Below are 72089 nucleotides of genomic sequence, written 5' to 3'. Positions count from 1 at the left end.
ACTACAGTATTTACCAGTTTGATTTTGTAGTGTTGCAGAGTATAATTCATCCCTGTTCTCCAGTAACTGACTCTTTGGTAAAATAGTTTTAGTTTAACTGTTTCTAGTAACCCTTTACTGACCTCACCAAGACAGCCTTACAGTATAAAATTGCAGATAGTGACCAGCTGTATGGTAACTGCATTCTCCAGGCTAGGCCACACAGGCCGAGACAATTGTGAAACAACCTGAGATTTAAATAGAGGAAAATGTTGGGACTTTCATGATCTGTGACAGGGAAACAGGTGGAAAAAAAAATAAAAAAAAAAACAGAAATGTACTAAAAGCTTTCTGAGCAATTAATGACATCCTGGAGATATAGTGAGGAAAATGGATTTGGCATAAAGTTAACAGCACTGGAGGATGGAGGAGTTTTCCTTTAAGAAATGTTAAATAGATAAATGCATGCATCCTTTACTCACATTTTTTCTTTATTTATTTCCTTTCCTAGCATCTTGTACTTCCTCATTCATCCACTCATTTTTTTCTTATGTCTGTCTGCAGCTATGTATGTGCAGCTCCCAAAACAGGATGGAGTGCCTACAGACCTGTTTGGTCCACAAATGGCAACGATCTGAATAACGTCAACTGGAAGTTACCTTGCAAGCTTCCTGCAATAACTATTTTGTAATGTCTGCCTTACAGTTAAAACCACTATGCTTCATGTTATCTTATTGTAAACTGCTAAGCCACAAGCAGCCAGCACTTCCTCTCTAGCCAATATTTGAAACTTTTTCTTACTCTGTCCCTTAATGAACAGGAACTGCCTAATGATTTCTGTAGCTTCACGCAGGCAGTGGTGCAATGAATATTACAGTGAGCTAGGGCAAACATTTGCATACTTTTGTCTTCCTTAAGTGTTTTTTCAAATGCCACTCACTTCTCTCACCATGTTAGACATTTCCCGTGGGACACAGAGTAGGCATAGAAGTTGCCTGATTTATGTGGATGCATATGCAGCTGGCTTAGCAGAGATTTCAGAAAGTGTTAGCATGCTCTGTGAGGAACTGCACTGACAGTTTGTTCCATTTTTACATTTTTTGAGACTTGGGGTGTTTTATTTTGTACATTTTATGACTTCTCTCAAATGGATTAATTTTTAATTTGGCATTTATGATCTTTGATTTTGGGTTGTAGTTTTGTGTGACTTATTGTTCTTGTTTTGTATTTTGTTTGTACTTATTACAACACAGGGAAGAATTCTGCTGCACATACTTTGTTTTGTGACTGCATGAGCTGCCTTTTTATGATGAAAAGAGCTTGTTGTCATTTCTTCCCTTTCATCACTAACAAGCATTGGTATCTTTAGATCTTTTTGACATCAGTGATTAAGGAAGTCACTTTTGGTGCATGGTACACTTACTGAATCAGATTCTTCAGTTGTTAGTGACCCGGGTAAAAGATTTTTCACCTATTTTGCTTCAACGTGGCTTTGCCTGAACTGCACTGCTAACATTTACTGTATTGTTCATATAACATTCCATAGTTTCTACCATATATGGCATTGTTTCTCATGCTCACCATGCGTCCATGAGTATAGTATCTTAAATTCTTTTTATTGCTGTCTGTGTAGTTAATATGCAAACTATTCTATCTGTGGCCAGCTCAGTCTACTTGTTTTGTATAATTTATGTTGAAAAGCAAGAGTTATGCTGTACCCTTGGTGTAGGTCGATGCTGATGTAGAAAAAAAATGTGGTGTTTAAAATTATGTGACAAAGTCTTGCACATATCAAACGCCTTCAGTCCTTGACCAGCAGCAGTGACAATACAGTAGGTTTTGTGTTTCTCCACATGAAAATTAAGCATTAATCTACAAATGCATGCCTAGGAGTATAAGACATAAGGCCAAAGGCTGAATGTCCTTCACAAAAGCATGGTTATCACACAACAACCAATGTCCATTAAGTATCTTCACAACTTTGAAAATTGATTTTTTTTTACATTTATGAACACATATACATTCATACATTTTTAGCAGTGTAATTTGCAGTGATTGTCAAGAATGAAAAACTAATTTGCCTTTTGTTAGAGCAGCATATAGTAGAATATTTGGGTTTCATATTTGGTGATAAATTTGGTGATGTCTTTGTTTGTTTTATGGATGAATGGTTTTGTGACTTATATCACTATAAAATTATAATGTTGCCTATCAGCTTGCTTTGTATTTTGAGGAAATCTTTGCCATGTGTCATACCTTAATGATGTATTTACTTCCTGAGTCATATTGGCACATGCTGTAGAATACAAAACTCAAAAATATAACACAGAACCAAGTAGTCCCTTATAAATCCTTTATAGTGTAAATGGTGTTGTTTTTTGAATTGACTAGGTGCAATAAAGCCCTTCAAGAACCACTTTGATAAACCTTGGGCCAGATTCAATAAAGTCTACATTAAGTGTACATGATATGTATTCAAGAATATTCTTATCACATTTTTTGAGCTTGCTAGTCACTCAGAAAGATTAGACTAAGTGTACATGTAGTCTACACTTTGTGGTACCTTTTATGAATCCCTGTCAATATTTAAAGCTGCAAGAATATCAGTAGGAAAACTAAAATTCGGAGGAAGAAGGTGTATGTTATGTCTGTGCTGTCTGCTCACTCAGAACGGTATACACTTAGTGTAAGCTTTGTGTAGGAGTTACTGAATCTGGGTCCTTAACTAGTTTCAAGCAAAAGTACAATGCATACATTCAGTGTAAAAGTTTAAACAACAAAAAAAACAATGCATGATTACTATTAATGTTCTTAGAAGATGTTCATTTTATCTGTTGTATGTGTGATTTTCCCACATCAGGGCTGTAACATGTTTGTAAGATAAATATAAGTACTGACAGCAATCTAAGGAGCTCCAGAAGAATCACTTAGGGATCATCCGCATACAAACATAATGAACTGCTTTTTGAGACAACCTTTCATCTTCAAACTGCCAAGGGCTCCATAGATAAGGATGGACATCATGCCTCTCAACTGTCCAGATTTTTTCAGAATGTCAAGATATTTGGCTCATATTTTTGGTGTGTTCCTCATAAAATTTGTACTTTTCTGGCAAATCACTGGATGATCTGAGGACTGAAGTCACTAAATAATAACACATTTGTGTTTCAGACTTCATATCCTTCAGAAAATGTATGTTATAACAAACCCTGTTACTCTAGCAACTTTCAAAGTTTATAAGAGCAATTATTTAAAAGATATCCCTACTTTTGGGCCTTTGTTCCCCCATTTTGTCCAGATTTCTTGCACTTAGAGGTTGAGAAGTATATTGGACATAGTAATAGTGACCTGTAAGCATACACGTTTTGTCCCCCATTCCCACTATGGTGGATGTTTGCTTACAACAATTACAATTTTAACACATGTGAAAGACATTTTATACAAAGATCTGACAGCCTTAATCATCTAATTTCACCTAATTTTCCTTTCTTGTAGTCCATGTTTGTCCACAGATTCAAATTGATATCCTGCCACGATAGGCAATAATTTTAGGATCATCTGAACATGGCAAATATGTCTGTTGTGCTTTCTGGTAATTTTGCAAGAAATGCAAAAGTAAAGTCCAGTTGTGTAAGTAAACTTACCATAATAGCAGATAGTCGAATGATCACTGCTGCAATATATGGCTTATATCCTGCATAGTCAAACAGTTTCCAAAGCTTCAATGGCACATTCCACTCACCCAAACTGTTATTCAGCTTGAGCTGAGCTGAAAAAGAGTGGTTTGGATGTCAAGCCATTCAGATCTTTTATGCCAACTGAGAGATGGAGGCTAGAGTCCTGAAAATGTCAATCCTAGGTGAACAAAGTTAAAGAGTCCTCACCCTGGCAACAAAAACATACAAAAATGAGGATGGAGGGAGGAAGCACATGCTGTAAAACTGATCATTTGCACATCAACTATTATGGTAATTTTACTTAACTACACTGTGTTCTTCATACCAATCATGGATACGCTAGCCTTAGCTATATGAGTAGATAATCATTAGATTAGACTGACTATGAGGAGGAAGAATGAGTGTCCCAGTGCCCCTGGAGAATGATTCTAGCAAAGCCTGGCTTAGACCTGGAAATGGAATCTAGTTTATAGTGCTTTGTAAAAGTATACAAAAAGGATCAAGTTGCTGCTTCTGTAATACTTGTAGAATCCAGTCCCTTCCAAGACGTCACTGAAGAAGCCAAAGCCCTGACTGAATGAGCCTTGACCCAGCCTGGAATTATCCTGGTGTATATAACAAAAGGTAATAACATGAGAGAACTAGTTGGAGATGAACAACTGATCAGCGTTCCTAAAGGGTTGTGTTCCATCAAGACAGCACCTGAGCTGTCTATGGATATCCAATGAAGTATCCTTCTCTCTCATTTTTATGTTCTGAAAAGAAGACAGGGAGATGCATAACATGGCTCAAAGTAAACGTGGATACAACTTTGGGCATAAAAGTAGGATTAATTCTAATGGAAATCCTATCTTTTTTTTTTTAATGAAGTAAGTTTGACCCATCATTTGCATCTCAGATTCTCCTCTTACAGAGGTCATAACAATCATTAAAACTGTTTTCAATGTTAAGAACCTCAAGTCAGCCAGATAAGCTGGTTCAAATGAAGCAAGTGTTAGCTTCTCTAACACAAAATTTAGATCTCAAGGAAGTGCCACTGGTTTTCTAGGAGGCTTTGCATACAAGATCCCTTTCAAAAACATTTTCATATGAGACTACACTGAAAGAAGGGGTTCATGAGTAAACATGCTGAAATGGCTGACAAAAAGACCTTGACACTGGAGTATGAAAGGCCAGAGGATAGTAGCTCATGCAAATAATGTAGTACCAGAGAAACACTAGCCCTGAAAATGTGCTGGATCTTGTCAAGGTGCCAGCTAGAAAATATTTTCCATTTGCTAATATATGATTTTCTAGTAAAAGGTTTTCTTGCCTCCTTTAATACTTATAGCATGCCCTCAGAAAATAGGCGTCTAAAGGTATTAAGATTCTCTGATCCAGGCAGTTTGTTGCAGTTGTTTGGGGTTGGGATGTTTCAAAAATAGCTAGTACTATGTGGTTATGTCCAAGCCTGTGGTAACTGCCCATGGCGATTTCCAAAAGAAGGGAGAACCATAGTTGCCTGGGCCGGAAGGCAGTTTCCATAATGATCTTTGGGGAGTCCTTCTGAATCTTCAGAATGATTCTGGAAATAAGTGGAAAGGGTGGAAAGGTATACAGGAACATTCTTGTCCAAGGAAATGAAAAAGCATCTGTTTTCCAGGTTTTCTTGCATGGAGTCCTGGAGTAGCATTTTGTCAAATGATTGTTGTGAATGGAGGCAAAAAGATCCATTTCAGGTGTTACCCACAACTGGATCAATTTCTGGAAGACTCCCTAATTCAATTTCCATTTCTAACAGCCTATCCTGGTGCTGCTCTACTTGTCTGCCACAAAGTTTTGCTCTGACAGAATGTAATAAGCCCGTTGAGTAAGATTGTGCTGAAAAACTATATCCCAGGCTACCGTCGCTGGTCTGCATAGAGGGTAAGATCTGGATTACCCCCATTTGTTTATGTACCACATCACTGTGGTGTTGTCCATATAAAATTATAATGGTCCAGGTGACCATACATGATTGAGACTGTTGAGATCATTTATAAGTGCTAACATCTCTTTTACATGTATATGTTTTGGTCTGTCTCTTCTGTTCCAAAGACCCTGCACTTTTATCCACATAGACAGTGCTCCCCAAGCCCAGGCTGATGTGTCTGTTATTAGAGGCTGTGCTGGAGCTGAAAATGAAATGAAATGGGAGACTTCAATTTTGATAAATTTGGTCTCATGTGGAGTCTTGCAAGAGGAATCATGAGGATCATAGATGCCATGAGACCCAACATTTTGAGAAATTTCCAGGATGAGACAGAAATCTGAGTAGAAAAAACCAGGAATAGATCTAGATAATGATCTACTTTTTCCTTTGAAAGAAAAGCTGTTTAAATGGATGTATCTAGAAGATATCACAGGAAAACAATCCTGTGAGAAGGAGTTAAACCCCAGTCTGTGTAAAAATAATCTCTCACCCAACTGAGAGATTCCTGATACTTTGAAAAAGACTCAGCAAATATAAGCAAATAGTCTAAATAAGCAACAATGTGAATAGCTTGCAGTCTACAGTAGGCTATCATTGGTGTTAGACAGTTTGTAAATGCCCTTGGAGCAGTGGATAGACCAAAGGGTAATGCAGATAACAAACAGTGTGACCAAGGCACAGAAAAAATTTAAGAAACATTTGAACTCTGGATCTACAGGAGTATGATGAGAAGCATCTTTTAAATCTAAGGTCACCAGAAAACTTAAATAGGGAAAGAGAGGTAACAAGTTGTGAATAACATTTTGAACATGGGCACTATCAGAAACTTATTCAGAAAAGAAAGATCCAGAAATGGTCTCCAAGAATCTTTTTTCTTTAGCGCCAAAGACATTCTTAGGAGGGTGGCCTAATGGTTAAGGTGAGTACTAATCTATGAATATAAAATACTTCTCCTGTTTGTGGAGGAGGTACAACTTCTAACACTCTCTGAGTCAGTAAGTGCTGAATGACAGAAGAGAAAAGTAGAATTTAATATGGCAGATGAAGACAGATACCTTGAAAGTGAGGGAGAAACTCCCATTACCATCTGTAGCCATGATGGATTACTCTCAGAACCCATCTTTCTGAAACTATCTTTTGCTTAAGAAAGAAATGAAGGTCCAGACTTTCTTGAAGGATTAACAGTTTGACAGGGTGGGAAGAGGAGGAGAGTCTTGTAGATAGTCATTCGGTCTTATTAGACTATTCTTTGTTTTGGGTTCCTATTAAATCAGTGAATGCTTAAAAATAGTGAACGCTGTTTAATCGCCCCTGTTTAATCAAAATGGTGAAATCCCGAAAGCACAGAACAGAGATTTTTTTCCCCAGGGAAAAAAATCACTGGGCAGTTTTCGGAACTTTGCCATTTCCTTTGTGATCTCAGACTTGGTCTATTTAAGTAGGTGGGGGTGTGGGGGGCACAGCCCTCCACTTTATTTTGTGTTTTTTTTTTTTTTTTTTTACAGAGAAGCGATTGTTTTTTCCCAGGGAAAAAAAATTGCTGTTCTGTGTGTTTGGCATTTTGATGTTTCGACATATTAGGGTGGATTATAAGCGTTTGTTGATATAATATAGACCCTTTGTTTTCGGGGGGGGGGGTTCTTTTCTTTTCAGAACTTCACTGCCATAGCTTTTTTAAATGTCTGCTTACAATCAGCTTGCTGTGATGTTTATTTTGCTTTTTGAAAGGGAAGCATATCCCTTGGCAAACTTAAAAGTTTGACAAATTCCTTAAAGCAGCTTACCTGTCTTATTACATACTTTGAGGATCACTGCAGCAGCTGGTAAAACACTAACTCTTTGTCTAAGGGAGAATTCAAAATTTCAGCTTTAACATTCTCAGGAATGTTTTGTGCGCACAACCAAACAAACCTGAAAAAGGTCCTAGTAGCTGCAACAGTAGAAATGGCAGAATTATGAGCACATTTCCATCAGTGGGTAGCCACATGAGACACAGAAGAAATAAGGTTAAAAAGATGCTTTTTAAGTCAGAAGATGACACTGATGCCTTAATGTTCCTCATGTTCTCAAAGGAGGCAAGCATGAACTTTAACATATAAGCTTGACAGTTTAGTATTCTAAAAATAAGTGTAACAAATCTATCAAGGGTTTCCCATCCTTGTCAGAACGGGAGGGATTAGCATTTACCAGATGTTTAGCAACAGCAGGTTCACCAAGGAAATGACTGCTGGGCCAGTTCTGGAATTGGAAAATAATAATAACTTCTTCTTTTGGCTTTTCCCGGTTAGGGGTTGCCACAGCGGCACTCCGGTCCGCTAATGATTGGCATTAGATTTTTTTTTTACGGTGCCAGCCCAAAGTTCAACGAAGGCACGCCCATTCTACACATGTCTTTCAAATGCCACTTGACCGCGGGGAGGACATGCAGATTCCACACAGAAGGAGCTCCAGACGAGAATCGAACGGGAGAACCTCTTAGAAAATAATAATAATAATAACAATCGTAATAAAAACTTTATACAATATATTTACTTACTTGGGAGCAGCAGGCTGGATGTCAATCAAGTTACAGGTTGCAACAAATCCCTCCTCTAATGCTAAAAGAGTAGGAGGAACTGGTATGGGTTCAGGAAAATCCACTTGCAATAAACCATAAAACTTCTTGAGAGACAGCCGAATGTGAAACAACCAATTCATTCTGTAAATAATTTCAGAAAACAGACTCCTTCAAAAGGACTGGCAGATATCACACTTTACTGACAGCCCAAATCTGATACATGATGAGAACAAACATAATTTGCCCCTTCACAATCATTTTGAGTTTCAACTTCTTAAACTACTTCAGAAAATGAAGATTCCCTTTTTCTCTTGCCAGAAACATTTGAAGGCTCAAGGGCTTGAATTAAACCTCAAGTTCAATCAAATAAATCATTCTTATCCACAGTAACTTAAGAGAAGACGTGTCTAGGTTTTTGCTTCTTTTTGACAAGAATTTATGAAGAAGCAGACCCACATTTGCCAGGCAAAAACACCTTAGGGGCAGGCATGCCGGTGTGACTAGGCAGAGACTATTCTCTGCTCTTTTTCCCAGATCAGACAAAAGTGGTTCTCCTTTGCCCACCGAGGGCATTCCTACAGTCACAGAGAACATATGTAACCCCTTACCTATGGTAGTTGAAGTGAGTGCTTCAGAGGGAGCCAAGGAAAAAGATGAATGGTCTAGTAACCAGATGACCACATCAGAGTTCCCATTCTGTGGCTGAGGAACTTTATCAGCCTGCTGAGGTGGCAAAGGCTGCTTGTAATTTTTTTTCTTTTGCGGCTGATAGAAGGAAGAATGGAGGAACTGGTAGGTTATTCCATGGTAAAGCCAAAAACGATACCTGATTCCTGTGGAAGCTTAGCAGCAGAACTAAGTAAAACAGGTAAGTAGCAAAAAAGTCACTTTTTCCACTTAAAAAATTTGAAAATAGTTTTAAACTCTTAACCCAGCCTCAAAAGTAAAATACAACTTTAACCAAGTAAAATAGTTTAAATTAGTTTTAACAATGTTTTCCACAAAAGTAAAAAGTAACTCTCATGTTTAAAGGTTACTAAAAGTTAGAGACAGTCTACAAAAACATTTTTTTCCTAGCATAAACTATTTAATTTTGCAGAAATTTCTATTTTTGCAAAAAATATAAAATGGAGGTTTTCTCCCTGAAGGGAGTTTATCTGGCTAGCAATAGAATAGTATTTATTAACTGACTGCTGATCCTTGAAAGCCTGCAAAAGGAGTAATCTTAACCATCAGGAAAGCTCCAAATGGCTTGGAGTCTAAATCATACTTTTTCTTCAGCTCAGCCTGAGCAGAATAATGGTTTAGGTGTGAGGAAGGTGCCCTTGAAGCTTTGAAAGCTAGCTGACTGTATACCCTATGCAAAATATAAGCTAAGGCTACTGGAGCAGCAATCAATATGAAGAACATCACTTCTTGTATCTTTTTCATAACATTCCATGCTCTCCAGGGTGTCTAACACTGTGTCACGCACAGTGAAAATGTACTGACAGAGCCACTTAATATCTCATGTGGAGGTTATCATGGTACTATTTGAGATATTAGTTATTTTTTGTGCCTCAGTTAAGTAAGCATGTACTGCACACCCACTAATAAAGTTATATAAATTTTGTAGTAATCAGGATAAAGATTCAGGATTGATCTGAATGTTTCTGACCGCATCCATGACATCAAGATTCAACCTGTGTCTGTAATAATGTACATAGATGGCTAGTGCAACTTCTTCACTTAATCTGGTCTGAATTCCTGCTTTTCTCACTCATAGCACTGACCACAGGCATAGCAGTGCCACATAGAACTGTTTAACTGTTGCATTATTATTAATTTAAAGGATGCTACATTCAGTCCTTCTGTTTGTCGAAAATCTAGAAATTTTCAAATATTTTGCTACCATACATAACACATATGGAACAAAAAGATCTGCTCCGCTTTTCAATGTCCTTTAATTCATTCATTCACTTAGAGTGAAATCAAGTCAGTAGATAGAAAAATTTTCCCTACAATTTCAGAAGTCATAATATAATATTAATGAACTAGTCTTGAATATCACAAAGTGCATATTTTCCTTACAGCTGCCAGTTGTGTTTTTTAAACTATGTTACCATGCCTTACTACAAGATGATGAATTTCCATATGACTGTCTTGTTGGATACCCTGTAATCTTTTTTTCTGTCCTGTCACTGAATTGCAATGTATGGTAATCAGCCTCAAAATAAAGATATTGTAGCAATGATGATTTTCTATTACACATTAACTGTAATTGCATTTACTGTAACTTATATGTACTCTCTATATTCTTGATTAATGTCTGACAGGTATATGATCATTTTGAAAAAGAGTGATCGCAAATCAAACGCAAATCACATCTGAAGTGAAGAAACCCCACATAAAAACTTTTTTTGCAGGGGACATGTGGAAGGTGTCCTGATATACCTATCCATGTTTATATATAGTACTATTTTGGGAGAAGGGAATTCACCAAGATAGCACAATCTTCATCTTTAGTGTAGCACCTCCAGAATAACACACCCTAGTCATCAACAATAAGAAAATCAATTGTTAGTGTAGCAATGTCCTGTCCATGGCACATGTAATATATGTTAACATGCAGCAACATTTTAAGTTATGTACTTACCATAACTTGGCATCTGTGTTGTTCATTCTCATTCTGATTCACGTATGGGTTACAGATCTGATCCTTGGATGTGACTCGGCCATCTACTATAGACTTCACCTTCCAGGTTTGAGCTCCTCCCTTTACCCACAATACCCTATACTAAGCACAGCTTCTTCAGATCAAGTTTGCTGCCCATTAGAAATAAGGAAAGGGAATAAAAAGAAGAGAAACCCAGAGGCACAACCAGGAACAAAGGTTCCTACAAATGCTTCATAGATCCTCCAGAAAAAAGGTTATCCAGAATGGGGGATGGATGGGAGTGAATGTGAATCAGAACAAGAATGGACAACACATATGCCAAGTTATGGTAAGTACATAACTTAAAAATCTGATGTTGTCCTTCTCGTTCTGATTCACATATAGATCAGAGTCCACAGCTACACTCTCTCTTGGGTGGCCTCAAGGAAAGATATGCCAGAGCACTATTGAGCCAAAAAGAAGTCCTGCTTCTGGAGACAATGTTCAATTTGTTATGAGTCACAAATGTATGGGATTTAGACCAAGTGGCTGCTGCACAGATGTCTTCAATTGAAATTCTAGATGCAAATTCAGAAGATGTGGCCATAGATCTTATCAAATGAGCTTTAGGTGGAGTAGCTAACTTCAAATTGTTTTCATCATATATAAAAGAAATGCAGTTAGTAATCCACTTGGCAAGAATTACCTTCATTACTGCCTGCTCTAGGCAATTAGGTCTGAAGGACATAAATAACTGATCTGATTTTCTGAACCATTTAGTCCTGTGAAGATAGAAATGTAGTTGTCTATACATGTCCAGTAAATGCAACAGGTACTCCCCTTTATTGGAAAAATTGGGAATGAAGACTGGTAGCTGAATGGTCTGATTATTGTTTGACTCAGTACCACTTTAGGCATGAAAGACGGGTTAGTGCAGAGGGAAACTCTGTCTTTGTGGAAAATAATGTAAGGTGGTTTAGAGGAAAGAGCTTATAATTCAGAAACTTTTCTATCTGAGGTGATGGCAACTAGAAACATAGTTTTCCAAGATAAAAATTTTATGTTGCAATAACTAGCTGGTTCAAAAGGTTTCTGTGTAAGGCCTTTGAGAATTAAGGGAAGATCCCAAGGGGTAGTGGGGTCTTTGATATGAGGTTTGAGGAGGAAAAAAACTTCATAAAAGCTCTACATAACCTCAAAGAGGCTACAGATCCTGAAGACAGACCAGAGTGGAAATTGGATATGGCTGCCAGTGAAGCTTGATCATTGCAAAGCTGGATCCCACTCTGCACAGGGAAGCAAGAAAGGAGAGGATGATAGGAATAGAAGATTAATAAGGATCAATGTTTTCTTTAGCGGCCCAAATAGAAAATCTGTTCCCCCTGATTTTGTATACTTTTCTGGTCGAGGCCTTTTGAGAGGTTAAAATAATAGTCTTTACAGGAGAAGAGATCCTGGACCCTTTGACATTCATTGGAATTGGAGAAACCATGTGGTTAGTTTGAGAGTGGACAAATCTTGATGGAGTCCCAGGGATGGGTGGGTTAGGAGATCCTGGTTGGGCTCCCATATCCATGGGGTACACTTCAGATGAGACCAGAGGAAGGGAAACAAAATATGATGAGGCCAATAAAGGGCAACGAGGATTACAGTACTCTTCAACTGTTGGGATTTCTGAAGAAATTTTGGAATCAACAGTAGGGGAGGATAAGCATAGAGGAGACCGTAGGGCCAATCGTGGACTTGAGCATCCCTCAGGGACTCCCTGGGTGGGGGGATCAGAGCAAAGTACTTGCTGCACTTATAATTCTGAGGAGAAGCAAAGAGACTGCAACAAGGGTAACCCCAACAGTCGAAAATTGAATTCACTACTGTTTGATTGAGGTACCACTCGTGGCATGTCAGAAAAAATTGGAGCCGAACCTCTAACCTTGGATCTGACCTCAACATCCCAGATCCAAGATCTGCTCTGAGCCGAAGATCTCAGAGCAAATGTGGTTAAGGCAACTGTCAGAGTAGAGGAAGTGAAAGTTCTCGAGTCTGATACTGATTCTGTCAGGTGGCTAAGGTCCTGGGGCTCTGAAACCACAGTCCAAATTGGATAAGGAGTGCATATGATGGCAGGGGCACTCACAGATCCAGGAGGAGATAGAGCTGACAAAACTCCATCTGGACCTGAGCTCTGATAACCTTCCTCACTATCCTGTCCACATCATATTCCGAGAGGCTTCTGGAAGATCTGGACAAAGCCACAGAAGAAGGACAGGACTGGCATGGGGTTTGCAGGCTCTTTGTAGAAACCATGGGAGAGACTGACCAGATGGATGATGCTGGTGACTGGCTGCCGGTTCTTGGAGCCAAAGTCATGAGCTCTGAAGTCGGGGTAGAGACTAATGGAGAGTGTGACACCTGATCTGACCTCCTCTGTACAGAGGGACGAGCAGGATCTGAAGGGGTTGAGATAATCACCAATCTCGAAAAAGTCAGATCCGAAGGAGCAGATAACATCTTTGGCATAGGCCCAGATGTATGCAAGAGGCCTTTTGGATATGCTTGAGCTCAGCATGGTCTTAGAGCAGATGTATCTGAAGACTTTAGAATTTTTGATGGGGTTCTTATGATGCCCTGGAGTGCATATGCAGATGCTTCTTTGGGTCTATAACAGAACCTGACTCAGCACGCTTGGGGGGTGAGCCCCTGGTGAAGAAAGAGAAGAGGGAGGCAGAATCCCTTTCAAAATCAGATTGTTTTGCCTATCAGCAATAGCCCTGGGGTTAAACCCTTTATAAATCACACACTGTGACTGTAAGTGTGCCGCTTCAAGACAGTAAACACATTTATTGTGAGAGTCAAACTGAGGAATTTTATGTCTGCACTGTGTACATCTCTTAAAACCTGCAGGTTTATCCATAACTACACTTCTAATTTAACAAGCACAACAAAAACAAATACCAACACTACTAAATCTAAAATAAGTAAAATCACAATCACTATAATACTAGCCTAACTATAAAGACTATAGCAACCAAAATAAACCTAACTAAACTAAGAGAAAGTTCAAAGTCCTAATAACTTTAACTATCCTAGACAGTAGGTAGACTAGGGTAGTCCTAATGCCAGCTTTGTGGGCAGGAGGAAGAAGAAAAAAAGCAATAAATCTAGGGAAAATGGATACACTTATCTGCAAAAACAGAGAACTGCAGTTAGTAACTTGAGCACTGGAGAGCATGTTTGATGTGAATGCCGGCGGCAAACAAGATATGGGGAAGCTGTGCTTAGTACAGGGGATTCTGGGTAAAGGGAGGAGCTCGAGCCTGGAACCTGAAGTCTATACAGGGCAGCTGAGTTGGAATCGAGGATCGGATCCATAACCCATACGTGAATCAGAACAAGAAGGACAACATCAGATGCATTTATTTTTACTCTTTATTGATCAGGTTAGTCCCACTAGGCTAGTGACCTCTGTTCAGGGGAAACAAAAGGTGGTATTTCTACAACTAGGGGAAATTTGGCCAGGGTATCAGGGAACTTCCTATACTGTTTTCTCTAGGTACCTTGGGATCTTCTATACCCACCTGAGCTACTACCAAGTCAAACAGATGGTTTAACATCTCATCTGAAGGATAGCATACTCAGGAGTGTGGCACAACCCTGATGTTGCACTGCAGTGTCAGCAATGCAATAAACTGGGGTGGTAATAACACTCACAAACTTCTATTCTCCCAACACAAAGACAAGTATACTATCTGTTGTTTCACTGACACTGACAAACATATAGTCAAGTATTGCCACATGAAAGGGCTGAGATACTCAGTACTACAAAACCTTACTTAAAACTGACTGAGAAGGCAGGGCCACATGACACAAAATACCTTCTAGTTTTGACTCCCTTAAAGACATACACATTAATATTTGACATATCACTTACTCTATCAACTGTATTCTAAAAGCAGATAACATAGTTATCACAGATGCACATAAATCCTCACATGTCCTAAGTAAAAACCTTCAGAAGAATATTTATTCTCTCTTGAAGTGGCTTTTGGGAATGATCTTACACATCAATACTAAATAATAATAATAATTAATAATAAATAAATAAAGGCTGGCTGCCACCAAAATATATATATATATATATATATATATATATATATATATATATATACATATATATATTTGTCTATACCAAACTCACACATAAAATACCTTGCAAGAAAATATTCTTAATGGTTCAAAATATAACATTTCATGCACATATAGAAAGATATGCAGATAAAGTAATAGCCAAGATGATGACTGCTTATAGGATAGATCTACTATCCACCAAACCAAAGAAAAGCAATAGCTACCAATGAGCTACTAGACAGATTTGAATATGCATTGCCATTCATAGCTCTCACATCACCCAAAACATAGTTTTATTACAAATAGCAACAAATAAAATCCTAGCATTTATAACTTTAGTTCACTACAGGGAACACTGTCACTACACTTTACAAAAGACAGTAAACTGCCATAACAACCTTTCTATTAAACACACTAACTTACAAGCTTAACAACAATGACTTCCCCCAGTAAAAATGAACTGCTTACAAAATGTTCAACCTATTCACTGAGAAGCCAGGATGGATTCCAACCACATAGACCATCACCCCTGACAACCTGAAACAGTATACCTCAATAAAGACAAGAGGCAAACAATATTACCATATTTCTGAAGAATTTAAAATAACATATCAAAAATGACTTCACGTGTACCTGATAAAATGATCCAGGATAAACCCTCCAAACTTCAAATCTCATATGCTTTAACCAACATAAAATATTCCGCCAGTGAATACAAGCAACTACATTCACTGTAAATGATCTGTAGTACAGGTAACTTGTAATGATTATATACAGTGCAAATAATATGCATTCTGTACTCTAAATGGATCTCAGGGTTTTGCCTACTAAACTAAGTCAAATTTGAAAATTCCATGAATTTCATAGGAGCAAATGTATGCAAAATCTTAAATTTATTATAGTAGCATACAGCTTGTGTTAGGAATGCATTGTTTACATAAATGTATGTTACATGTTAAATGTCACTCCAGTATTATTCAATTTGCAACAGAATAAGTGTGTAAGAGTTACATGTGAACCAATATAACTTTGTAAATGTTTTACATAATTATGAGAAAAGTTAAAATGTTTATACTCCACTGCTTAAAAGCATCTATATTACTTGCACAGCCTTTTGGTATAATTGTCTGATAACTGTGAAATCATATTCCATGTTTATAACTTTTTCTGTTTATAGCGGCATGGGTTATGGCTGAAAGGATCCTTGAACCAGTTTACTTGCTTGGTTAATAAAGTTTAAATAAATAGATATCACTATATGTGACATCCCTGTACTTTAATAACAAAGAAAAAAGATCTATATACTATTTATGACGTACACCAATTCAAAGAATACTGCTTTATTTCTATTCAAAATATCATGTGAAATACACCAAGCAGTCCCTTGCTTCTTGTTTTTTTTTTCAAAACACATATACATGTCAACATTTTTACAAATGTATGGTCAGGGAATCTCAATGTTTTTTTAATCTTTCTCTCAAACTAATATTTACAAGTACAAGTTTGGTTAGAGCTGTCACGTTTCTCACATCATATGTTTTTCTCATAGGCCAATTTTGCTCCCATACCTGCCACAATTACAGTAACAGTTCATAGTCTTAACTCTCTGAACAAAACTGCCAGATTAAAAAAAAAGAATTTAAGACAATTGCTTTACCTTGTCTGTTTTTCACCCCATCCTTCTTTTTACCTTTTAAGTAACTTCATTAAGATTGCACTGGCTTATAAAACCTAAAACAGAAAAAGCACCACAACTGCAAACTAGTCTGTCATTGCAGAAAAACATCATGACTGAACAAGAAAACAAGGAACATATACAAAAAACATCTGTGCACTCAAATGTTAACAATCTTAAGGTAATTTTTAGCACTTAATTTCATAGCTTTTATAAGAAGGCCAAATACTTGACAAACAGGTGATTATAGGTGAATAGTAGGCTAACTACCCTTGGGGGCCATTTTAAACCTAGTCAGTTTCCCTCAAATGTGAGAATCAAACCCTGTACTTTGTGTCTATAGGGTAAATACCTTAACCATTATGCCAACCCTCATGTACAAAAATTATAAACAGAGATGCGTCATTAGTGGAAACTGCAGCAGTGAAGCTACAATTAGTTCAACCAACTAAACCAGCTATTTATGTGGTACATTCATAGCCATATACTGCTGCCTTCACTCCATCATAGTGTATTTTCTACTGCAGAGGAGATTCTTAGAGTAGATGTATTTCTTATCCATCTTATATTGAGAACATTCACCGTTACCTGTCCTTCACTTGGGCCAGATTCTTCTTAACATTCACTGGATACATGCTCTTGTAATGATGAATAGTATTGCTGGTAGCTTGTCTCTGACTAATATATGGTCTTAATAGTTCACTATTCCCTTGCTTGTAAATATGCACATCCAAAAAAGTACTGCTATCATAACCACAACTACACGTAAATTAAAAAAAAAAATGGTACTTGCCTTCATGAAATTCAGAAGTGATGTTCACTCATTCTCATCTTAGGCCACACAACAAATGTCATCAATAAATCTGCTATAACCCTTAATAGCTTGAAAAATCTATACATGCACTTAATATGACTATAATCCACTTAAAAATGAACAGAGAAGCAGGTCTTGCATCCTGATGCATTTTCTGAACAATATTCACATCCCGACCCCACCCCCTGCCCAGAAAACCACAGTGAAAAACTTCTCTAAAGCAAATTTCACACTCCTCAAAACAGAGGTGGAATCCTTCAAAGCCCCCGGGCCTGTGGAAAATACGGCCCAGACCGCAGAATCCTTTATAAACACATTCTATGAACACCTTCAGGAATGCATGGATCATGCGATCCCAAATAAAACCAAGACGCAGTCCTCCAAAGGCAGACGTCCTGTCTGGTGGACCCCAGCCATAAACAAACTATACAACAGAAGGAGGAAGCTACTAAATGATAGAGCAAAATCCCAAAAAGGGAAGGCATCACTGATCAGTATTAGCAAAAAACTACGGGCACTCATAAAATTGTCTAAGGCCAGCTTCAAGAGAAAAATTGCACAGGACACTAAGGATAATCACAAGGCTTTCTTTAGTTATGTTAGGAACCTGGGTGGTAATTCCCAGATATGCTCAGAATTAGTCCAAAATGACAAAAAATACACTGAACACACAGACATTGCCAACATCCTAGCTGACAGGTTCAGCGCAAACTTCTCCCCCCCCTCCCCACCAAAAGGGCAAATATCTATCCTAGCAGAGTGCTGCCCCCCTGACATCTCAGATGCTCAGGTAAGAGCCGCCCTCTCCAAAGCAAAAAACACAGCATCAATGGGACCAGATGATGTCCTGGGCTGCGTCCTACATGAACTCCAAGAAGAGCTAAACCCAAACATAAAACTACTGTTCAATCTCAGCCTTACTACAGGATATGTGCCCAAAGAGTGGCGTACAGCAACAGTGGTCCCTCTCCATAAAGGTGGTGCCTCAACGGATCCAGGAAACTATTGCCCCATAAGCCTGACTAGCTTGGTCTGCAAAGCTATGGAAAGGATCATCATGGACCTCATAAATAAAGATATTGGGGACCTACAGACACTGGATCCTACCCAGTTTGGCTTTGTTAAGGGCAGATCCTGCCTCTTAAACCTGGTTGATTTTTTTGAAACAGTCACCAAGGCCATTGACGAGGGGAAGGTGGTCCACACAGCCTACCTGGACCTCGCAAAAGCCTTCGATACAATACCCCACTCGGGCATTATAGATAAGCTCACCAGCTTAAATATAAACCCCTATGTCACTAGATGGATTGCAAACTGGCTCAAGGACAGAACCCACATGGTTAGAATTGCTGGAGCCATGTCGGACTCCAAACCAGTTACAAGTGGTGTCCCATAAGGCTCAGTCCTGGGACCTCTCTTGTTCAGTATATATTTCTCGGAGGTACTGGCCAACACGGAAGGACTGTGGCTGACCAAGTTCGCAGATGACTGCAAACTGGGCGCCATAATCGACTCTCCAGCCGACACAAGCATCCTCCAAAAGGGCCTCATAGAAACAGACAACTGGTGCCAGAGCCATGGCCTCAAGCTAAATGCCAAAAAGTGTATAGTCATCCCCTTTGGCAAAAACAAAGTGCCCACAAATTACCACATAGGTGGTAATCCATTAAGTACAGAAGAAGTAATTAGGGACCTGGGGACCCAAGTTGATAGCAATCTCTCATTTGACAACCACGTGGCCAAAGTGGTTAGAAAAACATTTTATATAGCCCACCTAATCATGAAGGGATTCACATCTAGATCAGTGGAGGTCATCGTGCCTCTTTACTCATCCCTTATCAGGCCCATAATTGAGTACAATGCCCCTTTTGGGATGTACCTTACCAGACACCTGCAGCAACTGGAAAGACCCCAAAAGTACCTCACCAAGAGGATCAAAGGGCTCAAACAGATGCCATATGCTGCCCGGTTAAAGAAACTCCAGCTCTACTCAGTGGCATACCGCCTGTTCAGAGGCGATCTGTGCATGACGTATAAAGCCATGTCCAACCCGGAATTAATGGACATGCTGCACCTCAGAAAATCCAAATCCTATCGAGCTACACGCTCGAGAGACTCGAACCTCAGCACTGAAATAAATTGGACATGCTGGAGGGACAGATTCATAACCCAGAGGCTCCCTTCACTCTGGATTAAAATCCCAGTCCAGCTTAGGCAGAGTCCCTCATTGACTCTCTTCAAGAGGAATCCTGATGAGTGGATGGGAGATCGTAGGTTTACCCCGGGTATCACTTCTGTGTCACTGTTAGACAGAGGCACAGTATACTAACCTCGAAAAAGGGCATAGCAAAATACATTTAAAATGGGTGGCGAAAGCCAAACACATTCTGGCTAGGCTTATCAATGCCCTAGGGCAGATAGCCTAGTATGAACCTATGAACCTATAAGAAGAATGTAATGTCTGTCATTATTAACTGACTGTAATCATTCATTATTTCTGAGAGACAGTTACAACTTCAGGGACATTCTGTAAACTCGCATGCAGGTAACAGGTATGGCAGGGTATCTGTTGTGTGTGTGTGTGTGTGTGTGTGTGTGTGTGTGTGTGTGTGTGTGTGTGTGTGTGTGTGTGTGTGTCTGTGTGTGTGTGTGTCTGTGTGTGTGTGTGTGTGTGTGTGTGTGTGTGTGTGTGTGTGTGTGTCTGTGTGTGTGTGTGTGTGTTGGGGGACTAAATGAGGGGGTGCCTATACTAACCTAATGCACTAGTCACCAGTAATTATTACTGCAAAGACAGCAAAAAAAGGGCTTAGTAGCTCTTATGATAATCACCACAAAATTCAGAGACATGCAAATTAGCTGATAATATGATTTTTTTTCTCATTATAGCTAATTGCTGGTTTCTGTGATTGTGCTAAATGACCTCTTTTGTTGCAACTGTAACACTCACAGGTGTGATTGTTTCTGAATCCCGGCCTCAGCATCCTGCACCAAGTTTTAAGAAATTTCTGGAAAGTGTTATAGATCTTGTGAAAGAGGAATTCAGAGGTGGGAACAGAGAGGATGAACTGGAGTAGAGGGAATTATCATGGCAGATAAAATTGAATTCCAGTAAACCCCCAGGTTTAAATGGAGTTATTAATTTAAAATGTTTAAAATAGGTGTTTAAGGTACAAAGTGTATTAGCCCCATGCTATGTTTTATAATATTTCAGTCAATATTTTTTATTTTAAGGAGAAATGTTTTTGTATCACATGATTAAGAAAGTAACCAGTTATCTGAATCCATTATAAAATGTATCTGTTTAGTGCTAGTTGATAGTCCAATGAAGTCTTTAGTGCAATGACAATAGTGCTTATACTTTTTTTAATTAAATAATTTGCTAAAAGTGAACACTCTGATTCTTTATTTTCCCTGTCATCTCTGAGAAATGTTATACTTTTCCATTTTTTCTCAGTTCTGTAGGGAGGAGAATATTTGGTGTTTTTGATCATTGGAGCTTTGCTTGAATTGTTTTTGAACAATAAATTCTTCAAACTAAGAGGCACATTTATAAGCAAATTATTGGAGTGGCAGTGAGGGTGGCCATGACTGTGGCTTTGCTGATGTTGCTCTCCAGATCTGGTAGTTTGAACACATCAAACTGTCACCTTACTGAGACCTATTTCACTATAGCTATCATGCTGTGAATTATATATTTATTATTTAGAAGAGGAACCTGTCAGATCTTTGCACTTGTTATGACTACATTAGAAAATACACCCGCTTTTTCAAGTGTACCTTAGGTTGTATCTCTGTCAGTGTACCTTTCTTGGATATGCTTTTTTAAGATTCCAGATGACCTATGCCTGTACACTGATCTATATGGAAAAGCACATGGGTCAACAGTTATTTATATGCTATAAGCATGTACCCTACCCACATGAAAAAAGATGTAATACTGCCACAGGCTTTTCTGTGAACAAACAGTTTTATCACTCTTTAAAGAAGAACCGCACCTACAGACTCAAAAACATGTTTATGTCATCATAGTTTGGTGTTTCCTATATTTTAACACCACTATAAGACTATTTACAGGTTTTTAAATATGTTTACACATAATTTTTGAGTCTGACATCATGGGGTCTAGCGTCTTGAAATGATCCTGATTGTTTAGTCTGCCTCTAGGTATCCCACAATGCAGTGCTTGTCTGTAAGAAATTACATTATGCAGGCCTCTTTCTTCCTAAAGCTCCTGTCATTGCATTGATTTTACATGCATATACTGCTGTCTTTCAGTCAGTTAGTTTTAAGTAACATTTTATACCGATCAATGACTACTTAAACCACAAACAATGCAAATGCCACAGAACAGACATTCAAAGAGCACTTTACTGTAGTAATTCGACTCATCTTCTATCCTCCTTTACACTTAACTTCCTAGCTGTCAAAGTGCTAACGGTAATTTGAGCCTCCTTTTAAGGCTATTGGTGAGGCTCTAGAGGTTTTTATTAAAACTACTTGCTGGAATTGGTGTTTGGATCCTGGTCTTCCTTATTTGTTGTTTTATAATTTTAACTGTTACCTGCTATGATTGATAGCTCACAGCAGGGGACTTGAATCATGTATTGTTTCCTTGTTCTAGCCTTTACTTTCTGTATGGGTAGGGGAAGGATCAAGGAGCTGTGACATCACAGCATGGCTGGGTTTTTAGAATGGTCATGGTGATGTCAGTTTGGGGAGGGAACTGGCCAGAAAACTACCTGTATTCATTAACCTTGATGACATCAATGAAATGGAGACTGCAGCAAGCTTTTCCAGGGTGAGATAAAAGGTTTTTGAAAGTGAAATCACCACAGTACATAAGGTACTATTCTAGTGGAGAGAAACAGTTGATTTCAAATATTTTAAATGCTGTATTGTAGTTTATTCATAGTAGGGACTGTAAATAGGGAGAAAAAGGACAGAGAAGTTGAGCACTTAATAAGAGAATCCCATTGTTGTCCTTTAATTTGCAAAACATGCTCACATACATTAATATAATGAGTTTTCATTAACTATTTATATTACTATTTCATACATTATGCATACATTTTTCATCATAACTCTGTATTTGATAGTGTTTTGTAAACCCTCTTTCCTCAGTCTTTCTTATTTAAACAGAACTTTATTGACATTCCATATATAAATATACGTCATACATCCATCAACATTGAATATAGTGAGTATATTACATTTAAGAAAAAAAAAATCAAAGTGCCATGATCAATTGAAAAAGACCAAAATTCACATAATTAAAAATAAAGCTACAGTCTTGGCAAAAACGTAACCCCCCGCATTTACTAATCTACCGTGTAAGACTAGATTAATCTTACATGGAAGCGCCAGTCTAAGAGTATGATGGCAGCGCACCATGCATATTAATGAGGGCGCACTCCCTCAACTCTAAAGCTTACACGGAGCGTGGATGAGTGTAGGGGGCATGTCGGACTGCCGAGCAGTCCAAAAATCCATGCCCCTGCAATGAAGAAACATCGCAATTTCATTACATGAACGATTCCGCTCACATGTGCACAATGTAACACTACACTCCCCCATATGTTAAACAACTGACAAAATTAAAAATAAAAAGAGTTTTTTTTATTTTTTATTTTTCATCCAATAGAGCTGCCCGTATTTGCGTGTGTTTGCGTGGGTTTGCCCACTGCTTAGCTACAGTTAGCAGCTTAGACACCAGAAGAGGATAATAAGGAAAAATATATGCAAATTAAGCAAAATAGCAATAGCGTAGTGGTTAGAGCCTTTGCACAAAGAGGAGGCATTCCCGGTTTGAGTCCCACTACTGCACGTTCCATTTTCTGTTTGAAATCTGTATACAAAAATATTTCCTGACATTTTTTATGTATACGTTCTGTAAAAAGCATTAAAATGTTAAATGTAGTAGTGAATGAATTATATATATATGAAGGTGAAATGGTTATGCATTCTGAGGCATGAGTACCCTATTTTAAGCAATATAAAGCACTGCTAAGCACATTTTACCATTATTGAGCATATTTAAATACAATTGCACGTAACTGTGCACCGCACTAACCAGCACAACCACAATGTATTTACGCGTAGCTGTGCACCGCGCTAACCAGTGCAATGTCGGGCAATGTCGAGCAATGTTGAGCAACATCGAGCAACATTGAGCAACGTCGAGCAATGTTGGGCAAAGTCGGGCAAAGTTGAGCAAAGTCGGTTAAACACCTCCTTTACTGTACCTTAACCAGTCAGGTCTGCCCAGTAGGAAAATGAAAAGCAGTGACAGGGCTCAAACTCAGGATACTGTGCATTATAGTCACAGTACTTAACCACTAAGCCATGACAGCATTTCATAAACATGCACTTTCAACAGACACATATCTATCAAAGGAATAGTAAACATTGCCAACATCAGCTAAGCAGGCGTGCCTACAGCTGAGTTTTTCCAAAACTGGCCCATCACAAAATAGTGTGGGAAATGAGGCATATTTAAGCTCCACAGGTGGGAATACTTGCTAAGACTGGTTGTAGCTTCCTTCTGCAGTCAGCATTGCCAGTGTTGGAGAAGGCATTAAATTTAGAGTGCAATGCTGGGGCATCGAGGAGTCCAAAGTAATGGTTTGGCTCCTTGTCCACAATCATGAGGAAAGTCTCCTGCTGGGCCAGTACCAGGGTACCCAATATAAAATGGAGGCCTGGAACAGTCTTGCCCATGATCTCACCAGTGCCACTGGTGTTCCTTGGACTGGTGAGCAGGTCAGGCACCATTATTCTGACCTGAAGCAACATAGGGAGGATCAACTGGACCAGTGGATCCAGGAATCCCGTACAATGTGTAATGCCCCAGTACTGAGTAAGTCGCCATTGTATTAAGTAGTTAATAATTGCTATGCTTGTCTATACTATGGATAGGTATGTATCAATATCACTGCATTTACTTCACAGCTGCTGGTGTCTAGGCTATTTACCAACAAGCCCATGAAGATAGTCTGCAAAGGCTGCGTCATCAGGCAGGTTAGTAATTATTCTGCATGTACTGTTATATAAAATAAATGAGAGAGCCTTCAAAAAGTCTTTTAACTCAGTAAATAAAGGTGTAATAATCCTTTAATAAATGTATGATTCATGGAGTGTGTCTGTGTCATTGTTTTTTATATGTTGTTGTACTGTTGCATTCTACAAATCATAGTGTTGTATAAAGCAGTGTCAACCCACACTTGGGTAGGCCCATATAACGTGGATGAAGGGAGTGCCAGTAGCTTGTATGCATATGTACAGCCTCAACTGTTGGTTCATGGCCAGCATATACAGGTTAATCTGGCACATGAGTAGCTTGGTATTGTGTTCCCCAGAAATGTCAGTGTGCTGCCAGAAATGTAGGGAGCTGTCAACATATAACTGATACTTTCACCTGAACATATCTATATAAATATATGAAAGTAGAGTTGTCAGTGTACCCTCTTAGCAGTAGTGTGTGTGAGCAACTCTTAAAATATGTTGCAGTAACATCTGCATCTTGGACAGTTTGTATGTAAGATACAGCTCATGTATATAATGATCTAGCAAAATCCAATTGCACAATATAAGGACATTGGGTAGTGTAATAATACATGTAAGGGACATATAACTGCAGTTAATAGGAATGTAGTAAAAACTAGAAGGATATATAAGTTGTTAATTGAGCTATATTTTCCCACCCTGCTGTATGTGCATAAAAAATGCAATTCCACACCCTCAATCAGTATGTCTAATCTCAAAACATTTGTTGGGACATATGTCCTATTGGTTTATAAATATTTGCATTCATTTCTATGCACGTGCCCTGTTAAAATTCCACAATATTGGTGGCCTGTTGCCATCAATTCAACCTGCATGCTGTTGTAATGTTCATTATTGTTCTATATATGCATATGTTATGCTTGCTTTTCAACTGTTGAAAATCTGGTGTGTTGGGTTAATGGGAATACTTCTGCATGCTGTTATAACTAATTGGGAATGCTGTTGACTGTTACTAACCCATATCTTTATTAAACTCTCCAAAACATAGTTTGTATGGGAAGGCCGGTCCCAGCGGACCCACATGCCCCACCTCAGCTGGCCATGGCACCTGGCGATCTGGTGCCCAGCCTGGGATCTCCTTCTCCGTTGGCCCTGTGCCACCTTCAGATGGAAGCGCTGCAGGGGATGGGGATCGGCCCCCCCGTGCAAGCATGGGTGGAGGAAGGGCACCTATCACCCTTTGAACGGTCCGGGCTGTGGTGCATAGAGAGACTGAATGTTCTGTTGCAGAACCTGTACTCCAGCTTGAGGCCTGAGTGGTGTAACTTCCGGGTCAGCCTGCCCCTCCTACACAGCCCCCAGCACAGCCACCCTCTGGGCCATGAAGGTGCAGTGGTGACTGCCCATGGGTGGAGACCTCAGTCCCACTGTTTCCATCTGGGTGCTCATGGGCTTGCGATTTTCAAACATCCCTTCACCCACCACATGTGTCATATACCGCCCCTGTATGCGTCTTGTTTGTCTTGTCTGTTTACCTTCCCAAATATACCTACTTCCACTACCCCACATTCCACTTTCACCTGAAAAAAAAAATAAAAAAAGGGCAATCTGCTCCCAAAAAAAAATTACACCCCATACATAGCTGCCCATTTTGCACACATGTCTACTGGACACATGAAATGTTATTTAATTGGCATTACAACAAACTTTGTTGTCCTCACCCCTCTCTCAGGGGTTGAAGGTTTCATATCTATTTCCAAATTTATTGCATATGCACAGCTGTTGCTGTTGAAGAAATGGGCAGCTATGGACCTTCCCTACACCCGTACTGCACATCCCGAGCTATTTTCCATACTGTCTTTCCCTCTTTGTGCCCCTTTTTCACCACTTTCCTATCTCCCCATTTTTCTTTTCTTTCAAAGAAATGAGTGTGGGGGTGAGCGGGAGTAAGCACTATTAAGCAGTAGTTAGCGGGTTTGCGTGAGTTTGCACTTCTTTGCGCTTGGCTAAGCAAGGCGCAGCAATGCACAAACCCATGCAAACCCGCTTACAACTGCTTAAAATTGCCTTAGTCACTCTGTATGTGAGGGCCCTTGTTCTGCTCAGGAGCAAAATAAAACACCTCTGTAAGCCTCGAACCCTGGACCTTGCACACACTACACAACATGAAATACCACTAAGCCACGGTAGATATATATCAAGTTGGTGCTTAAATAATTATGTCATGCGTGAGAATGAGTGAATGTAAAGGAAAAATAGGAATACCATACCACACAACTTGTTCTGTGGATGTTGACCAACAGTTGTTGTGGGATTACATTACATGACTATGATAAGAGAAGCAGCCATTCTAGCAGGAAATAATGTTACACCATCACTTTACAACCCCACACAGTATCACAGCAGGACAAACACTGGCATATCTGTGTAGGGCAGAGGCCATACCTCCCAACTGTCCCTAATTTTCAGGGACGTTCCTGATTTTGACACAAATTTTAGCTCTGTCCCTCTGAATCCCTCCGAAAACTACTGACTTTGGCCAGAAAGGTGGTGAATTACACTTAATGAATAATGACAATAATTAAGAGTTAGACACTTCTTTTACTTCAGAAAAGGTGTATTAATTCATATGCTCTGATTCTCTCAATGTCTCAACTTAATGGCACTAATATTTTAAAGGTGTCCCTGATTGTCCCTGACTTTTTCATGACTTTTCCCTGAATATGTTCAAATATGTACCTGATGGGTTGAGAGGTCTGGCAGAGGCAGAAACACAGAGGCATATCAGCCCTTCTGCTGTTACACACTGTGCAAATAGCTTTGGAAGGAGTTTTGGAAGCATACCCTTATGTAGGAATACAACACTGAAATACAAATGGATGTAGCCATGTACTGGTAGCAACCAACTGTAAGAATGACATTGCTCTATTGCTGAAAAGACCTGTGTGGTGCACAGACAAAAAATAACAGGCTATTCTCTGGCTATCATGTGGATAGGTCCACAGTTGGGAGTTAGGCAGACAGACTAACACGTACACAGCAACCCTGTAAGTCCAGCAAGATAAAATCCACACAATACTACTTATGCTCTCTGTACTTCTGCAACCCTACCCAAATGTAGAATATACCTGTGTGTGCAGGGTCTACCAAGGATGTAGGTAAGCATACTCACAGTACTGAAATGTGTCCAGTTTTTCTGAGCAGCTTGTGCTAATGTCAACACTCAAAAAGCACAAACTGTTTAGAACTGAGTAAATGAATATTCACAGTATAGCAGTTCACAAACAATTCTTGTACCAAAGGAATACATCTCTATAACTAGCTTTGTATGGCAGTTAATTGTAACAGCTGAAAAGAAAGTACATCTTTCCATGTATCTTGGGGTAGCATTTTGAGGGGTAAGTGCATTTCTACACTGACAAGTGGGTACTGGAAGCAGCGACATTAGGTCTGAGTACAGAATGTAAATCTCTGGCTACACTCCTGGCTTCTGATATAAGAACTATACCAACCTTCTGTCTTAAACAATGATGTCCATACCAAACAAGGATGATCTCCATCTTGGAAAGCTGAAAGGGCCATGCCTACATGAGTCAGCAATTTATAGTACTGGGTTGCTATGATAGTGATTACTGCAATAACTACACAGCAGGCTGCATGCAATTAGCAAATGGTGGCCACTAATTGGTGCAGAGGCCATCACATGCTCATGTGCAAATTCCTACAAAAGCAGGCCGAAATCTCTGCCAACAAACTCAATCACTCTATAGCAGAGACTGACAGAGAGAGAGACAGAGAGAGAGAGAGAAACAGAGAAAAGGAAAAATAAATATTACCATATCATACAAAGGAAAGGTATGTGACACATATGTATTTACTGGCATGTAGTAGATGTTATTGAAGAATAGTCTACATGATGTAAACCATTCATATGTGGCAGCAGTACTTCTTTATGCACAGATGTTCTGTTTAACTACTGCTGTGGTCAGTACTGTGTGTACCTGTGGGCAGTGGGACATACCTGTGAAATGTGTAGCTCAGCATTAAATGTCAAATATCTGATCCATGTTATCTGTGTTCTGTACAGTAATGTGGCCAATGGCTAACATTATGTAAACATGGGTGTGACAGAACAACACATGCATGATAGTCATATTAAAGTGTAGCTTAGCACTGGCAACTGCTGTAGCAGTCTAGTATGCTTATCTAGCATATGTTGCCATACATACCCCCCTAATGTTAGTGTGTGTTCATATGTGACACCTGTTTGTGTTGCAGCAAGGCCCAACAGTTCAGCTGTGAGGTCCAGGGACTTACAACAGTGTGGACCTTGTATGTGTATGCCACACACATATGGAGAAATATATATGTGTCATATATATTCACATCTGTACATGTGTATAGAGCAGGGGACATATTGCAATTGTTTGTGAAGGGGGGATATATATGTTGGTGAAGGTTAGTATGCGCATATTTGTATGTAGGGTTTAGTGTGTGACAAACAAGACAGCATACAGTGCTGGTATATGACATGTGGTGGTTAAACACTGTGGGTGGTTTGTTCAATTTGCAGTGTTGAAGCCAGTAAGGCCTGCTAAAGCTACCTGGGCTATGAACACCTTCAATGCATTTATCCCAAGACTGTGCGGTTTTATTACATTACTGTATACCTTACATCCTTTGTATAATTGATATTCCCACTATGAAAGGTGAAATGTATATGTGCCTACATATATATGTATATGTATATGTAGACAAATGGATGTGTATATGTGTATATATATATATATATATATATATATATATATATATATATATATATATATATATATATATATATATATATATATATATATACTCATACACACCTACATCTACTTGTTGCAATAGATTCTCTGTACTGTTGACTGACTGTGATGGTCAATATGTTTGTGAATACATCAAAGATATGTATCTGTGGGATAGCTTAGTGGGAAACTGTTTATATTATGGTATTATGGGTCCTTGCTTTGATCCTAGCAAAAGCTGTGTATTCTGTTGCTAAGCAGAACAAGTGCTATTGCATACAGTGTGATTAAGTCCTTTGGTTTTAACTAGGGTATGTCATTGGAGGCTAATGCACTACATCTATGATTATTGATTGGTACCGATGTTGAATGCAAATCCTGTGTGTACTGTAGTACTACTTGAAGCTCTGGGCCTGTACAGCAAAGTTTGGTGTATGTCCGCATTGCTTGCATCCACTGTTTTGTGTGGTCCCTGTATTCATCACAGATTACATTTCTCAAGATTAAGGTTGTGTAAGCACTGACACACAGTACTGTATAGTACACACTGAAAGCTTATCTGGGTTGTCATACCTTTGTGTCCTGTAATTATGTCTGATGTGTGTGTGGGTATGTCTGTAACATGTCCTTTGACATATGTGTGGTAAAACATATAACTGCGTATCTAGCAACATTCATAGTGTACTACAGCAGTATGTGACCTATATTCCCAATTGTGCACATATTTTGGCCATGGGTTTGGCATTAACAAGTCGTGTGGTATAATAGTAATACATTTACTGGACCTTACACTGATTGTGATGGATGATATATTTCTTTACACATCAGCTTGATGTATATCTGCAGTGGCTAGGTGGTGCATCGTGTTGCATAGAGTGTGCCAGGTACTCTTGTATAGTCTTATATAGTGATTTTATTTTGTTGCTGTGCAGAACATGGTTCATTAGATAGACAGTGAGCAAGGCACTTTCAAGCAGTTGTGGGGTGAGCAGTGATAAGTGGCAGTTACAGTGTTTCACTCTCGGTTAGCTTATAGGTTGCTATATATGGTAGTTCAGTGATATCTGTACTGTATAATGTTAAATGTGCCATATGACTTGCTCAGACATATTTTTGTATTTATGTCTTCCAGGGATCATGGCCCATCACAGGAACCCCAGTTACAGTAGAGCTGAAGATGATATCATTACTAGCAGTATGATTCAGCACTACCATCTCATGTTCTCAGGAACCAGCAAGAACCAGCAGGAGTGTACTGCAAGGTGGCAAGATGTTGTCTGCAGAGTCAATGAAGTAGGCCTGCATAACCGGACATATGAGCAGGTACGCGACCACTGCAGTGATCTTCTCAGACATGTCTGTCAGCATGCCACTGATGTGCGTAGACAACAGCTTGCAACAGGAGGTGGTGTTAATATCCACCACCCCTCACCGGAGTGGAGGAGTTGCTCCTGAGCCTGGGGGCACCTGCCCAACAACAACAGCAGCAGCAGCCATACACCATGATGGAGGTTGGAGCCACCCAGCAATCACACATGGAGCATGCAGGTAACATGGCATATCTGTAGACTACTGTTATCTGTATTGGTAGATCATGCATATGTGAGATGTGGAGTGTGTCGTTCAAAGATGTAGAGCCTGTTGTTGTGCAATACTGATCATTTAGAACATAATCTGTAGCCCTGTGAATGTAAACTGTTGTTGTACTGTAAGATTGCAAACACACAGTAGCAATGTCACAGTTGTGGCCATTGACAAACTGTCTCATCTCTATGTAGGTCCCTCTGGGGTGACATCAAGGCAGCAGACAGATGCTGGTATGTGTGTTCTACATTTATTATTGTAAATAAAAAGTGCATGTCATAGTTAAGGTGTGGGCCATGTACACATGTAACATACCTACCCATAATGCATGCTGTGCATGTTTGGTGTAAGAGCATGCACATCTCACTAATGTGATTAGCTGCCTCAAACACATGCAATACCCAGACCATCTCAAACAAATGTGGCTAGACTGTAGTGACCATTGGATAGGCGCAGTTGATACTCAACATGCACATAACATACACATCTATGTCATACACAGAGCATTTTAAAATGCTACACATAAAGGATTCCCAAACTCTCAGTAAAGACACACTCCAGTATCCAAAATCTCATCCACACATTACACATAATATACCTGATGGGTAGAGGCCTATCCTGGGGCATTTAAACACTCTGCCACACACTACACATTCATGTCAGGGAATGCTCCTTATTGGCCTCCTTACAAACTCATGTAACAACTGGTTGTGAAATGGTGAATTTAGCCAAGGTAGTACAGTTCCGGCACAGCATGATTAGTGCTGGTTTGTGAAACATTTGTAGCCTTGAGTGACCACCTGATGCTTCATGATGATGGCCTATGGTACTATGCCCCATCCAGTTATTGTAACCACAGTACTACACATAGCTGTCATTGCAACACACCATAATGATGCGTGTGTGCACACATATGCACCTCTAAACAGTATGCATACCAATCACCATTTGCACAACTGACACATATATGTCTTGTGATGCTATTGAGTGGCTGGGTCATATGACACATATTGGGTATGTGTAGTGTTTAAATATGCAGTTGTGTTTTAGCATGCCATGTCATGGATGAGATTGGCATGTCCACAATATGATCTACACTCACCATAAGTTCCGTACATTGGGTATTTGGCCGAATGGTATTCCATCAATTATCCATGCACCACTGATGATGTTGTGTGAATACTCATCATGCATGTGCTAAAATTGTGTCTACAATTATTTGCTAAAGGCACAGAGGCTGTAATCAGCATTGGATACCTATCTGACACACAGATACACATCCAGAAATTGTATGTACACCTGTGAGTTATGGTGCACAGTACATTACAGGGTTATGAATACCTGCTCAGCAATGTTGTGTCCATGTATGCATTGTGTTCCAGGGGGAGGGCCATCACCTAATAACAAAGCACATGCATCAAAGCCATGTATACTGTTAGTAACAAGGACTGACTACACTTGTACTGCATGCTGTTGAGCAACACATGTCCTGCATGCCGACATGTGTGACATGACTGTTTTGCTTGTGATACTGTACTCCACCATCACCTGCTATTGTGTATGTTCTGTGATTGCTGGTGTTGTGTGTGTCTGCTTTAGGGAGGAGTGTAATTTTGTGTGTGTGCATGTGTGCATATGCACATGTGCGCATGTGTGCATGTGTGCAAGTGCGCACATGTGCATGTGTGCATGTGGTCTGAAGTCATGTTCAGTTCTTAAAGTGTGTTTCCTGTTTTCCTCTCGTAGGTGCCGAGGTGGGGCTGGTTCAGTACAGCAGGGAACCTAATGTCACTGAGACAGATAGTGATGATGAGGATAGGTGTCTTGAGGCACAGGCAGGTTTGTCAGGGTCTGTTGTTGGGCCACCAATTGACAGTACCCAAGTCTCCACCCCATCCATGCACACAGTCATACTGCCTGTACATCCATCATCACCATAGCCCTTAGCTGAGGGACAGTGTACGGTTGGCACTGGCCAGGACAGTGTGGTATCTATGGCACATGTATCAGGACACAGCAGCCATTGCCAAATGTCTGGAATGGTACCACATAGGCAGATGCCCAGGGGTTTTCGTCAGAGCACCGCTGGTCATCATGGCCCTGGCAGACATGCCACACCTCTTTCTACCACATGCATGTTCCAGGCTATCATGGAGGCACAGACATGACTAGAGCGGTACACCAGACAGGGGCTAAGGGCACAGAGGGCTCATAACACCTCTGTAAATGACAGTATCTGTGACCTAGCAGGTGCCATATGTAACTACACTGAGGTCACTGATAGACATTGGGGTGAGACATTGGATGTCCTACACAATGTCATGTCCATGTGTCAGGGCCATGCAGGATGGTTGAGATGTCGACATGGATGCATGCCAGCAACATCAGCAGCTGGAGGTCACCGTGGACATCCAGCAAGTCACAGCCACTCCCGTAGTGCCAGTACCAGCCCCAGCAATGTTGGGGGGCTGTCCATAGACCGTCCTAGCAGACCACATGCACGTGGCTCTGGCCAGTCCCAGCAGGGACCTGGATCCAGTGGACATATGTCAACCTCTTCGGATAGTACCCACTCTGAATTAGTACCTGATACTGTCTGTAGCACCTCTGCCAGGCACAGGTTCCGTATCCATGGCCAGAGATGGTGATCTGTAAAGCCTGCCAGGTACAGTCTGTAGCTGTCTCACAAATCCCTGTATATGGCAGCTCCATGGTGGAACTGTGTGCATGCAGACACACACACATAAACCAGAAACCTAGGGCAAACACATACCTGCCCACATTACATCAACATTGGCCCATAACAGTACTCATGGCCCTCACACACACTCACACACACATGTCGATTGTATGGCTCAGTGTAGGCCTCTGGCAAACCAACAGCAGACCCTGTGCATATGATGAAACCTGTGCCACCTACTGTCATCTGTAACATTGATGCAGGAACAGGCTAACATGGTGCTGATGCACAGGGTGACTTTAATAAATTATAGCAATGGTTGGATGTGTAGCATGTTGTCAGCAGTAAAGTGTAATGATATCCTTGAAGGTGTAGCTGAGCAGGCATGATGCATTAAAGCTGTAATTAGCAATGTTGTATTGTTGTCACCAATGTTTATTCCAGTTGTGTTTTGTTTGCCCATGTGCCACTTGGCTGATGTGTGTAGTTGTGTCAACATGCGTTATACAGTGGACAGTAAGTGCGGGGTATGTGCAACACAGGTTTGCAGGTGTCCATTTGTGAACATGGTGGAGGTGCACTGTCTGCATGTACATGCATATTGGACACATGGGCAGGGTGACATGCCCTGTATTGGCCAGTGTTAACACTCCATAGTTTCTATTGGTGGCCAGTATGTATTGTACTACACACATTTTGGAACTTGAGTACGCATGTGTGTGTATGACACGGGTTGACACTGTGCTGTGGGTGATGCTGTTGTTGCTATCGGTCATTGGTTTGCATTACTAAGGTTAACACTGTCCCAGCTGCATAATCCTTTAGTAATGCACACTGTTCACCTACAGGGTTGCATGAACCGTACTATCACAAACACAAGAAATTCTCACTTATACAGTAAAAGTGCATTAGCCTCATGGACCCCTGCCATAAACTAAATATATAACAGAAGGTGTGAAGTTGTATCAAAAAAGAGTTACATACCAAGAAGGGATAACTTCTCTGGTCAGTATCATTGGGAAAATACAATCCCTCAATAAACATACAAGGCAAGCTTCAAAATACAAAATGGCAAGGATTCCAAAGACAACACTAAAGCTTTCTTTAGTGTTGTGTATAATCTACAGGGGAAATCTCAGATCGGGTCACAGTTAATGTAAATGGTCACAAAGTACACTTATCTGACTGACATTACCAATTTCTTGTCAGACAGTTTGAATGCAGATTTCACCACCCTGTTGTTACACAAGGGCCACATTTCCAGACCTGAAGAATGTAAAACCTGATGAGTCACAGACATTAAAACATCTCTTTACTAAAGTCCAAACCACAGTGGCAATGGTACTGGACAGTGTCCCTGGCTGTGCCATACACAAGTTGACATATGAAGTCACCACTCACCTAAACACTCTGTCCAGATGCAGCCTCTATACAGGTTACATACTTGTGGAATGACACACGGTAATGGTGTTCACAGTCCATAAGGGTTGAGCTACGTCTTCTTCTTCTCCTTTTGGATGCTCCCATTAGGGGTCGTCACAGTAGATCATCTGTTTCCATTTCTTCCTAACCTCTGCATCTTGCTCTGTCACACCAACCACCTGCATGTCCTCTCTCACCACAACCATAAACCTCATCTTAGCCATTCCTCTTTTCCTGTTACTTGGTGGCTTCATCCTTAGCATCTGTTTCACAATATACTCTGCATCCCTCCTCAGCACATGTACAAACCAACTTAATCCTGCCTATCTGGCTTGGTCTACTAACCTTCAAACCTGAGCTGACCCTCTAATATACTTATTCCTAAACCTGTCCACCCATGTAACACCCAGTGCAAATGTTAACATAAATTGATTAAGGGTAGAACTATAACAGATCCTGGAAGCTCTCACCCTATAAGCCAGACAAATGTTATTGGGAAGGCTATGGAGCACAGCATTATGGCACTCATTAACAGAGACATTATGAACTTGCAAACCCTGCACCATACCCACTGAGGTTCTCTAAAGGCCAGATCATGGCTCATACACCTAGTAGACTTCAAGCCAGTTAACAAGGCTATAGGTGAGGGAGGGGAGGTCCACACAGCCAAGCTATAGCTCACCAGCAACTCATCAACATCCCACATTCTGGTATTATACATATCCTCAACAGACTGACCATAAATGATTATTAGATGATGGATTGACAACTGACGCACAGATGTAGGACACACAGTAACATTTGCAGCCTCCATGTACAATTACATGCCAGTAACAAGTGGTATTCACCTGCACTCTGTCCTGGGACCACTACTGTTTGGCATATAGCTTTCTTATGTACAAGAAAACACAGCAGGGATATGTCTTCCCATGTTTGATGAAAATGCATACTGTGGGCTATACTTTATTCTCTAGATGACACACACATCCACCAAAAGGGTATCATAGAGACAGATACCTGGTGTCAAACTCATGCTATAAAGCTATAAGCCAAAGAAAGCATAGTTATCCACTTTTAGAAAAGAAAGTATCCCCAGAGTTCAGCATAGGTAGTAGCCCCCAAAATGTGGAACAGGTACTAATGTATACATAGAGCCATATGTTTAGTCATCTCTCCTTTGATAATCACATTACCAAAGGGTTTTGGAAATCCCTCTGTGGAGCACATAAGCAATAAAGGGTTTGCATGCAGATCCACAGAGGTTGTTGCACACCAATAATGATTAGTCATCTTTGCCATACTTTGGAACAGGATTCAAATATACCTCAAGCATAAACCCTCACTCACACTCTTCAGTAGAAACCATGATGAGTGGATGTGAAACAGAAGATGTAGCCCAGGGATCACTGCAGTGGCTAAGCTTGTCACTAGCATACAGAAGTGACCTAAGGTCTGGAAAGTGCCAGCACGCTCTGGCAAAGATAACAGATGCGTTCATGAAGAAAGCAGAGTACCCACCTATGAAATAATTGAGGTCACATGTATGTATATGGCTTAGCCCCACAGCTACCTTACATGTGTAATGCACATACAGTTGTCATTGTGATATGTCATACACTAGAAAAATCAAAACCCCCTCCACAATGACCAACGGTGTCACACACCTGGAACACACACACACAGTCAGCAAGTGTGAGATTCAAACTCCTTCCTAAGTACATTATGATACTACAGCAGTATGCATTTACACGACACGCTATGCACATTACTGGGATTTCACCTTTCCACAGTATATTTGTAGGATGGTGACATCATCAGACTTGTCAAAGATGAGTATACCACTTTTAAGGGGTGTGAGTATTCTCCAAAAAGGTTGCTCCTCCCCAGGGAGACACACACACTCAAACAGTTGGCAAGTGCAGGATTCAAACCCCTACCTAACTAGATTATGATACTACAGCAGTACGCATTTACACGACACGCTATACACATTACTGGTATTTCACCTTTCCACAGGTATATTTGTAGGATGGTGACATCATCAGACTTGACAAAGATGAGTATATCACTTTTAAGGGGTCTGAGTAGTCTCCAAAAAGGTTGCTCTCTCCCCAGGGAGAGACACACACACACATACACACACAGTTTGCAAGTGCGGGGTTCTTAATCCAAACTAAGTACGTTTTTACACTTCAGCAAGCAATATGGAGTTACAGGGTGCAATACAGACATTACTTGCTGACAGTTTGCAGAAAGTTTTTTTTCACATTTGCTAACCTCAGCAGGCTTATCATACTAGGTGTATTGTGAGTGTATTGTATGCATAGGCTATGACCATATCATATATGGGTTGATGCACCACATGCTGGCACACACAGGGTCAAACCGGTGGCTAAGCTCTGTCAACCCAATACTGGACAATACAGTCAGGAGTAGTAGGGTCATACAACCACAACACCAACTGTCCCACATAGACCTACAATATAAGCACCAGCAAAACACACCCATAAATACACATTACCATACTCGGAGAATACAAATATTAATCTGAAAAAGAGAGAGTGTCCTCCTAAGCAGACAAGCAAGCAACATGCACCTCCAAGCACACACCAGAAAACACATAATACACCAAAGCAATGTGCCTCACAACAGGCCCTAAGGCAAAACAACATACCCAACACACTAGTAATAGGTGACTTCATAGTCAGGCACACACTCACTCAGCTGGACAAGGGGAAGGTTACTGTCAGTTGTCTGTCAGATGCTATGATCCGCGACATAACACAAGCACTTACATCACTACAGAACAGGTACATATATGACGTGTTCTTTGTACATGTCAGTGTGAATGATCTGAGACATACCTCCCAGGACAACATGACAAGAGATATATAGTAGCTCTATGATCATGTAGCCCAGGCTGGTATGACCCTGACCTTGAGTAGCATCTTACCTTCACCTACATGATACTGCAATATAACAGAAAGATGATACACTTCAACAATTGGCTGAACTTCTGGTGTCATTCAAAGGGGATCCAGTCTCTGTCTGCCTGTGATGACATGATAGACAAACTCATTGCTTCGCTACAGATGGTTTGCACCTGTCGCCTTTATGCTTCTGAATACTGGCCAAGGCTCTTGCTGTCCCCATATTACCTTTTTTAGGCAAGGCTCAAAGGTTCATAGGTTCATAGGTAGGTACTAGGCTATCGGATCTGGGGCCTATACAAGCCCAGTCAAAAAGGTACTCCTGGCTTTTGCCACCCAAGAAATTTATTTTCCTGTGCCACTGTCGAGCTGAGCCACAGAAGTGATCCCCGGGGTGAATTTCCTATTTCCCATCCAATCATCAAGATTTTTCTTGAAGAGTGCTAATGAGGAGCTTTGTTTGATATAGATAGGTAGTTTATTCCAGAGTATTGGAAGTCTCTGGGATAGGAATCTATCCCTCCGGCATGTTCTGTTTATTGTGGTGACAAGGTTTAGGTCCCTAGAGCGTGTAGCTCAGAGGGATCAGGATTTCTTTAAGTGGAGCATGTCCAACAGCTCTGTGTTTGACATAGCTTTGTATGTTAGGCAGAGATCTCCTCTGAGTAGGCGATATGCGACAGAGTAAAGCTGAAGTGTTTTAAGACTGTCTGTGTAGGGCATGTGTTTGAGGCCAGTAATCCTCTTTGTGAGGTACTTCTGCGGCCTTTCCAGTTGTTGTAGATGTCTTGTGAGGTACATACCAAAAGAGGCATTGTACTCTATAATGGATCTAATTAGTGATGAGTAGAGGGGAGCAATGACCTCTTTTTTTCTGCATGAGAAACCTTTTGTGATGAGGTGTGCCACGTAGAAGGATTTCCTGACTACTGTGGAAATGTGATTATCAAAGGAGAGACTACTGTCCACCTGTGTCCCAAGGTCTCTTGTCACACTTTTGGTGTTAGGTATACTACCGCCTATGTTGTAGTTCATGGGTGCAGAGCTTTTACCAAAGGGAATGACAATGCACTTTTTGGCATTGAGCTTGAGGCCATGGCTTTGACACTAGGCATCTGTCTCAGTGAGGCCCTTTTGTAGGATGTCCACATCATTAGTAGTTTCGATTATGGCTCCTAGTTTGCAGTCATCTGTGAACTTCATTAGCCAAAGACCTTCTGTGTTAGCCTGTACTTCAGGGAAGTAGATACCAAACAAGACAGGACACAGGACTGAACCCTGTGGTACTCCACTTGTCACTGGTCTGAAGTCGGATTTGGTGTCTGCTGCTTTCACAGTCTGGGTTCTGTCAATGAGCCAGTTGGCAACCCATCTTGTGACATAGGGATTTATACCTAGTTTAGTGAGTTTATCTATAATTCCAGAGTGGGGGATGGTGTCAAAAGCCTTGGCAAGATCTACATAGGCTGTGTGAACCACCTAACGATTGTCTACAGCTTTGGTGACTGCTTCAAAGAAGTCTATCAGGTTTAGGAGACATGATCTGCCTTTTACAAACCCAAGCTGGTTGTGGTCCAGAGTTTGGAGATTACCAATGTCTTTGTTTATAAGTTCCATGATGATACGTTCCATGGCCTTGCAGACCAGGCTCATCAGGCTAATGGGGCGCTAGTTCCCAGGGACCATGGTGGCTCCCCTCTTGTGTAGTGGGATAACCATCGCTGTGCACCATACAGCAGGCACAAAGCCTGAGGTGAGGCTATGATTGAACATGGTATTTAGGTGTGGTGCCAGTTCATTCTGTAGTTCATGTAGAATGCAGCCTGGGATGTTGTCTGGCCCCATGGGTGCTGTGTTCCTGGCTTTGGAGAGTGTGGTTTTTACATGTGCAGCCATGATGACAGCAACTTTACATTCTTCCGGTATAGAGATGGGCTCTTTCATGGGTGAGAGGGGGGTAAAGTTAGCACTGAACCTATCTGCCAGGATGTTGGCAATATCAGTTGGGTCAGTATATTTAGTACCATTGTGCTGTAACTCAGAGCAGATCTGAGTGTTGCCATTGAGATTCTTGATATAGCTATAGAATGCTTTGTGGTTGTCTTTAGAATCAGTGGTGATTTTGTTTTTGTAACTAGCTTTGGAGGATTTTATCAGGGATCACAGCTTCTTACTGAGGCTGACCAGGGAGCTCCTCCACTCATGGGATTTTACCCTCTTTTGCAACAGTTTCTTCCTTCTGCTGTACAGTTTGTTTATGGCAGGGGACCACCAGATAGGCTTCCTTTTCTTGGAGGATAGCATCTTGGTTCTGTTTGGGATAGCATGATCCATGCACCCATGTAAGTGCTTATAAAGTGCAGTTGTGTAGGATTCAGTAGTCCTAACTGTATTGTCCATCTGCATGGGTGTCATGAAGTTCACCACTTCTGTCTTAAGAAGCATGAAGTTGGCTTTGGAGAAATTTTTTAACATAGTTTCCTTAATGGGAGGTGAGGGAAGAATGTGGATATGTAGGGTAATTAGCTTATGGTTGGATTGGACCAATGAGGCGTTGACTTCAGGTGTGGAACACTGGTCACTCAGGACAAACCAAACCCCGTAACCAACACAAATAACCACAAAGTGAGCTAAATGCAACTCATTGCCAGAAGTCTCAGCCTCCAAATGCACATACTTGAGGCACTTCTCAGTATGGAGAATATTGATATCTGTGCAGTAACAGAAACCTAGTTCAAGCCTCCAGAGAGCAGACCAGCACTACCAGGATACTACTCATTCCATACCTTCCAGCATCAGAACCTGGATCATAGCACATAGGGTGGGGATGTATCCATATTCATCAAGGATACCTACACCTCTCTACATCCTCTCTACAGGATTTCTACCCATAGAATGTTGCACAGCAACGTTCTTCCCACTCCACAGGGGTGGGGTCACAAAAGACCCTCGGCATTTACGCTCTATGAGCCTGATGAGTCTGATCTGCAAGGCAGTGGAGCCAGTCATAATGGAAGTCAACAATAAAGACATTGGGAACCTTCACACAGTTGAACACACCCAGTTTGGCTTCGTCAAATGCAGATCACACCTCCTGAACTGGGTGGGTTTGTTTGAGACAGTTACCCAAGCTACAGATGATTGAAAGGAGCTCCACATAGCCTACCTATACCTCGCTAAGGCCTTTGATATCATTCCCCAGTCAGGTATCATAGATGAACTCACCAACCTGGGAATGAATCCATACATCACAAGATGGATTGCAAACTGGCTCACAGATATATCCCACAAATAAAGAGTTGTTGGCTACATGTCAGACTCTACACCGGTAACAACTGGTGTCCCCTAGGGTTCAGTCCTGGGGTCCCTCCTGTTTGGTATAGACTTCTCAAAAGTACATGCCAACACAGGAGGGTTGTGGTTGACTAATTTTGCTGGGAACTTTAAAGTGTTTGCCATAATAGATTCCCCAGATGACACAAATATTCTCCAGAAGAGACTCTATGAGACAGATGTGTGATGTCAGAATCTTGGCCTCAAGCTCAGTGTGAAAAAATGCATAGTAATCCCCTTTGGGAAAAACAAAGTACCCACAAACTACCACATAGGTGTTAACCCCTAAAAACTGACAAGGTAATAAGGTATCTGGGGACACAAGTAGATAGTCATCTTTCCTTTGACAACCATGTTGCCAAAGTGATTAGGAAATCCTATGTGGCCCACCTAATCAACAAAGGGTTTGCATCAGGATCAAAAGAGGTAGTGGTGGCCCTCTACTCTTAAGTCATCAGACCTATCATTGAGTACAATGCACCATTTTGGATGTACTCGACTAAACATATCCAGCAGCTGGAGAGACCACAGAGGTACCTCACCTAGAGGATTACTGGCCTCAAACAGTTGTGTTATGCAACACAACTGGTAAAACTAAATATGTTCTCCGTTGCATACCGCCTACTCAGAGGCACACTCTGCCTAACATACAGAGCCATGTCCAACACATAACTGTTGAACATGCTCCATCTACAGATAACAAAATTGAGTTGCACTATACACTCCAGGGATATGAACCTCACCACAGCAATGAATACAACATGCTGGTGGGATAGAGTACCATCCCAGACACTTGCCTTACTGTGGAACAGAGTCCAAATGTACATCAGACAGAGCCCCTTGCTGACACTCTTCAATAGGAACCTTGATGAATGGATGGGAAAAAGACAATTCACGCCAGGTATTACATCAGCAGCCCCACTAGAAAGGGGCTTAGGGCACTGACTATTATTTCTAGGGCTTAGGAGACTGCCCAATGGGGTTGTGAAAGCTGTACAACTTGCCTAGGCTAATATATGCCTTTGTGAAGATAGTCTACTACATATCTATGAACCTATGTGACAGGTACATGTCTACAGATAGTAGATGTGTACTTCATTGTACAGTCATGTTGTACAGCAGGCACATGCACCACATACAATGCTTACAGATACTGGCGGCTGTTATGTACAGTGGGTGAGACGTGCATCTCATGTCTTTTTTGCCATTGGGATGTTTGCTGGGTGGGACAGTCCTGGATGGCTCCCTGTCATGGTCACCCTCTTACACACATCTCTGCTCATCCATCTTTGGCTTATTATACTGTGTTTCCCCTACATATATATAGGTACATAGGTAGGTAATAGGCTGTCTGCCTAAAGGCATATATTAGTATGGCCAGCGTGTGCAGCTATCACCACACATGGGGTTAGTTCCCTAGGCCTCTGTGTAGTAGAGCTGATGAAGTGATCCATGGTGTGACAGTTCAGTTTCACATACACTCATCAAGGCTCCTCTGGAAGAGTGTCAGTGAGGGACTCAGCTTAATGTAGGTTGGGAGCCTGTTCCAAAGCAAGGGAAGTCTGTGAGTTAGTAATGTATCCCTCCAACATGTTCTATTTATTGTTGTGATGATAATATCCCTAGAGCATGTGGCACAGTGAGCTTGGGTTTACTTCAGATAGAGCATGTACATCAGTTTTGCATTGGACATGGACCTGTCTGTTGGGCAGAGATCGCCTGAGTAGACAGTATGCAACAGGGTACAGACTGAGTTAACTTCAGTCTTGTTGCATGGGGCAACTGTTTGAGGCCAGTAATCCTCTTGTTGAGGTATTTCAGTGGTCTTTCCAGCTGCTGAAGGTGCCTAGTCATATTCATCGCAAGTGTGTCATGATACTCTCTGATGAGTCTGATGACTGATGAATAGAGGGAACCTCCTTTGACCTACATACAATGACCTTGGCAATTTGTGGGAACACATAGCATGATTTTCTAACCACTTTGTGAATGTGTTTCTAGAAGTAGAGATGACTATCCACATATGTCCATAGATCCCTTATTATTACCTCCATATTTAGGGTGTTGGCACCTCTGTGGTATTTGTATGACTGTAGCTTGAGGCCATAATTTTGACACCTCATCTGTCTGACTGAGACCCTTTTAAGGATGTCTCTGTTGTCCCAAACATTGATTATGACACCCTTTTTGCAGTCATCCACAAACTTTGCTAACCATAGCCCTCGTGTGTTTGACTATATTTCTGAAAAGTATATACCAGACAGGAGGGGTCCCAGGACTGAACCATGGGGGACAGCAGTTGTCACCAGCTTACAGTCCAACAGGGAGACCACAATTCTTACCTTGTGGGATCTATCTGTGCCCCAGTTGGCAATCCATCAGATGACATACGTGTTTATGGACAGGTTGTTGATTTTGTGGATAAGACGTGTGTGGGATGTTGGAAAAGGGCTTTTTGAAGTCTATGTAGCCCATGTGGAGCTCATTTCATTGATGTATGTCCTGGGTAACTGCCTTGAAAACTGTCTAGCAGGTTTAGGGACCATGATCTGCCCCTGACCAAACCAAAATGGGTAGGGTTGGGTGTTTGTAGGCTCCCAATAGCTCTGTTTATGAGTTCCATAATGATGGACTACATGGCCTTGAAGATCAGGCTTATTAGGCTTATAAGACAATAGTTCCCATGGTCTGTTGTGCACCAACACTTGTGTAGTGTGCCAAATGTTGCTGTAACCCATTCAACAGTTTCATATCCTGTACAGAGTGTGAGTCTCAACAGACTGTTCAGGTGCAGGGTCTGTTTGTTTTGGAGTTCACATATGACACAGCCAGGGACACCATGTCATCCGATAGACACCGTGTTTTTAGGTTTGGATAGAGCTGTTTAACCATTGTATATGTGATTTCTGGCTTTTCACAATCCCCAGGTATGGTAATGGGTCCTTTTGTCAGTGAGAGGGGGGTAAATATGTATGCACCTGTCTGACAAGATGTTGGCAATGTCAGTCATGTTCATGTATTCATTTACACTTTGCACTGACTCAGAACATATGTGAGTTTACATTGATATTTATGACATAGCAAAATAAAGCTTCATGGTTCTCTATGGACTCTTTGGCAATATTTTTGCCAGAACATGGCTTGGATAATGTTAGGAGTGCTCACTGTTTCTTGATGATACTGATCGGAGATTTATTGATCTTCTTTAGATTTTCACTTTCTTTGAACAACTTAAGTACTTGTAGTACATAGTTTGATTATGACCTGGGTCCAATATATTATATGGGTCTGTTTTCATATCACTGTGTGCGCAAGGCAGGATTGGTGAATAGTGACAAGTGTCTGGAGTAAGAACTGCAACTGCCAGATATGTGTGGCCCACTGCTGTACTCTGACATGGCCCAAGTGTGTGAGCATGCTCAGAATGACCTTTCAGTATGTTGTTGACTGACATTTGCTTTGTTTGTTTGTGTGTGAGCATGCCCAGTATGACCTTTCAGTATGTTGTTGACTGACATTTGCTAAATTTGTTTAAGTGTGTGAGCATGCCCACTATGGGCATATATATACTATATATGTGTGTGAAAATTTAAATTGTTTTTTACTTCAGGGTTCACCTTTGTGTTGTACATCGACAGGAAGCACGCTGTGCCTGCAGGGCTTCCATGAGTCAATTTGCATAGACTTATCAACATTTCTACATACAGGGGGGACAGCTATTATTTGTACATTTCTACCCGGGGAGGTACACCTGATTGTTACTGTGGGTGTACATAGGATGAGGGGTACACCTGATACTTATACACATTTGCTTAGCCTGCACTGCTATGTCAGGTACTCCATTTCACTCTACTGTTGCCTATTGTACTGGCTTGAGGCATACCACTGTACTACAGACCTTAGCTTCCAATTACACACATATTAGTTTGTGACTTCATAGCCTACCCAACCCACATCACACTGTCTGGCCTGCTGTTATCTGTCTGCATAGGCCTGGGGGGAGGTTACTCATATGCCTCTTCAGAGGGCATGATACAGCATTTGTTTGTGTTTGCATTTGTTTACAATTGTCCTGATGGCTGTGACTGTTAGGTATGTGACCCCCCCAACTGGTATGTGTGAGTGACGTAAGTTGTGTCTGTGCCAGTGAAATGCTGTCATGGTTTAGTGGTTCAGTATTGTGACTATAATGCACAGTATCCTGGGTTCGAGCCCTGCCACTTCTTTTTATTTTCCTGCTGGGCAGACCTGACTGGTTAAGGAACAGTAAAGCAGGTGTGAGCGTGTTTACCCGACTTTGCCCAACATTGCCCAACGTTGCCCATGATTGCCCGACGTTGCACTGGTTAGCGCGGTGTGCAGCTACACGCAATTGGATTTAAATATGCTCATTACTGGTAAAATGTGCTTAGCAGTGCTTTATATTGCTTAAAATAGGGCACTCATGCCTCAGGTGGTGCTGCAGGGCTGCCTATGTCAGATGCAGATAGTACACTCCCTATACATGTTTGAAAACAGGTAGTGTCAAGTTAGGCATCCCTTTTACTGTATGTGTGAGTCAGAGAGAGGTGCCATTTCCAGGGTTCCTACTGAGTCTGTGTATGTGCTATGCGTTGCCTCTTTGCTAAGGCCAGGGCATACTGGGCACACCTCCTTCTGTCTACTGGGGCAGGCTCAGGTTGTTCCTCCTCTGAGTCACACTGTGCCTGTGCAGGCCTTGGCAATGGTGGGGAGCTGTTTGGCCCTGCCCCATGCTGTTCCTGCTGCAGCTGTTTCCGCAGGATCATATTGTGTAGCATGGCACATACCATAACAATTTGGGAACATGTAGTTGGTGAGTACTGCAAGGCTCCACCAGATGTGTCCAGGCACACATGACTTGAGCATCCCAAACACACTCAATTATGTTTCTTGTTTGTGCATGTGCCTCATTATGGAGCTCTTGTTCAGATGTGTGTGCATTTCTGATGGGTGTCATCAGCCACGGCTCTAGTGCGTATCCAGCATCCCCCACTAGGTGACCATCAGGGATGTCCCCATTGGCAAATCTCTGGTACAGCTGCGTCAGATGCCAGATGTGGGAATCGTGATAGCTTCCAGGGCAGCCAGCACACACATTTATTATAATGCCCTGGGCATCCCACATGACCTGGCAGTTGATGGAGGGGAAGCCCTTGCGGTTGATGTAGACCCTACCCCACTCACCGAGTGGTGCTTTGATGCTTATGTGTGTGCAGTCTATTGCACCCACTTCCTCAGGGTATTCTGCTATTTGGTGGAAAAGAAGCATATTGCTGGCCAATGCCTCACTGGAATTGGGGAAATATACGTGCTCACCGGCATGTGCTGACATGACATCCAGGAACTGGTGGAGTACTCTGGATGCTGATGCCTGTGAAATCCCCATCATATCACCAGTTGGTCTCTGGAAGGTACCTGTAGCTAGTATTCTTATGCCAACACATACCTTGGTATCCACTGGGATGGGTTCCCCTCTGTTGGTTCTGTGTGTGAGGCGTGGCCGGCACAGCTCAACAATTTGCTGTAGGAGATCTCTGTCCACCCTATAGCGGTCCACTATCTCCAGCTCATGTAGCCCCTGGTAGGTTACCCTGGGTCTGTACACTCTTCTCCATCTCCTCACTGTGGGTTGCTCTGCAACATTCACAACATCACCACCCTCAACACCTTGCACATGTTGGTTTATGATAGCAAGAGCAGCCCCTAACATTTTGTCTGACTTAAGCTTTTTGAGCTTTCCCTGTTTGTATACTGCAATGTTGCAGAGTTCTTGGGAAAAAACAGGAGGGAATGCTGTTTGCAGAGTTTAAAGTGCTGGGTTGGGCTGGGCTAGTCTGCTGCCTGTGTAATTGGCTGATTCTGATATATTTCACCTGGCAGCTCTGCTAGTTCTCCTTGGTTAACTTCCTACTACTTCTTTTCCTTCCTTTTACCTTTCTGTTTCCGCCCGGGGAAGCGCAGCTCAAACAAGCGCAAACGCATGCACACACATGCACACGCTGTGTGCATGTTTGCAAGGAGTTTCCTATCTTTTAACATTGTGCACCTTTGGTTTGAGGTTTTCAAATATAACAACTGTAGGCACGCCTCTTGCAATCCTGAGCAACTCAAATCAAACATAAGCCACTGTGCTCCAATTAGCTTACAGCCTGTCTGACACACCCCCTCATGATGTCATCTATATTCTACTTTACTACTCATCTACTCCTACTCTTACACTCTTGGGACATGGCTCACATGCTGGGGAAAATTGGGATTCACTATCCTTATCCTCATTTGCATAGGATTGCCTACTAATGCATGGTTACATCTCTGACACTGAGCTTGCTCCTCTTAGCAACCACTACTCAGTGGCCATGTTGTTTTTAGCCTGCCATTCATCTGCATGGCAGAATAAGCTTTTTAGTGAAAATGTCTATTTTTGGCTTTTTTTTAATTATTTTCCTGGTTTTATAAGCACCGTGTATTTGCATGGTGCTGCACTATGCTTAAACATCAGAGATCGGGGAAAAAAGTTAGATTTTTATATTTTTAAACATTTATAAATGCCAGTGGCCTTATATTTGGCCATTGGCATGCTTCCTCAACTGTATGCATCCTTTATTTGGAGCTGTCATAGCTCCGTTTAGCTATTTGCAGAACGGTACTCCGCTACCAACAGAGTACATTTCTGCAGATAACACTAATCTTCCACGGACAGGTTAGTGTTTCCTGGATTGCAAATTTACCTCATTTGCATAGCTTTCACCAGCAAATGAAGTAATTTGCATACCATGACGCTGTCCATGCAAGAGTAGTTTTAGCAGTTCTCATGCACGCCCCTGCCGGCTGTTCCTGGATCGCACGGCAGACATATTGCCTGTTTAACGTCTTACACTACTCTACAACTCCATGTAAGCTTTCGTAAATCTGGCCCAAAGACTTATTAGAAAAATATTAATGATTTTGTTCAATATGAACCTTGTTATGGACTCTGTATATAGTTCTGTTTATCGTCATTGTTTTGTTTTATTTTCTGTTTTTTTTTTCTCTTTTATTAATTGATTGCTATATATTATTAATCTTCTGTAAATAAATTTTCATTGGTATAAAATGTAATAAAATGTTTTTAATAAAAAAAAAATAAAGCTACATTAAAACAAACTAAAGCAGCTTTTTTTTTTCAGGGGGCAAAGCCCACTGCCCCCTGCTACTTATATATACCAACACCGAATCCATGCACCAATGGGGAAAGGGCAAATTTCTGCTTACCCCTATACTCTTACCTCCCACAAACTAATTCCAGCATTCTTTAATTATATGACTGTTCAGTCACTTATGTTAGCATGAAAATTGTTTGATATTCTGAATGTCTGATGAACTTGACATTATCAGATATAACATAAAACTATCATACTTTTAATATATATAGATATGAACTGGTTAATCACATAATTGTCATCATTAAGTTTATTTTTAATCTTATCTAAACCTTACCAGTTTCATCTTCACATTTTTATAACTTTCAGTATCTCTCTTAATTTCCACCAACCGTTTGGTTTCCTTCATCCCTTGAACACCAATGGTTAGGCATCGATCCCATGCATTCCATTTAAGTATATGTAATTTACTCACTCCCTTACTAAATTATCAACCTTAGAATTATTTTATTTTCTTCACAATGGCCAACATATCTTCTATGGTTGGTTTAGTGTTAGATTGTAGTGCTTTCTAGTACTTGGTTTTAGGCTGCTAACATAATTAAACTTATTAAGGCTTTATTATGCTTTCACATTTACAGACCTCAATTTCAGCTCAACATCATCCACTCCTTGGTTATTCCTACCTGTCAACTGAGCATTTACTGCAGGACTTCTTTAAAATCTGCCAGCTCTACACATTTCCAGAAGATATGCACCCAGGATACCATCTCTTTACCTTAGAATTTCCACTTGAGGAAAAATCCTTTGTAACCTACTGTGAACATAAACATACTTAAGTAGGTACTTCCATGCAAATATAATAAATAATCTCAATTTCACTACATATTTAAATGTTTTCCACCATTCATCTTTTGTAATTTGTCATTTTAATCTTTTTTCCTAGTCCATCTTAATTTCTTCTGATAGGTTTTTGTAATTATCATGCCAACATTTATAAGCTTTACTGATGTTTACCTTTTTTAAATGTCCTTCCTCCTGTTTGTTGACTCTACTAACATTTCTGGATGTATAGCTGGCTCTTGTGGTGTCCAGTACCATGTATCCAATCTAGTACCCTCACACTCTCAATGTATGAGCAAAAAAAAAAAAAAAAAAGTCCCTTTGATCTGAAGCTCCTCACCAGTAAAGGTACTAACACCTGCTCAATGCCCCTCATGCTCTCTGTGCAAGAGCAAAAAAAAAAAAAAAAAAGAGGAAGGAGTGTCTCAGGTTCTAGCAATGTCTTTCATGGTCTCTTCATAATAAAAAAATGAAGATCCCTTTGATCTGGTGCACCTCAACAGTAGATGAGTACAGTCCAAAAAATAATCCCCTAAATGGGGTTTATGTTTTGACATTCTTCTTAAACAGGAAGTTCAGCTCAGTTTTCAAACATCATCCAAAGATCTCCTTCATCCATGAGTGTCTAGTTTGAGTCCCTCTCTTTTCCAGTCCTTCTGGTCAATTTTTGTGCCATTCTTCTGTTTCACCAACATATTATTCTGAAAGAGAGGAAAGTGTTTCACCCACATTCTCTCTCTCTCTTTGCTGATTGAAAGTTTTGAAGCAGAACCTCCTGGAGATCGTTGGTTCCTTTGCTGCTGATTAAATTGCTTTAATCCTTCTATTGCTGGTTGTGTCTCCACATAGGTCTCTAATCTACTATTGAAGAACACTCTAACAATCAATGGATATAAAAACTTCATAGTGGGATTCAAGATCATTGTGTTGCATATTCATTCTGATGAAGTCCATTGTGAACAAAAGCACTAAATGGTATTAATGTTATTATATTAAAGGATTTGAAATTGCATAGTACCTTCATCTCACTTTTTTTGCCTTTTTAATAGTAGGATTCAATAAACTCCATGAAGGCTTCACAGGAAGCCTACATGGCATTTATGTGTTTGTGGGGTGAGCAGCAGTGCTAATTACATATTCATGCTGTGCACCACATTTAAACATAAACAAGTGTAGTTTTGTGGCTGGCAACAGTTTTGCCATACATGGAACCATATAAAGCAACACAGATAGAGAACATGTTTACAATAGAGCAAACTGGGTTAGTGGGATTGCACAGAATGCCACAATGATTACTAGGGTTTAACATATAGCAATGTATATTGTCCAAACACAGGACAGTGTATACAGTGCAGGGTATTGTGAGATCCCATTCCAGGAATTCTGTACAAAATTTGTGTAAATGATCTGTAAGAGTAGATGGACTGCCATTTAAAATAAACAGTCAAGGGAAGTGTGTGTATTTAATAGGACACAGAGATGAATTGTTGGAATGAACACAGGGAAAAGTACAGGTGAAACATCCTAATGTACAGCAGAGGAGGGCATATCAATGGAAGACAGTTGTAGCAGAAACACTAATCACACCAGTAAAAATGTATATTTTGTGACTGTCACACAAGGTGACATAACAATGGAAAAGATGTCTTTGAGAGATAAGCATCCTGACATCAACAATGCAGATGACATCTGTCAGGGATGTTATGTACAGTTGGGGTTGGGCGCATATTGTGAAGTTGTGCAAACTGATTTGCCTGAATATGAGTGTAATGACAGCAGAGGTCTCCAACAGGTGGGACGCAGTTACAGGCTCATGGACAACAGTAAAAGAAGCACGCACAATCATGTACAATATTAGAATTATACTACCAGTATTCCCATGTCTCTGACACAACATATGTGATTCTGAGTGATCATAGATGGTTCTGCACAAACACACTTATACAACTATTATGACACATCAGCAATATATGAGGGTAATCACCTCACCATCCTGATAATGTAACATCTACTGGAGGTGTTAGGGGGGACACTGCCATATCTGTATGTGACATTAGGATTACTACAGGCTAGTTGACTGGTGTGCATGGCAGATATATATTGCACAATCCAGAGTGGCATGAATGTAACCCATGCTATTAATGCTGTCAAACAGGTATGTATGTACTGGGTGCATCACAGGAATAAGTATTACCCATGCATCTGGTGTAACACCTTGATGGGTGTTCTGCACCATCAGACAGTAATGTTTATGAAACAAAAAGAATACCTAGGTATGGCTAATAAGATGTGTGACCACTCACTGTGGCAAAGGTGGTACACTTATGTTGCACATCATTGGAAAATGTGTAGAGGAGGTACATGAAGAAGGGTGCAGTGTACTCAAGGTACTGGTGTGATGAAGGTTGTGAACTATGGGGGTATTATGGTCTTTGATATGGATGTCCTTCAGCAGTTGCGTTACATACAAGGGAGTAGTCGGCACTGTGGCAACATGCTGGTGGATGTTCCACATACCATCTACCCAAGGGCACAGGTCACCTACCAGTGGGTCTGCTTATAGGATGTGATGTCTGTGTTATCCTTGGGTTGTGTGTTTTCATAATGTAACAAATATTCCCATGTTTTTGCTTCATCTCGTGTTATCATGGTTGTGGCAGCAGTCTTTGGTGTGTGTTGATGTTATCTGTATTATACTAATACCTCAGTTGGAGTCAATGATTATCCACAATCTGTAGTCCTTCAGACAGCTGTTTGGACACAGAATGTGTATGTCATTCATGACATCTGTGACTTAAATAATGGACAAGAAAGGGGCTAGCAGAGAGCACTGATGTATGGATGGACCTGATCACTGGACCTGAGATATAGGTCACTTCACACATTTCAGCATATTTAGATGCCATGTATGTGATCCACTAGTCTACCCATTAGGGTGATATAGGTGTTTATGACCACATCTGACAGTACTGAGTGAATACCTCAGTATGGATTTGTGTCAAATGCCTTGCCCTCATCAAGTTCCACAGGATGGTAGTCTTGTCATCATGCATGGCCTCAATGACCTCTTTGAGGATATTTAACAGATGTAACAGACAAGGTTGTAGCACTAACAACTCAAACGGATCTATTGCACACATCTGGGATATTACTAATGTCCATTTAGAAAAGGTCCATGATGACATGTTGGTCTACCTCACAGATGAGGAAAGTCAGGATGTGTCTATACCTGCATGCATCAGGTGCTATCCCCCCACCTCAGATGGATGCATGTTGATGTACACCCTTCTATGGGAATATAGGCAGAATAAGGCAGAAGTTAAAAAAATAGATGATGAAGTTATGGAGTGCCTGCAAAGTGAAGGATTTGGTGTAGAAGGTCTAACACAGGTTACATCACAGAATGATGGAATAAGTCCCAAATGTAAGGAGAAACAGGAAGATCAGGAGACATTTGAAGAAGAAATATGGACATGGGAAAGAAAAAGAGATTTAATATGGTGTAATATCTATGCAAAGAAGAAAGCAAAACTAATCAACTGAAAAAGAGCAGCACCAAAGATATTTGAAGAGAAATACAGGCAAAAGAATCCAGAATGGAAAACTTTACGATACAAAAAAATAAGAAGACAAAGAGGAAAAGTAGAAAAGGAGTTTAGTAATGCAGAAGTTAAAGAAACAGAAACTGAGGTTATGGAGTGTCTAATTTAGAAAGCACCACAACAGGATAGAGCAATGGACATCCAAATTAAGGGAGAATCAGTGGAATGGGAAGTAATTGGTCAGGTGCCATATGAAAATATTTTGGAGCCTTCCACAGGAAACCAGTATAAATGTTCACTTGAAGCTGGACCACAAGGGAAGGAATATGAAACTGTGGAAACTCTGACGCAGTCAATGTTGAGGAGTGATATGCCAGTGAGCTCCCATATGACAGAGCAATGGATGGCACAGGACGAAACTGAAGAGAATGTGCCACAGGAAGATGCTATAGAACTTTCTGGAGAATGCCCACAGGAAATGGAAAGCAAAATATGTGTCCTCAGTTTACAAGAAAATGAGTTAAGAGAGGAGTTGCATGATTTAATAGAGATAGATAAATATATTAAGTCCAATGAAAGATATGGACTGCAGGACGTCAATAAAACCCAAAAAGTCAGAAGTTTGATAAAACAAATGAACACAGTAATTAGGACTGTAGACATCCATGTGATATAACAGAAATAAACAAGATATATTACTGTGCAGCAAAATTAATAACTGATAAAGTTCTACCACAAGAACACAGGGTTGTGAGGGAAAGGAAGGGGAGAAATCGAATACCATCATGGAAATATCGAACAAAGAATACTATAAAGCAATTAAGACAAGAACTGACGCTATTAGAAGAGTATAGAAGAGGGAACAGATCAACCAAAATACTTAGAAAGATATATGTGATAAAAGCAATGCACAGTATTAAAACAGATCAGGATCTATCATGTACTATTGCAAATAAACTAAAAATCTCAGCACAGAGGGAAACACTTAGAAGTTACGCAGATAAATATAAAGGGAAAGGACAAAATAAGCAGTTTACTGATGACCCCAAAATGTTTAATAGAGAATTGGGAAACAAGGTAAGAATTGAAAGACCACCAACAAAGAAGAAATAGATACATTTTGGAGAAGTATTTATGAAGATCCTGTGGAACATAACAAAGATGCTAAATGGACAGAAGATGTAAAACAAAGAATAAGAAGTTTAAAGGTACGGGATATGAAATGGGATGAAGTAACAGCCAGAGAGATTGAAAAAGTTAAGAAAAGCCTCTAATTGGAAAACCCCAGGCCCAGATGCAGTATCTAACTTCTGATTAAAAGTATTAAGATATTTGCATGGAGATTTAACCATGAGTAAGAAATATTTATATATGCACCAACCTGGCTAAAAACAGAAAAACAGTGCTCCTGCTTAAGACCGACCCTACAAGCTACCCTAAAAATTATAGCCCAATAACTTGCCTTCCGACGACGTATAAACTGTACACTGAAATTGATGCTGACAGAGTTTATAGTTATTTAGAAGAAAACTCAATTATGGCAATAGAACAAAAGGGCAATAAAAGAAAGTCATATGGAATAAAGGATCATTTGTTGCTAAATAAAGTCATAGTGGTGAACTGTAAAAAGGGGAAGAATTTAAGTATGGCATGGATTGACTATAAAAAAGCATTTGATAGTATCCTACATTCATGGATAAAAAATAGTTTAAAAATGTGTAAGCTACACCCTGCACTGATTGACTTCATTACAGTGAACATGAAACAGTGGCAGACCACTTTGCAATTAAGCCACGATAAAGGACAAATTATTATTGCAGGGATAACAATTCAATGGGGGATATCCCAAGATGACTCTTTGTCACTGCTGCTATTCTGCCTTGCCCTTAATCCATTAAGCTGCCTACTTAACAGCATAGGCCACGGCTATAATTTGGCTCCTAGAAAACAACAAAGTGTAAAGACTTCTCATTCGTTCTTTGTTGATGTTTTAAAACTGTACAGCTCATCAGATGAGAAACTGAAAGCACAACTGCAAGTTGTCAAAACTTTTTCAGATGATATAAGAATGTCATTTGGTCTTGATAAATGTGCAAAAGCAACCTTTAAAGCAGGAATACTGCAGCACCAAGAAAGCATCAGTTTGGGACAAGAATGTGATATAAAAAACTTGAGCAAGGGGAAGTGTATAAATATTTGGGAATTGATGAAAGAGCAGCAATAAAACATGAACACATGTGAATAAAACTTAGTAAGGAATACTTTAGAAGACTTAAATTAATCCTGAAAACAGTGTTGATATCTAGGAATATAATTCAAGCGATAAATCAGTTTGCTCTTTCTATTCTAACTTACAGTTTTGGAGTGATTGACTGGCCTCAAAACATGTTGGATATATTAGACATGAAAACAAGAAAGATGCTTCATGCTCATCAAACTATTTATAAAAATCATTGCATACCAAGATTATATATTCCCATTTCAAAGGAGGTATAGGCCTCCCTGAAATTGATTACATGTATAGATCTGCAGTCATGAGACTGCACACATATCTGCTGACCTCACAAGACCCAAACATAGTGAAACTGAAACATGAGGAGAATAAATCTAAGATGACTTCCCTGCTTAGTCTAGCAGAACCATATCGGCATTAAGCAGGAATGGAAATCAAACCAGAAGTAGATAAAAATCAGGCAGCAACTGGAGGTGCCAAAAAAACAAAAGAAAGCATATAAGGTAAAGGACCAGATGAGAAGGCAAGAAATGTGGAAAATGCATAAATATAGTTGCAAGTATAGAAAACTTCTGGAAGAACCTCATGTTGATCAGGATTGAATGCAGGAATGGTTAAGTAGAGGTGAATTCAAACCAAGAGATGAAAGGTTAATATTGGAGGCCCAACGTAGTGGGCTACATACATGTTGGTTTACAAAGTCCATTGAACATGTAGGAGAAACAGACAAATGTAGGTATTGTAAAACAGAATTAGAATCACACCTTGTTGCTGGTTGTGACATACTAATGGCAGAAGGGCTGTATACTGAAAGGCATAATAATGTGGCAAGACTATTCCACTGGAGAGTGTGCAAACATTATGGTACTGAAGTGGCTGAAAAACACTGGAAACCTGTGCCACAAAGTATCATAGAAAATGATAAAGTCTACATCACATGGGATCACACATTACCAACAGTTCAAAAGATAGCTGCAAGAAAACCAGATATAGTGGTCCATGAAATGAAGACAAAAATAGCACTGATCATTGAAATTGCCACACCCAGTGACTATAGTGTCTTGCACACAGAAAGACAGAAAGTCATAAAATATCAGGATTTGCAGGCAGAAATGAGAGCAATGTGGAAGAAAGATACACAGACAGTTCCAATAGTAGTAGGAGCAACAGGTCTTATTAAAAAGAATGTACAATCATATTTAGATATGTTACCAATACATGTAACTCCATATGAACTGCAGAAGGAGACATTACTGGGCATATTGCGGGTGCTGAGAAGATCACTTCTGGCTGACATCAAAGATTGAAACAATACTAATTTCATGAACTTTAATTGTACTTTGACTTAGGAATGGTGTCCATTTCTCTCATGATATTAGAAAATTAAAATACTTGAAGAAATTAAAAAATAGTGGGGATTAACCCTTATGTCACTAGATGGTAAACCAATTGACTCACTGACAGAACACATACTGTGAAAGTTGGTACTCAACCTCTACCAGTAGAGCCATCACCATTGGCATATGCCAGGGATCTGTGCTTGGCATTTTACTATTTGGAATCTGTTTTTTGGCAGCCCAGGTTAAACTATATAGCCTTTGGCTTACCAAGTTTGCTGATCCTTGCATATTGGGTGCAATCATTGAGTCTACTAATGATGATATACTACAGGAGAGGATAACACAGACAAATGATTGGTGCCAAAGCCACACAGTCTACACATGAATACAAAAATGTTTCAATATTTTGGCCTTCTGCAAAGTGGAATTCCCTGCTAATTACAGCATTGACAACACTCCCCCTATGCTGAAACCCAGTGGTGCAATACCTGAGAGCACATGTAGATAACAATCTGAACTTTGACCACCAAGTGTCCACAGTGGTATGGGAAGGCTACATTGTGCACCTCATAAGTCAGGCATTGTATTCAGATCTGAGGATTATATAACAGCACTATACTAAAACCTCATCAGAACACTAATAGAGTATAATGCTCCCTTTTGCATGTAGCTCAGCAGACACCTGCAATAGTGGGAGCCTTCACAGGGGTTTCTCACCAAGAAAATACAGGACCTACAAGCCATGCCATGATGTATGTGGATATGCTGAAAGCTTTGTCACTGTAATCTGCATTGTATAGGATGAGGTGACTTGTGTCTGGTCTCTAGGTTAGTCTCTGATCCTGCCCTGGTGGGAATACTGCACATCCACAAATCAGCTATAGCTGATAACATAGTAACAACACTGTCCCCCATACTAGTGTAAAATGTGCACTGTAATGTCAAGCAAAGCCACAAACCCACATTAACTCCCAGTGACTGCAGTGAGAAGAGACCCCCTACCTAAGTACACTGACTAAAGAACTGTATTTAAGGTAAGTGCCACAGCTCAAGTCTGAGTTGGGAAGTGTTAGACAACACTTTATTAGCTGATGACATCAGCAGTGTCTAGTGAGGAGAAAATGCTAATAGCAGTGTCCCACATGCTGGTGTGAAATGCACTCTGTAATGTCAAGCAAGGGCACACACACACACTCACACACACACACACACACACACACACACACACACACACACACACACACACACACACACACACACACACACACACACACACACACACACACACACACACACACACACACACACACACACACACACACACACACACACCTGCTGACTGCATTGAGAAGAGAACCACTACCTAAGTACACTGACTAGGGAACTCTGTATTTAAGGCAAGCTCCACAGCACAAGTCTGACTTTTACAAGGCTGTAGGACAACTTATGGTGGGTGTCATTAGCACTGGATGTTGGACAGAAGATGTTGGGAGACCTGCATAAAATTGATGTGTAGGCTTGCGCAAGTGTCAAAATATTGTCAATCCGTGGAATTGGAATGCTCTTCTGGCTAAATACACACACACACACACACACACACACACACACACACACACACACACACACACACACACACACACACACATACACACACACACACTCCAGTTGACTGTAGTGAGAACAGAAGCCCAACTTAAGTACAGCAACTAGAGAATACAATATTTTAAGCAAGGGCCACAAGACAAGTCTAACTTATACAAGGCTGCAGGACAACGTATGGTGGATGACATCAGCACTGGATGTTAGAGAGGAGATGTTGAGTGGCCTCATGAAATGGATGCATAGGCATGTTCAACTATCAAGATAGTTCAAGTTCTGCATGTTACCAGACTGGTGAGTGTGCAATAAGTAGTATGCAGTGGTTGGGTTCCAATGTGCAGGTATAGTTTAAGAGACAGTTTTAAAAACTATATGCAAACAGGTGTCCACATTATTACAAGTTTATTACAAGTTTTTGAAAATCCGAATGTGTATTTTTATTCTAAAGATGTGCATGGTATATCACAAAATATTTGTTATTAATTTATGTAGTACAGTTCCTATATTTGTCAACAAGTACTGAGAGATCATGGTTGCAGTGCATGGGGGGAGGTAACACATGGCTGCATTGTAAATATGTGACATATTCATAGATAGGGCCATTTTTTATGTTTCCACATGTAGTTTCATGGCATGAAGACTAAATTGACAGTAAAGAAAACTAATACATGCTATTATTTACTTTGCATAGTGCAATAGTGAACAGTCAGTTTGTGGGATGGCTGTCAAAGTGCTGGGGATGTGGGATACACATTTCTACTGCTTTCCCTCTTTGCACATAGTTAAGCAGTGTAGAAACACAAGGCTCATTGCTAAAATTATGAGAGTTAGTACTGAGTGTATGAAACACACCTGCTGCTTAGCTGATTCTGTGGTAGCAGGTGTAAATGCATTGACACATTTCCTTCTGAGCCCAGATGATACTGGGATGAAATCCAGGTATGTGTAATACTTTTAAATACATAGTGATAATGTAATGAAATTATTGTTTATACTACATTAATCTTATGTTACTGTGTTTTGCCTTAGCACCTCATGTTTAAGTTGTACTGCAGAGGTAAAGCACACCACTGAAGAGCCCATTCATCATCATTCAACATTGGTGCATGATGCCATATTTCACATAAACATAGAAGCCAAAAACTGAAGGGCTCTGCTGCTTTTTTTTTTGTACTTATATGTGCTGTGTGTGATTCTATTTTTGACCAGATTACAGGGGTTAAAATGAGGTAGATAGGAAAGTGGTGAAATTGGGAACAAACAGGGGAAAGAACAAAGGGAAAGAAATACAGAAATGTGCAAGATGGAGGTAGAAAAGAACCATAACTATCCATTTCTTTAACACTGTAAATTGAGAATATTTACAGAATATTAGCTGAATTTGGACTGTCACCACCACAAAGAGGGGTGACAACAACTCAATCATGTTGTAAAGCCAATTGGACCAAATCAAGTGTGTCAGGAAGACACACGGTTGAAATGGAGAGCTACATATAGGATGATATTATTTTGTGGGACGGGTGCCAATTTTTTAAAATTCAGTAAGAGAGGAATGTTGGGTAAGGGAAGTTGGTATTTCTGGGTCAGGTAAGTTCAGTAGGTGAGTAAGCAAATGCAAACAAACAATACAAACAAGATAAGACACAGGGACAGTGAGGGACACAAAAGGTTGGGGGACACCATGATTCTGGTGAGGGAGGGGACAACACAAGCTTATGCCCATCAAACATGGAGACAGTAAGAATCTAGTCCTCACCCACAGGATTGTCATCACTCTCCCCTCAGTCCACTGGGAGCTGGAGTGCTTGATGTCTTTTACTCCTAAGGCCCATGAGAAAGAGCAGCCTCTCCACCTGGCATAGGTGTACATCAGTGGTGTATTGCACAACCCTACACACCAACCCTGGCATCTCCTGATGGGTGATGAAATCCCCACCTCTGCCACTACTCCCAGAGGGTACCACAGCACCAGCTACTGGGACTGTGCTACTGGAGGGCACAGGTAGTGTAGGACAGTAGAGGCAGTGCTGCCAGGTTGGGTCCCAGATGTGCTGGGCATTGGTGATGGAGCCAGTGGGGCGGGGGCAGGCTGACCCACTGGGCTGGCCTACCTTGCTGTGCTGTGAAGCATTTAGTGATTTGTTTCAGATGGATGACATGGAGATATTTTGGTGCTACATAATAGAAAATAAAAAAGAGTTAAGGGTTGGGGTGAGAGAAAAAAAGAGATAAAATTAGTACCATCATATGTGACATACAATGCACTATCACAATTCTACAACTATTTTATTTGAACTATTATATTTAAGTATATATCCTATCAACTACAAAATATAATTACAGATTGCTCAAAGTAATCCTTGCAATGTGCATATATTGCACATATGCTTGGTCCAAGTATACTGATTACAGTTAACAGCAGGGCAATTACAGTTAACATCAGGACATTTATGCCACTTGTATAGAGCTCAATTTATGGAATGTTATGAAGGAAATGCAGTACTGTATATTTACTACTTGTGGTATTTAAACCCACAACCTCTGACCACAGTCTTACACTTGACTCCTAAAGTTGGTTTGTGCTACACACTTATGCATGCATACTTGCTTTTGCAGTTAGGATATGCATGCTCACTTTGCTACTACTGTATAGAATACAACATAATCTATCATTAACTTTTAAAGCTACAATAATTCTTCCCTTGTGCTGCATACATACCACTTGCTTCCTTCAGTCATTCCAGATGATCAGCATGAGCCTACTGATTCAACTCAATTTCGGCATTAGCTGTGAAGATTAAAGAAAAGAATAGAACAGAAGAGCATTATGCATACCAGTCTTGCCTATATTTAACTTCCTATGTATTAAAAATTCTCTTTATTAGCATACTTATACAACTGTGGGATGTCACCAGTTTGAAACTCAGTCAACCACTGCTTGAGTGCATCTCTCTTGCACTTTGTAGGTCATTGAAGAGGTGCCTACACTGTGCTCCAGTGTGTGGGATGCCAGTCACACTGGATACGGCCTTAGCCAAACAACTCCAAGCCTCAGACTTGTACTGGGAGCCAGAATAGTTCACCTGCAGAAGCCTTAGGCTGTGGGGCTTTACGATGAGTCCAATAAATATCCTGGACTCCTGAACACTGCTCATTTGTCCCCTAAACTGGGGACCTTCGCTCTAATGTCAGAAATGTCTAATACCAAAAGAAGAGAAATGGCTAATGATGATTTCCTGCCAATTCCTGTTATTGCATTTACTGGTAGTGTGCAAACTTGAGAAACAATGCCAACCACATTTGTGCAAGGTTAAGTGGAGAGCAACAGTGTCAAACAGGGAAGAGAGCAATTTTTGAAACTGGAAGGTTAATCTGACACTTGACATTAGTTTGAGGGGTGTCTGCTGCTATACCTGTTAGGTGAGTTAACTTTGCAGAAATGCACTGAAGGCATACATTTCATGATGTGACACATTTTTGTTTTGGCTTTATACACTGATAAAATTGATTTTTTAAATTTTGGGATTCAAACATATGCATAAGGCACAAACATTTTCTTCCACAGTGGTGATTGTCCATCTTTGCCACATAAGAAGTGCTACTCAAACATAGTCATGAATCATTCATAAATACAGCTGACAGTTTGAGGTCTTAACCATGTATGTATGTGGCCTGACAAGGTTGTTATATATAGATTCATTTGTGTATGTGTCTTATTTAAGTGTGAAGGTCATCCAAGTCCAGATTACAGAATTATACTTATGGAAATATAGTAGACAGTATACCCTCAGCCATACATCTGAAAACACAATAAGGGTGTCTTATCCCTCATACATATAATTCATATAAACTCCACTATCTAAAGTGCTATAATTGGGATTGAATATAATGTGAAATGGAATAACAGTAAAAATGTTGGGAATGTCCTGTATTAGAACCCAGGACCATGTGTATGGCAGCCCTAAACGTACACCTGTTGCCACAAGAATGTTGAAATGACAATGTATATTTTTCTGTTCATTGCTATAAACTGGACTGACACAACAGTAAAAATATGTTGAACTTCCTGTATTAGAATCCAGGACCATTTGTATTACAGGCTTACACTTACACATGCTGCCACAGGAATAGTAAAATGACAGTTGCATGATTCCCTGTTCATTCTTAAGTTTTGTGTGTTAACTCCTATGCAATGCCACTTAGTGTGTTTGTTTGCTGCCCAACAGAATTAATAGAGTGTATCCGTTTTACATTATTAACTGTCTGCATCCTGTCTGAAGGTGTTTGATGGCTGCAGGTGTTGGGGAATCTTGCTAACCACTGCACAATGTTGCTCAGTGGCGTTGTGCGATGGAAAACAAAAATTGCAACAATGCCTCCTTTTTGTCAATTTTTTACTGTTTATGCCCTTTCTGCAGGTGTTCTGTCTGCTTCCTGTGTGGGCCACTGGTAAGCATCGCACAAATGAGATAAGCACAGCTAAACCTGACTGCAATGCCCATGCCCTGGCCCAGCAATCAAGGAGCCTCAATCCTCACTGCTAACACCAGAAAGGGCATCTCCTATATGAGGAAAGGATAACAAATACACACAGTAAAGTGCAATATGCCTTAAGAGCACACAGAGATCACAGTCAGTCTGGGGCTGGTCGCTCCCTTGCTCTCCAAGTCCCCAATAAGACTCCCCACTGGCACAGCTATAGGGTCCAGATCTCAGCTTAGTAGGCAAGCTAAAACCTCTAGCACCCTCTCTGTCCAACCAGTGCTTCATGTCCCTGCCCAAGTAGCTGACATACACACACACACACACACACACACACACACACACACACACACACACACACACACACACATACACGCACTTTGAGAATAGTTTATACAACCACACAGACACTCCTGGGGAAGGCTGGCACAGTTTCTCCAGCTGTGCCCCTTTCTCTCAGACAATATGGTAGTTCCACTTGCCACCACCCACTAATATTTATCAGCTACTCAAAGGCCCTTATGAAAGGGTGTCCAATTATTACTGTGCAATATTATTATCCAATTGGAAAGTGTGACTAAACAGTCAAGGCTTATTAGAGTGACTTGGTACAGGATCAATATAAGCATGCAATGTACTCTTAGAGCTTAATTTATCTCTACACAAAATAGCCACAGTTAAAAGGGTTTAAAAATATTTAATAATAAATAATTAAAAACACAAGACAATACTTTCTACTTCACAGTGCTAGTCAAGAGTTCAGAGATCACAGAGAAATACTTAAAATAACACAGTAGTAAAGTTCTGACATCACAGAACAACACTTAGTCTAATCTTTCTAGTTCCTAGCTATTTATAAAAGAAAACACAAGTCTAAGATAACTTACATATGAGCAAGACAGTGCTGTGAGTTGGATGGTCAAGACAAAAATGCTTAATGCCTTCTGATTCTCCCTGTTTAAATTGCTATTGCAGTCCTTGTTCCCATTACATCATTTCACACTTTCCTGGTGTTCCCAGGCTAACAGAAACTACATAATTGTTATCTTGCACCTGCAGGAAACTGCATCAATAAAATACATTCCACATGTAAACTTTAGTAATTATTCCTTAAGTTAGAACAATAGGCAGGATGCTCCATTCCAGACTCATCAACTCCAAATTCTAACTTCAAAGGGACAGACAAGAAATGCTTGTCTTAGCTTTCTTTACAGCAGAGGGCAATGTTGTTACATTTATTTGAAGTTCAACATTTCACAGCATATTCTTTTATTTAAGAGAACAAGCTTGTATTTCAACATTTAACAGTATTTTCTTTCAATTAAGAAAACATGTCTGTAGTTCAGCATTCATATTTACAAATGATAGAATTATCTGCACATATCTATCTGGCTAGGCTGCCAGCCTTCACACTGACATTTATTGTGTTTCTCCATTTCCATTTTTTGCTTTAAGCCACACAATGCCCAAATACTGGCATTAAGAAATACAAAATAAAGAGAAAATTAGTTGAAATGGAGAAAAGCAATATATAAGATAAACACTACAAAAGTTTTATTGGTACACATTAAATATTTTTACACAGGTCTGGATTTGAACCCTCACTCTAATGAACCTTCAGAACACAGTAAGGGTGTCTTATCCTTCTTTGCCATGCAAACAGATTTGCAGCAGAGAACTGAAATCATTCTGTATACAACTAACTCCAAACATCATCCACAGTACTATTAAAACATATGACAGTTGTCTGTACATATATTAATTTCAGATGTAGTGCACTGAATGATCACACAATCATTTCTGACTATTGCTAGCAAAAATGCAGCTCTGTCTTATCTCTCTGTGTTTGTTGCTTATTCTTGTCTTATCTGAGCAGTAATCTGAGACTTGCAGTCTGTAAGGCATTCTTTATCATTGCCTTTAAAATGTGTGAGGCTATTAAATATCAATAATATACATTTTCAACAAATGAAGGGGAGGTTGGATGTTGCTAAACATAAACTGTGAAATGTGTGCTGCTTACTTACATTTAAAACCTTGATACAATTACTTCTACACTTGGCAAGTCTAACCTGGCTGACACACCCACTGGAGGTAGGGCAGTCTGGATTGCTGTTATGTTTTCCTTCTCCTTATCAGTAATCATTCACAGTTGCAATCCATTATCAAGAAACACTGAGGGAGTGACTGCACTATGTTTGCATCAGCAACATGGAGACAAGTAATTGGGATTCAGCAATTCTAATGAGTTCACACCTTATTTGTATCTTCACCATGCTCACAGCTCTGAATCTACACCTTAAAATGGGAACCATGTAGCTAGGGAACCTGAAGGTGAGACTTTTTATGTGGATAACACAGAAGAGAATATTACTTTTGGATATATCTGCACAGAAGACTTCTGACCTTGATAAGGTACACTTGCATTTTTCATCTATATACCACATATGCTAAAATGTCATTAAGAAAAATCTGTTTATATATATATATATATATATATTTCTGATGTTCGACATTCCAAAACGTCGACTTTCATATGGCCGAGACCATATGATCGACATTTTGAAATGTTGAACATCTCCTAGATAATGTAAAACACAAAAAACACTTCACTAACTGTGTTTAGCAGGGGTGTAAGCCCACTTGCACCCTCCACACCCCCTGCTACTTAAATATTCCTACTCCGAGATCGCACTACAGTGCAGAAAAGAGAAATCTCCTGGTTTCACACTGTATAGGGATCTTTGCTATACATGTTCGACATTTCAAAATGTCGATCATATGGTCTTGGCCATATGAATGTCAGCGTTTTGAAATTTCGAACATCTCAAGTAGACCTATATATATATATATATATATATATATATATATATATATATATATATATATATATATATATATACACACACACACACACACACACACATATATATATATATATATATATATATATATATATATATATATATATACACATTAGCAAATGCTACTTTTTTCTGTATGCATTTCTTAGAAGTGTACTGATGGCATGGGCATGTTTGTCAGGGCATTTCACTTTCTCAGATGCACATCTTTATTAACTGTCATCACAAGTTCTAATGTTACAATTCTTTTTCTGTGTACACTCTTGTATTGTTATTTCTGTGAAATGTAAATGTCCCATATTGTCAATGACACAGGATGTTAGCCTTCTAGGATTGACCGTATACACCTCTATGGGAGTGCTTGCCACAGTTTGACATGACATTTGCGTTACTGTTTCAGGGAGAACAAGTATGTCCCAGGAGGAGCTTCTAGATAGGCTTATGTATCTCAATTGTTAAATACTCTTGTATAGTAAAATATTGACAGCAATATGTAAGTTCTGTTTAACACTTAATTTGTTGGGGGGGGAGTTGTAGATTGATACAGTTAACATCACATTTTGATTGATTAAACATGGGCTTAGGTTGGACTTGTCGTCCAAGTTCTTGTTAAAAGTATCATTAATGGATATATAAAGGGCAAACAGTTTTAACCCCTGTGTTACTGTTAATTTAAAGATGTTGTCCTTACCTTTTGCTTAACTTATTCCATGACCATCATCCATGGGAAGTATAGCATCATCTGCACATGGTAAACTAAATATTGTTTTGTCAGTAGCAATGAGCAGTTCAAAGAAATATATATTTTATCCATATGTGTGATGTGGGTGACAGGACTGTTGTGTATATTGTTGTACTGTCTGTAGTTGCACCATTGTTAGTTTGTTATCATACATTTGTCTATAGTAGTATAGCTCTTAATTTATTTCCTGTGTTTTTTGCTTATTATCACAGGTGATCCTGACAGTGGAAGTGTAGGACTCTTACCAACTGATGTCAGAGTATCATCAGACTCTGATGATGATGGTGACCAAACAGAGGCACAGTCAGATGGTGCAGAGGTTGAATCAGACACTGAGGTTGACATTTAGCCATCCTCTGTCATTCCATTGGACACAGCCAGTAGGCCTATGCCAACCCATTCCAGTCAGCCCTCAGATATTGGAAAGGTGGAGGGTGAGACACTCAATCATAGAAGTGTGGTTACTGTGGCTTCAGTGCCTGTTGACTCTGGCCATAGCTAAAGTGTGAGTGAGGTTCCATGCAGAAGAGATGTTACGGGTGCTCAGAGGAGGCCTGCTGTCCATCCTCCATCTGATCCAGGTGTGTCTTCTTGTGCCACTTGACATATATTTAGGGCTGTCATGGAGGCACAGGCATGTTCCTATAGGTCTTTCAGATAAATGCTTAGGGTTGTAGATGTGGTACAGGCTGACATTTGTGACTGCCTCCGATGTGTTGCCGATTCAATGGATCGGACGAATGACACATTGGAATGTACGGTGTCTGTGATGGAACATCTGTTGGGAGGGGGACAGAATCCTCTTTGGCGTAGGTCAGCCACATCATCTGCTGTTAGCAGATGTGCCCATGCCTGATTACAATCCCATAATGACACTACTATCACTGCTCCATCAGTGGTTGAGGTGTCCACACCCAGATGTGGCAGGCCATGGGGTTGTAGTCCTGGCTGTCCTCATGAGGGGAGCTCATTCAGTAGACATCAATCACATTCAGGTAGCAGCAGTGCATTTGATCATGGACATGGACATGCCAGTGCAACTCCTGGCAGAGCCAGTTGTCATGGTCAGGTATGACAATGATGAACTGCCACCTCTACCATGCACAGCTCACACCTGCCCAACATACTAAGATGTACAGCTAGCACAGAGCTTGGCTGTGCTCATGCAGATACTCACACACCAATTTCTCCTGGAGGACCCGTATATACACACACACACACACACACACACACACACACACACACACACACACACACACACACATAGTTACATGGTTCAGTCATGGTTATTACTGGCCATTTATTACTTTATCTTAATGTCTGCCTGCTTCTCTTTCTTACTCACACACACTCACCAACCTTTTGTGTCAGCCTAGGTTTCCTGCCCCCACACACACACACACACACACACACACAACATCCTGCACAAGTGATGATAACTGTGCCATATCCTAGTTTTCTATATTTTGGATTCAGAGATGCACAACATTTATGTCTGATGCTCAGGGTGCATAGCTGAGTTCAGTATATTTGGGTCTGTGATGTTGTTTTTCTAATTGTACCTTTGACATATTTTGGTCTAAGAAAGTTAGTCGATAATATCAAACATTTTTTTCAGCATTTTTAATAATCTTCTGAGGGTTTTGAAGTCTGAAACTGAACTGTAGCTCATTACTTTCTAATTTCTCTCTTTAATGATTTTCCAGTACAAAAGTATGATGCTAAACTGAGGACATTCAGTGACCATCAGTACTTCTGAGAGGTATGAATGTGTGAATCTTTGATGCCTGAGGCTTACTACTTGATAGTGGACACATAGTCACATAAGTCTCTGCTGCCACATGTTAAAGTCATTTCTGTATAAATCACCCACCTTTTACTTACTTACATTACCATGTAACAACAAGCAAGGATATGGCATTCATTCATATTATAACACAATGCACTGCAGGTTCAGCACTTACCTTGTAAATCCAGCAGTTGCAACAGTTTTAGTTCAGGTCTGAGTCTGTCTGATGCTAGCAGTACACAGCCATTACGTGGGTAGGTAAAGGTTGTGAGTGTTGTCTTCAATGTTACTATATGTAAGTGCATAGGATGACGGCTTTAGGCCTTAGGTGGTGAGTGAGTGTGCTATGCATTGCTTCTTAGCTAATGTGAGGGCATATTGAGCATGCTTACATCTGCCTACACCCACAGCAGCTGCTGGTTCCCCCTCAGACTCCTCACCTGTGTATGGCTGTGGTGACCTTGCTATTGGTGGTGGGAAATGTGCCCCTTCCCCTTGTTGATCCTGCTGAAGCTGTTTTCTCAGGATGACGTGGAGAGGCATGCCTCATTATGGCATTCTTCAACAGTGTGTATGTGCATTTCTGATGGGTGTCATCAGCCACAGTTCCAGTGCATAATCTACATCCCCCAGTAAATGATCTTGCGGGATATCCAAAAATAGCTGAAAAAGGCAACACCAAAGCAGATAATCCTATAAAACTAACTTTTAATCCAATTGATTAGAAAAACAGTGAGCGCTTTCACGTTATCACAACGTTTCATCAGACTTTAAGTAAAAACCATTAACTGCCAACCATAAATAGTAAATTCAAATCCTTCTGGCCTATGGTTCAACAGAAACAATTATGACATCATGTTAAAATTTTAAATTTAAAAAGACATGCTTTATAAACAACATTCTTCGGAGTATATACATATATAAGGCATGCATCATAAGGAACACTTGTAAGACACCTGTGCATTCAATATATAGATATTAATGTAATACATATATTTATAAATGTCACAAGAAATACACACATTGTTATATTTAAATAAAATTAAGGAGAAGACATATGTATTGAACAGTGGAGATTATGGGGAGTACATTGGTTACTACAAACGTTTTGTAGACGATGTTTTTCTTGCATGGAAGGGCACTAGTGAACGATTGGAAGAATTTGTGGAATATCTGAATGGGACAACAGATTTTCTGTCTTTTGAATGTGTTAGTTCCCTAACGAGATTACAATTTTTAGATGTGCAGTTGAGCAAGGAGGAAGATGGATTACATACTGATATGTTTAGGAAGCAATGTTGGAAAAACAGCTTGTTACATCGGAGCAGCATGCATCCAACTCATATTTATCCTAATATAATGTAGAGTCAGATACTAAAGGTATCAAGACTTACTAGTCATGATGAATCTTACAGAGAAGCATGTAAGACATTGGCAGATAACTTTAAACAACGAGGTTATAAAGATGGTGAGATAGAGAGAACCATGCATAATAGTAGGTCACATAGGAATAGAAAAGGAAGACCATACTTCCAAAGGAATACAAACATTGATAGGGCTGATGAAGGAGGTGTGAATGCAAGAGGAAATGAGGGGCTTAAGGTGATTATTCTGTTCACTAATAGGAATAATAAGGTAAGAGAAGTAATAGAGAGAAATTGGAGATTATTGAATGTAGATGATGATATCACCACGGTAGCAGGAAATAGGCCAAGATACACGTATAGAAATACAAACTCACTTAAGAAATTACTTTGTTATGAGCAAGAAAAGATTCATACTATAAGACATTCAGACAGACAGGGGACATTTGCTTGTAGGGGCTGCAACCAGTGCCCATACATGGCAGGTGATAATACATTTGTTCACCCTGACACGAGACAGGATTGTGTTTTTAAACAATATGCGGATTGTAAGACGAGGGACTTGGTGTACCTGGCACAGTGCCAGGTATGCAAGTCCTCCTATGTAGGTAAAACCAATAGGACCCTCAGAGAAAGAGTAAGAGAGCATATTTATGCCATAAACAAAGAAGATGATAAGAACGCATTAGCTAAACATGTGCTAACCTATGGTATGACACATAAATTTAAATTTAGAGCATTAGAATTAATTAAGAAATCAGGCAGGTTAGGGAATATTAAGACTTACACGGAGGGTAGGGAAAGTAGATGGATAATACGCTTGCAAGCACATAAAATGAGTGGACTGAATGACAGGATGACATTAAAACCTTTCTTATCAGCCAGACCACATGCACATTAGTCACTTTAAACAGAAGTTTAGTTTACACAGCTTTATGTGAATGATTTTTAGACATATGCGTACGTATACACTGTTTTTAGTTAGTTGTTAGAATGGACTACATTATATATTTTTTAATTTTATTTAAATATAACAATGTGTGTATTTCTTGTGACATTTATAAATATATGTATTACATTAATATCTATATATTGAATGCACAGGTGTCTTACAAGTGTTTCTTATGATGCATGCCTTATATATGTATATACTTTGAAGAATGTTGTTTATAAAGCATGTCTTTTTAAATTTAAAATTTTAACATGATGTCATAATTGTTTCTGTTGAACCATAGGCCGGAAGGATTTGAATTTACTATTTATGGTTGGCAGTTAATGGTTTTTACTCAAAGTCTGATGAAACGTTGTGGTAATGTGAAAGCGCTCACTGTTTTTCTAATCAATTGGATTAAAAGTTTGTTTTATAGGATTATCTGCTTTGGTGTTGCCTTTTTCAGCTATTTTTGGATTTTTCTATGTTCATTCTGAAAGGCACTTTATCCAGGACTGATTGAGTGTTTTTCTGTTTATTCCTGTGGGATATCCCCCTAGTGAACATATGATACAGTCTGGATGTGTGCCAGATATGTGAGTTGTGGTAACTGCCTGTGTTGCCAGCACACACGTTCAACATGATTCCCCTGGCATTACACATGACATGGCAGTGAATAGAGTGGAAGCCTTTTTCTTTATGTAGAGTCTTCCCCATTCCCCGGTGGTGCCTTTATTTCTAGACGTGTACAATCTATGGCACCCAGTACTTCAGGGTAGTGTGCTACAGGGTAGAACTCCTGCATATTTGTGGCCCTGTCCTCAGAAGTACAGGGAAAATATATGTGGTCACTGGCATGCTGGAGCATAGTATTCAGGAATTGATGGAGGATCTTGGATGCTGATGCCTGTGACACCCCCAGCATGTCCCCTGTTGGCCTCTGAAGGGTTTCTGTAGGCCAAAATTCTAAGTGCTCCACATACCTTTGTCTCCACTGATATGGGTTCCCCTCAGTTTGCCCTGGGTCTGAGTTGAGGATGACAGAGGTTGCAGAGTTCCTGTAATGTGTGTGTATCAACCCTGCAGCGATCTACAATCTCCACATCATGCAGATTGTGATAAGTTGAATGGGGTCTGAAAACTCTTTTCTTTTTCGGACATGATGTTTTAGTAGCAGCAGCAGCAGCATAGACTTCAGCCTGTTGCACATACACATGAATTAAAGCAACAGCACCCCTAACATTCTTTCTGTGTAGACTCCTTTCTGTGACTGTATTCCAATAGGTTTTGGAATATGCAGGGAAAACCATCACTGAGTCTACATGGTTGCTTTATAGCTTGTTGAATAGCTCCTCCATCTTGGATTGGTTGATAATAATAAAATTCATCTGCTTATGCTGGAATTAGCATGCCACAGTGTTTACCTTGTTTGTGCGGCTCTACATACCGTGTACAGCTGCTTAGTTAATACAAAACAGTGTGCTATTGTGTGCATGAAGTGTAAGTGGACTGCATAGGGTTTATTGAATCTGCCTGTAAATCTTTCATCAATCTGATGACAGTTATAACACAACTAGAATAAACATATACCTTTTTCACCTGGTAAAAAGCAGTCATTACCAGAAATCTTCCATTGTTTCCTCTTTTTAGCACATTCCCTGTCTACCACATTTTTGTTAAAGAATAACTATTTTTATCTTTTTTCTTTGCATCTTAACTATTCATTTATCTCAGTTGCTTTCATAATGCATTGCTTGGTACATAAACCAAGTACACCCTTTCAGTTAAGAAATCTTACTGAGGTGCACCAATCCAACTACTGATGTGGGTTTCCATAAATTTAATGCAGCCTATTCACTTTAGATTTTCTGGGATTGCTGAAAATCTCTAATTTTTTCTCCTCGATATGTCCTTCAGGTATACATTTTTTGGGACAACTCCTCTAGGAGGCTTCATTCTTCTGTCAGCCTCTGTTTTAACTCAAATTCTGATTTTTGTGACTTTGTCAGTTCATTAGATTGATTGTTCAAAGCTTCCTGTGTTTTCAAG

Source organism: Protopterus annectens, chromosome 11.part0 (assembly GCF_019279795.1).
Source record: "Protopterus annectens isolate FY-2018-M chromosome 11.part0, PAN1.0, whole genome shotgun sequence".
Taxonomy (NCBI): domain Eukaryota; kingdom Metazoa; phylum Chordata; order Ceratodontiformes; family Protopteridae; genus Protopterus; species Protopterus annectens.
This window is presented reverse-complemented; position numbering follows the sequence as displayed.